This window comes from Cygnus olor, chromosome 1 (genome assembly GCF_009769625.2).
Source record: "Cygnus olor isolate bCygOlo1 chromosome 1, bCygOlo1.pri.v2, whole genome shotgun sequence".
NCBI classification, from domain to species: Eukaryota; Metazoa; Chordata; class Aves; order Anseriformes; family Anatidae; genus Cygnus; species Cygnus olor.
The window spans coordinates 203,384,888-203,456,976 of record NC_049169.1 but is presented as its reverse complement, the minus strand read 5'-3'; the positions used below and the strand labels follow the sequence as shown (position 1 = coordinate 203,456,976).

The following is a 72,089-nucleotide window of genomic DNA, read 5'->3' as shown; positions in this document are numbered from 1 at the left end:
ATCGATAGATGTTACCTGTTTAAATCTCACTTTATGGTGAAGTGCCTGGGAGGTACTTAAATCAAATTTTCCTTCAGTCTCAATATTGAGAGTGTTACCAGAGATGCTGTATATTACATCCAGAGAAAATTTTGTCATTTATTGCCCATTTAATTGCATTCTTCCAAGCCATTTGGTTCCAAAAAGAATTGAAAGTCTTTTATTTCTGCTGTGAAAAACAATTTTCAATCCCAAATAATACAACAAGCACATTACGGCCACTCATCTCTAATTTAATGTCCTTAACTCTGTTGATGTAATTATGGATGAGACACGTCTTGCTTGATTTTAGGTATTATCCTCTACCTCTGTGCTAGTCAACCTAGTTTCTATTTCACAGAGATCAAGGGAGCATGAATCATCTAATGAACTTCAGATATATATTTTAGGATGAATCATGAACAGAATTTCCTCCTGCATTTCTCTGAGCCACTGCAAACGTCAAAAATTTGGAAGGATAAATTGTGCCTTGTGTCTGCTAATCTTGCCAGTAAGACACATGGCCAGAGCCATTTTGTCTCTCCAAATGACCACTACACCAGAGGTCTGGTGTGAGGCTGGAAGACTTTGGTGCAGAAGGTGCATGACAAAGCATCCCAGGACATAATATAGACAACTTCTGATCTAATTTAAACATTCTTGCTACTTCCTCTTGATCCCTCATTCCTTTCTCTGCTGGAATTTGGACAACTAAATTGTCCAAATATTTCTTTAAAAAAAAAATGACCTGTAGCAAAAAAACACTTCAAGTACTGGAAAGTAGGTGACGTCTCCTAACAGGTATATCATTAACCTTTCATAAAACCCAACTAACCTCATTTGAATGTAGCCAGAAAATAAAGATGAAGATCCTAATAACCTTCAGGATATCATAATAATAGAATGTGGCTGAAACAAAACTACAGTCCTAATTCTGTTCCAGGAGAAAATATGAGTGTAGTGCAAGAAAATGCTATAGACACAAGGCCACATCCTCAGATGTTACTACTACTGGTCTTCTAAGCATACATTGACATAGAGCCATTGCAAGGAATCTCAGCAGCTTATTTCCTCATCAAGAATGAGGGGTTTGTAGTCTCCTTTCAGGTATGTATGTGGATGAGATGCCCCGGAGTATTCTCTTCTGCTGGCAGAACAGTCCCAGCTCTCTCAGCCTCTCCTCATAGGAGAGGTGCTCCAGCCCCTTCACCATGTTGGTGACCCGCTGTTGGACTGTCTCCAATATGCCCAAGTCTCTCTTGTACTGGGGAGTCCAGAAGTGGACACAGCACTACAGATGCAGCATCACCAGTGCTGAGCAGAGGGATCTAGTAGATCGTGTCCCTTGACCTGGTGGCAATACTTTGCCTCATGCAGCCGAGAAAAGACTGTTAACCTTCTGAACAACAAGGGCACCTTGCTGGTTCATGTTCACCTCAGTGTTCACCCAGACCCTCAGGTCCTTTTTCTGCAACATATAACAGTCTTTACATGTAGTAGTCTCAGAGAGCATGCAGAGTATTGACCTCTGAGGTACTCATTACATAAATGCTAATGGAAAGTCTGTTATGGGATGTAAATAGTGAAAGACCAAACAACAATGACTGGAAGGCAACTGATTTTTGCAACCATAATATACTTTGAGTTTAATTGAAACAATGGTCTTCACTTAGTTTGAGAGCAAAGTTTCCATGGAAAAGTTTCCATGTACAGGCTAGTATCAGTTAATGCAGCTAATCTAGATCATGCAGGCCCCTCTGCAGTGCCTGAGGTTGAGAATATGGCTCCATTATCTGCTTACTTCTTGTCCATCATGCTGTAATGGATCAATTGTAATAACTAATAGGAGCTTTTGGGGAATCACAAGAATTCAGTGGAATCAACTGCAAATTAAATGTCATTGGTTATAGGTAGGGCACTGTAAGTGCTAACAAAATCTCTTCCAGTTTTGATCTCTGAAACGTTAGTCTTACATAATTTTACAGAATTACCATAGATGTCTTAAAGACAGCTAGATGACTGATATATTGTAAATTGTAATACCTATAAAAGATTGGGCAACTGAACAAGATTTGGGTTTATCTCTCCAGTGGAGCCATGAATTATCTGAAGAAATATGACAAGTAATTCATCAAAATATAAATCACACAGTCAAACAAGAGTATATGTTCCATTAAAGCTTAAACCAAATCCCATCAGAATTCAACAGCAGGTTTTCTATTGACTTCAGGAAGCTCTGGATGCAGACCTAAAGGGAAATTCATGGCCAAACTGGAAGGTTGGGTATAAAGTGATATAAAGTTTTACATTGGAAAAATACACATCTTCATCCATTATCAATAAAGTACTTGCCTCTGTGTAACAAACGTGTTACATATCTGTAACTTATGTTTTTCAGATCAGTATCTTAATTTTTCTAGCCTGAACTGGAAAAAAAACTTTTTTTTTTTTTTTCTTTTAAAATAGTGAAATATTGGCCACTGTAAATACTGGCCACATAAATTTTGGAGTAGGAGATCCCTAGCTACTTATCACGGCAGCCTTGCCTCATCATCCATGGATTTCTCTGTGGTAGTACTGTGTCATTCTCATGGCATGTATCATTCTCTCTCCAAAGTGAACATACAAAGATTTATTGTGGAAGAAGGACCTAAGAATTCAGGAACCATGACTTTTCCCTCATAACATGAGCTAGCAATGTGTGCTTGCAGCCCAGAAAGCCAACCGCATTCTGGGATGTACCAAAAGCAGCGTGGCCAGCAGGGCGAGGGAGGGGATTGTTCCCCTCTGCTCTGCTCTTGTGAGGCCCCACCTTGAGCCTGCATTCAGCTCTGGGGCCCCCAGCACAAAAAGGGCAAGAAAGTATTAAAGCAGATCCAGAGGAGGGCCATGAGGATGATGAGAGGGCTGGAGCACCTCTCCTGTGAAGACAGGCTGAGGGAGTTGGGGGTTGTTCAGCCTAGGAAGAGAAGGCTCTGGGGAGACCTCACAGTGGCCTCCCAGTACCTAAAGGGGGCCTACACGAAAGCTGGGGAGGGACTCTTTGTCAGGGAGTGTAGTGATAGGACAAGGAGTAACGGTTTTAAACTAAAAGTGTGCAGATTTAAATTAGATATTAGGAGGAAATTCATTACTACAGAGGTTGTGAGGCACTGGCACAGGTTGCCCAGAGAAGCTGTGGATGCCCCATCCCTGGAAGTGTTCACAGCCAGGGTGGATGGGGCTTTGAGCAACATGATGTAGTGAAAGGTGTCCCTGCCCATGACAGGGGGTTTTGAACTAGATGATCTTTAAGCTCCCTCCCAACCCCAAAAAGTCATTATATGATTCCCATTGGGAGAGGGGGGGGAAAAAAAAAAAAAGCAAAAAAAAAAAAAAAGCACTTATGTTTCTCTACCATCTCTGTCGTCTGCACCATTCCTTGCATTCCTTTCATTTTCTTATACGTCACTCTAACATGCCTCTACACACATTTGAGAAATTTTTGACAACCTCCCTTGGTTCCTCAGCAAGGATTGATCATCTGGAGGTGCAGAAGTGGCCAAGAATTTTTTTCCTACATCAGTAGCCAAGGTGGGGAGGAGGGAAATCTCCCTCTTGTCCCAGAGAAGAAAAGCAGAAGTGCCATCTGGCTGCCAGCCATGTAAGTCAAGAAAACGACTACTGCATTTTTTATTAGCAAAACCAGAGTCCTGCACTCCAGCACTTACACTTACACTTGACTTTAAATCCTGACTGATGTGTTGAGCTCTGCACTGCCTATTTATTTGGAACTTGCACAGTTTCCAATCACATCTGCTGGTAAAAACAAAGGATAATAATTCTTGCTGCAGTCTGCGGTGCAGAGCTTTGTGAAGTGCTTTTTACTAAAAGCCTGGGGAACTGAAATCCTTCTGTCATGCACAGAACAAACACAGCAGAGACAGCTGTAGTATCAGCTTGCCTGCCCTGCCTTAGCCCAAGAGATTGCAGTGCTGTTTGCTTGGTCACTCTTCCGTCCCTCTGCTGGTTCCACCTCCCACAATTAATGGCTGTCAGTAGTAGCATGTTCTCATATGGGGTCACTTGTCCAGCAAAGAGGATATCACTTGAATCATTTCATGTGCCCCACTAAAAATGGTCCATAAGAGCAGAGAAGAAAAATAATAATGTTTTCAAATTAACATCCTCTAGGCCTTTTCCTAGGGTCCAGAGCCACCAGACTTCAAAGCTGTTCAGCATTTTTTGTTCAAGTTCTGCTAGACTGCATAAACAAAGACAATCTCAGACAAAGAATAGCAAACATCAGAAGAGAATTGTTCTGAGATGCACCAGAAATCCAGCTGAAAGCACTGCAAATATGTATGCACACATTTAAAGAAACTGTCTGAGGACTTGAAGGAAGAGTTTGCTGTACAAACATTTCTCATGTTTTCAGTCTAAAGTAACTAGAGAAAACATATTCAGAAAGAGGCTTTGTCTAGCGAGAGTCACAAGGAGGATGGCATATAATAAGACAACATAAATTTGCTCATCAAGATGAAAGTACCTAAGTGCAGAGCCCTGCAGAGGTAGCAACATGGAACCCAAAGCCCCATATGCAGTACATTGACATGCTACTGTGGCCAAGTTTAGCTGACCCAAAAAATTAAATGAGCTAATTATATCATCACAGTTTTAGGGCAGATTCAATTCAGCAGCAGCAGAACAACCTACAGTTCACTGTGCTCCTAAATACTCAGGCCATTAAATCTACTTTTTAAGTGATTCGGATTTAAGTGATACAAGTTCACAGAAACTATTTAAACTTCAGTACTAGAGATTTCCTTCACAGGGACATTTTTTAAAGCATAAAATAAATACTGAAGTATTTAATAAATAAATAAATAAATAAATCCTAAGCTCTTAATGTTTAAATAAATGTCATGTGTGGTGAGGGAGATGCAATCAATCCTACAGGGTTATATAGAGCATGTTTCATTAGCTTCTTCATGCACCCATGGGGACAAAATTCCCACCTTCTGAACACTACTAAGATGTTAGCCTGGAAGGCCTGATGAGGGGTCTTTTCACATGGTTCTAGATGGCAAGAGGGTACTTCATTTTGGCTAACACATCTAGTGCACCTGAAGCCAACTCCTCCTAAATGCATCTCCCTGACTTCAAAGGAGAATCCAGGCTTGCCCTTGGCAGCAGCAGCGGTAAGACTTCCAGGTCAGAAAGCCAATGTGTTGCACTTGAGGCAGGCAAACAGCACTCTGCCTCTCCCACCCTCGATTCCTGCAAAGGCAGACTTGACAGATTTGACCCGCTGTTGGATTCTCTCCAATATGCCCAGGTCTCTCTTGTACTGGGGAGCCCAGAAAGGGACCCAGCCCTACAGATGCGGCCTCACCGGTGCTGAGTGGAGGGAAAGTATCAGCTCCATTGACCTGCTGGCAATACTTTGCCTCATGCAGCCAAGAAAATACTGTTATTCTTTTCAGTTCTGCCCATGTTCTCCTCAAGCTCTGTCTGGGAGACTGTTGCAACTCACATCAGAGCATAATTTATTTACCTATGACCCGGACAGGAGAGGTGAAATCTCAACCCATTTCTCATGCTGTCCCTTCAAAGATCCTTAAACGCTACAAAGACTGTTTGTAAATGCTGACTTGTCTCAGAGGTTTAAGAAATTATCCTTCCTTCTCTGCTGAATGTCAACAATAATCTGGTTAAGACTTGCCACCGGAAGACACTTTTCCTAAGTAGACAGCTACAACATCAATTGTCAGATGAACTTTTGCAGCTTACTGGAGGAGCATCCACAACTTGATGTGAAGCCCCTGACGTTGAATTGGGACTGTAGGCACTGCAAGGATGGACCAGTCTGTTCCCTTTGACGTAAATCTATTCCCAGAAGAATGAGACACCTGCAATTTATTTCAGTTCTCAAAAAAGCTCTGAGAAGCATAGCACCCATTACAGGGAAAGCAATATTTATTTTATTAAGTTGAAAAAAACTGAAGACATCAATAACTGTATTTGGAGACAGATACATAGGTATAAGTGAAATCCTGATGTCTACCTTCCTACTCCTTGCTATGCTCCATAGGGTTTTCATTCAGCTAGAAAACCCTCCAAGTATTTCACAGGTCTGCAAGCTAGGTTGTTATCTGTACTGAAGATGCTGACTGCTGCTTCCTCAAAATGTATTCATCTGGAAACTAGACTGCTGGAGATTCATTTGGAACTCATGCCTCAGCTCTTCAGTGTCTCCTGTAACAAATAAATGTGGTACTTACCAGAGATACACATCTTTAACACTTCGCCGAGAAAACTGTTGACTTTTTTCTTAGCATGTGAAGGTGTTTAAGGACTGATGATGTCTCCTGGGAATCCTGATGCGCTTGAGCCAAAGGGCGCCTGTTGAAACTGGTAGGAGGTGATTTCAAAATACATAAAAGGTGATTCTTCTTTACATACTTCTGGAAGATGTTATTGCAGGAGGTGAGTGAGGCAGGTAGTATCAGCAAGTTTAAAAGGTTTTAGACAAATGTATGGTCAGCGAGTCCATAAACAGATATTTCAGAAAGTAGCAAGAGATTTACTTGGAGCCCTATCCAACAGTTATAGATGTTGAAGGGAGCATGATGGAAATGTTACAGGATGTGGCCAGGCTCACATACTCTCCGCTCAAAGGCATCTCCCATTTTGATTGCTGGATACAGACTACCAGACTAGAGAGACTGATTGGGCATTTCCCCATCATTATGAGCAGCTGGACATTTTCTGATGATGAAAGCAAGGTCTGTGGATATACTTGATGTTTAACCTGACTGTAAAGAGTTCATTCACTCACTGATGAAGAAGTCATCCCTGCAAACAGGAAGGATGGGTTTAAACTTTACTGTATAGCATACATATTGGGGACCATATTTTATACAACCATAGAAAAAGCAATAACGAAAGCATCTCCTTACTACTGTTTAAAAGAGAATGCTCCGAGTTCTAGGTGAGCTTACCAAGTAAGTGCAAAGACATCTTATTAATTCTTACTGGACTACTAGACTGAATAAAACAACACAAAGTTTAGCCTTCAGTCAGTCATTTTCAAGAAAGCAAGTAAATTCAGCTGAAAGAGGAGAACTTCAGATGGTAAACAGAAAGAAACTTTCAAATAAAAAGAGAGAAACTTTCAGACAGCATGCTTCAGGAGAAATAGAAATTTAAACTCAATGCAAAACTCTGCTGCTGGGAGTTTCATTTTAATCATTCATTTTCTTGTTGTTGTTTTTATTTGCACAGCAGTTCTGAACAAATTGAAAAGAGTTTTTTTCTCCTTTGGTGCAGGCTGGGTTCCTACCACTTCCATTGTAAAAGAGAATTCAATTTCGTGGTGATAAGTTCAAGAATACACAGATAAGGTACTTGTAGGAAGCAGGAGGGGGGAAAAAAGACTACCAGGTATGAATGGAAAGTACTGAGAAAATACAGAAAAAGGAGCAATTATCAGCTGCATTTTACATACCACAACCAGACAGTCTCCTTCAATCTATAATATTCAGCAAGAGAGAAAGTAGTGAGCTTTGGTGATGCTAATTTCATCTCTTTATTGTTTTGGAAAGATGCATTTACATTTTATGTGTGGATAAGCAGGACTAGACAGCTTATGGAGAGAGATAACGTAAGCACTGAGCTCTTTTGAACCTTGGCAGCTTTCCATTTTTAATCTCAATTTATTGTCCAAACTCTATCTCTCTAATGGCTAGTCTAAATCCAGATTTAGATAAAAAAAAATATATGGGCTCAGTTCAAACTCAATTTGGGGCCGGATGCTGTGTTCTGAGGTGGAAACAGCACCAGCCTTAGGAGGGAGATGGAGAAGTTTTACGCTTTGCAGCCATCACTGTCACAGGTGTGCGATATGAGATAGCAGTACCTGAGTAGGGATGGCTTATGACACAGAATGAGTACAGACAAAAGGACAGCCATGCTAGGTCAGCTAGCTCAGTGTCCTGTCGTCAGTGGTGGCCAGCAGAAGATGTCTGGGGATGAGGATATGGACACAGTAAGCATACAGCAATACTGTGCCAGAATAATCCTCTGGTATTTAAAAAATTGCTGCTTAGGGACAACTTGAGCCAGACCCATTACCTGAGTTCACTAGTGTTCAACGTATTGTTACTCCGGGAATTCATCAGGTCACCTTCTTTACATACAGTTTCAACACCCCCAGCCTCTTTTGGCAAGGAATTTCAGCATTTTAATTCTCTATTGTGTGATGAAATATTTGCTTTTTCATTTGTTTGTTTCCTGTGAACCTTCTACCAGCTACCGTGTCTTGAAGACCCTGGTTTCTATACAGGTAGAGAGAGTGGAAGAAAATTTTCTATGTGCATCCCACATAACTTTACAGGCTTTTGTTATATCCCTCTTTCAGTTGCTACTCATTTTGCCTGAAAAGCTGCACCCTATTTAGTCTCACCTGAAATCTGTGTCCTACCACTGACTACCTTTGTTACTGTTCACTAGGCTTTTCTAGTATCATTATGCCTTAGAAACAGGGACTAGAACTGTAAACATAATTTAAGATGCAGACACACCAGACACACCATAATAATATAACGATACTTTCTATTTTATTCTGTTTTTTTTCCTAAAAATTCTTAATATTCAGTTTGCATTTTCTACCTCAGCTGAGCACTGCGATCAATAAAACTATGTATTATAACCCCAAGATCTCATTTCTGAGTAATAAGTTAGCTCAGAGTCCATTATTTTCTTTGTGAAGTTTGGATTGTTTTTCCCCCATGTAAGTCACTTTATATTTATCTGCCCTGAAATTTATCTGCCTCTTAATCATCCATTCTTTTAGTCTCTTACAGTCCTTCAGTAGCTCTCCACAGCTGCTTCTCACTTTTAACCCAGTAACTTAACTTAGACTTTCCACTCCCATGCTTTTCCTTGCACCCTTGGAATAAAACTCCCACAAACTTTGATCAAGTTGAGATTAATAATGGAGCTTTGTGTTACATGCTTCCCTCTAGATTCTAAGTATTTGCATGCTTGCCCATACCTGCAATCCAGCCTTTGAACCACTGGAAAGTTACACATACAATTTTGCCACGTGGAAAAGGAGAAAGAAAGAAGGAGTAAGGGAGACAGAGAATTTGAGTATTAGGAATATAAAGACTATTCTGTATAGAGCTGTAGACAGTAACCTAGACAGTGGATTCCATAGTAGCCTCCCAGATTAACTAAATTCATGACATCAAACTTGATGTCATTGTGCAGGCTTTCCATATTAATTGCCCAAACTAATTCATTGTTACTGTTTCTGTTCTGGCAGAACTAAAGACTTGCTAAGACCCAAGCTCCATCCCAGAAGGATACAGCCCAACACACTCGTTTAAAAAAGCAGTTAAGGACGTGCATTTCTAATCACCTGATTAAGTTCTTTAAAAATGTCCATTTTCCAGAGTCATGGCTGAGGCTGGAGGGTCCAGACTGGGAACTAAATCACAGCCCTTGGTTAGTGTTCCTCAGCTATGTTCTCCCAGTTCGTAAAATTCTACCTAAAAGCAAAATAAATAAATATGACTGCTTTAAGGTGAGATCTTAAACCCATAAGTTGTTATTTAATCAGATGAGAGCAAGAAAATGTTATAAAGACCCCTTGCCATTACAGTTTCCAGGACTGCCACACTTGCTGAGGACTTAATGACATTAGAGTAACTCCAAACTATACCTTGAGATGCTTCTTAATTAAACCACATGAAAGCAAACAAACAAGCAAACAAAAAGAGGCTTGACAATATGCCATTCGTGGTTTGAGAAATGCAGTCAAACTGTATGTAATGATTTACCACTTTAAATGCACAGATTTGACTTCAAAAGTTGGAAATGTGTTATTCTGTAAATCTTATTAATTATATTTCTTTTTTATTTCAAAGCCCAGCCAGCATCAATTTATTTCACTCAACTGCATCAGCCCAGTAATGTTATTCTTCAGTTTTACTTTCAATCTGGCTCTGACTGATAACATTTTCTGATCGATGAAAAGGCAGAGGTTGTTACCAAAAGTAATGGTATGTTATAAAGCTGTTCTAGTCCAACAATTAAAGGCATTTTATTATGTAATAAAAACAGTGCTATTTTTTTTTCACTGCAGCCGCACAACATTAATTCAGACACTAATTTGCACATGATATATTATTGATGGGACAAAAATGCATTTGTTTCTATCAAGCTCAAAAATCATATAACTTTTAATATATTAATAACCAGAGTCCTCAGGAGGTCATAACGTGGTATTTCTTAATTGAGACAAAATGTATGCATAGCTATTGATTAGGTCCAACTGTCAGAGTGGTCCTTCCTGAGCTGGGTAATATGAAAAGGCATTAGCTTGAACAGAAGGTAGAAACGACCTTTTGCTCTGTACATTTTTAGAATAGCTGAGTACATACCAGCACTGCATTAAACAGCACGACTAGGAAGAGTTTATTCTCACTGCTACTATCTAGTCAGAGAAATGTATGCAGAGGAGAGGTTATCACTGGCAGGAGTTTGTTACTGTTTTCAGGTGTGCATTTCTCTTGGTTCACATTAAAGATTGATGAGGGAACAAATGCACCTGGCACTGGGAGCAGAAAAAAATCTTTGTGTCCTATAACAGCTCCCTGCACAGTTTTAGCCTTGCCCTAAGAAAAATGCTTCTTGCACAGGGGAGCTTTTTCTGGAAAATAAAATGTTGCACTGTGCCTGAGAAATTGAGCTTTTCTGGAACCTCCAGTGACATTGTAGTTAAACTGTAGACAGACCATAGCTGTGCAGATTTCCTTTGAATTTGATTCAACTTCCAATGGGAAGCCTGGAAGAGTACAGAGAATTTGAGTTAGTAGTATGTCCTCACCTGAGCCTTCTGAGAGGGAAAAGCTATAAATTAGTGGATCCTATGAAGAATTGTTTGTAAAACTTAGGAATTCCAATCCATTGTTAGATCTTTAAGACATCTGTTCACCTGTTCATAGTTCCCACTAATGGTAGTTGCAGGAATGTTTTGGTTCAATATGACCTGTTAGCAGGAAAAAAACAGCTCTGTAGCACTGTCTTAAAAGCCAACAAGAACTCTGGAAACAAATGTTCATGCTTCAGATCTTTATTGATCACAAAACTTTAGAGAATTAAGGAGCTTTTTTGGTTTGGTTTGGTTTTTGTTTTTGTTTTTTGTTTTGTTTTGTTTGTTTGTTTGTTTGTTTGTTTGGGAGGGGATAAGGAAAAGTCCTACTGCAGATTGTCTGCTTCTGAATTAGCTCTTCAAATACAATATTTTTTAGAAACAGGCTGCTGAATGAGATGGAGGACTAGCCTGATTTGCCAGGACACTTTCTCTGTTTCAAAAGCTAGAATGATCCTCAGCTCATTAGGGAGTTATTTGCATCTGTCAAAGATCCATCTATGCGGTAAAGATAAAGAACTTATAGCCTGTAAGACTTTTTTTTTTATATTCTAAATTCTTCTGTGGACCTCCACTGTGATCTTTGTCAGGTCACAGATTAGGCCTCATTTTCTCATCCCTTTTCAAAGGGGGATAATAATACTTACCTACCTCACAGGACTGCATTAGGCCTTCTGCAAAGCACAGTTATTCCATAAGTGAAAATCCCTAGAAAAATACAGACTGTCATTGAGCTCCGCTGAAATTAAACCAGATGGGACAAGAGAAAAGACTAATGATCAAAACAGCATTGTATTGGCTCACAAGGATATGGTCAAAGTGATTAATAAGGAACATCTTTTCCATTTCCAGTAGGTTGGACAAGGTGTGAGTGTATAAGAGAAGATACATTTATGAAATCACCCTAAAATATGAGTCCCATCAGATTAAGAATGCAGGAAAATCTACACTGTCTATTCAATTAACAAAGCATTCCAAATCATCTTTAAATTATTTTTTAAAATCAGAACATACATATATATATATTGTTTTTATCTCTGAAAACAATTAGCTCATGGTGGTATGCCATACATATATATATTGTTTTTATCACTGAAAACAATTAGCTCATGGTGGTATGCAATGACAATGGTTCTGAGTTTTGCATCATTTATGCCACCGGATGGCGAGCTATTTGTTAATAATTGCCTGCTGTTGTGGAATCCCCTGACAGAGGGACATATGTGCTGCAAAATCTCAGGCACTCGAGTGAATGATTGGAGATGCTGCCGTTCAAAATTCTTTATCAGTCATGCATTTGAGCATGGGTTGTTATTCTTCTTTTCTCTATTCCCCCATTTCACCTAAGACTGCTTTGAAACCAGTTAAGTTCTTAAATTGTCCTGAGGTAATAAGGGAGAGATTATGCTATCATAAGCAAGGTACCGAGTTTGTCATCTCTGTAAAGTGGAAAACAGCAATAATAAAATAATAATAAAGCAACCATCAAAAGTATTGGAAGGACAGGAGTAAAATCAGGTTGTTTGGAATTGGAGGTTAATCCAAGAATAGTTGAATGACTTCTCCAACAAGGGTTTGAAATTGTAGCCCTTAATCCTGCACAGAAGATGCATATAGTAAAAAGACAAAAGTTGAAAAACTAGTGCAAAGAAGCCACCCACACAGAAAGGGAGAACTGGGAGGTGCTGAATAAAGTTGCTTCTACAGCCCATCTTTGGAAAGGAGACCTACAGCACCAGCAGGAAGGAGGTGTGTGTGGTCACTTAGCATCTGGGTGCACAGGGCAGAGACAGAGATTAAAAAGGATCATATATTGAAAACAAATTTCCATCTTGTATCTTAGAAGCACTGACTTTTCAAAGAGCCCCAGCTCTCAGCTATCTACAACTAAAAAGATGCATTGAGAGCAGCTGGTCCCTGTGCAACTATGACAACCTTGACACAGTATGGAGAAGGTTGTGCTGTAGTCTCTGTTGGCAAGACTGGTCTTCCTTCTTCCACAAATCAAGGTTAAGTCCAGGTCTGGGCATCTCAAAGGTTCACAATCCCATGCAATGAGACATTTGCCTTGCAGAAGAGGAATGGCAGAGGACACTAATCAGGGAGGGGGAATAGCAGAGTACATCCAGAGCTGTACGTGAGTAATGGGGGAAATGCACAATGAACAGGTAATGCACTCTGTTGATTTTATTTTTTTTCCACATTCTGCTGTCACTATAGAGTTCCAGCATATCACATTGCAGGCTACCCTTACAGCACTGTGGCAAACAGCATGTCCTGTCAGTCTCATGACTTATGGTTATTAGATGTGAAATTGTCACGCGGAGGGCCGACTACTGCTGTGATTTTTTTGATTTTTTTTTTTTTTTTTATTCATGGCTATGTTCTTCATGATCCCCAAGGTTTTTTTTTAAACCTTTAATTCCTGTCTTATCCTTATTCCTGTTTTCACATTAACATTACCATTTCTCCTAAAAATGACTTTTTTCTTTTTTTACAAGCCTTATTTAGTATGTGATTACTTTTCTTTCCTACAGTTTTAGATAAAGGGGAATATGAATTTATCCAGGTGAATATTAGGTAGCTCTAATCCACACAGACTCCACATTGACTCAACTGCCAGCAAACCAAAGGTTGGAACCCTCACCTGCATTAGGCACCACCCAGGAATGACTAAATTTACAGTGGGCCCCTTGCATACGGGGTTGAACAGCACCACCTCTTTTGAGGTAAGCTTGCTCTTGGATGATCATGGCTCCTTTGTTCATCTCTGTAATCATTCTCTGAACTTGTTCATGTGGATTGTATCACACCACAAGAAACACGGTGGCCCCAGCAATGAAAATGGCACAAACACATTCAAAACAAATCACATTCAAGAGAAAGTATACTACTACTTCCTACTTCCCCTGCCATAGCTGGCAGCTGGTAGAAAGCTGATTTTCGAAATAATTATTACTTCACTCATGCAGGGCTTTTTAGACAACATCTGAAATTCAGTACTGTGGCTAATAAGGAGCTAAAGGGGATCTATAGTACTCTGATGCCTTATCTGAGGAAATATAGAAAGGATTTTAGACAATAAATCCATCTAAGAGTTCACAGTCATTTGGAGACCTTTTATAAATAGCAAAAATTGATAAATGATTCCATTACCTGCTTAACTGAAGCACTTATGGTGAAAATACGGTTTGACATGGTGTCCTACTTGACTACAATGTGAGAATAGAACTTGATAAAACAGGAGAAGAAAATTAAAAAAAATATATGTCGAGGAAATGGAGGGGAACTTTTTCTGATTATAAGGCTTTAACCTCTAAATTTCTCACTGACTCTTTGTCAATAACTCTACTTTTCAAAATGCCAGTGTTCAGCTATTGCTTGATGCCAACAACCTAATAGGACACATCAACGAGAATTATATTACACAAAATATAGCAAAGAACAGCAATTTCAGATAGAGACATAATGTTTTCCTGCCCTAGTCACACATTTTCTTATTATACCAGCACATAATACAGGGCAATTTTGATTTTAGTAGCAAACTTTTACAGCTATATGCTCATTTGGGGTAAATTTGAGTAGCATTCAAATGACATAAAATTGTGCAGATCACAATGAGGTTGTCATATTTATGCTTTATTCATAGATATTGAAAATTACTGCTTGAAGATTAATTCAATGATACAAACAGATCACTCAGGGTAGCTTAATGGTTGCAGGAGCAATAGATCTCATATGCCAAGTGCAATGTCATTAACAGATAATCTTAAATTTGAATACAGATTATATTAACCAACTATTAACAGTTTCACTTAGGACTACTATGTCTTTAAAATGCAACAAAGGCTCATGCTACATATTTAACATAGCTGTAATAAAGACAACATCATAATTGTAAATCATGGTGATCCAGAAATTAGAAAATAAAATGCTATGTTATAAAATAAGAAATCTTATAGAAATCTTATATTCCTTCTACAAACACTTTGAAATCTGGAAGAAACTATGTTTTCCTCCCTCTTTTTCATTTGGGATATGCTTATGAACACTTCTTTTTTTTTTACTACTTGTCTGTTTGAAATCAGGATGACCCACAGCAAATACTTTTTGCCAAAACCCATGAAGTTATTCATTGACTAGGTGCCTAGTAGCATGGTAAAGACAAAAGTTAAAACCCATGCTGAATAAGGGTATTTAAAGCTCTGTTCCACACAGTCCATCTTGAAAATTCACTGCTGAAGAATCCCAGAGTGCTAGTATCCAATCTATATTGCAGAATTAGTCAGCAATTCAGAAGAATTCATTCTGTATTCGATTCAATCAGAAATGCTACCAGGGAATAAGAAAGCTGAAGGAAATTGCATCTACCTTCACTAAGTAATTGACTGAACAACAAACATTTCTGCATAATCCACTTAAATCACAATTAAATTTCCCAGACTCCCACCCTTCTATTTTCTATGCTGCTTTTTTATGGGCAACAAAATGATTCACTCTTCTTTAATAAACCGCCTACTTAAAAATGTGTTCGTTTGTAACATACCCAGGAGCAGCATCAACTGATTATGTGCATCTTCTTGAACTGAGGGGTATCCTTGAACGCCTTCATCACCTCTGTTTTGATCTGTTAATGTGCATTAAAATCTTGCCTTCACAGGCATATTAGCTCCTTTTAGCTGAGGGTTTGCAGATACTAGGAAATTCAGTTGTACATTAAGAGACAAGCATTAGCTCTGTGCAGGTATCTACCAGTAATCTGGGTTTCTCATCTCTTCTTATATTCTAGTTTATCCTTTAGTCAATGTAATGAGTAATATCTCAGGAGAAATTTAGCTCACTGTAGTATACATGGATTGGCTGGTCAGTTGAATTACTTTCCAGACTTCACTGACAGCAATGCCAGCTTTGTCACCTAAGACACATGAAGATACCCAGAGGTAAATGCAAATGTAGATGTTTTTATCTAGAGTTGAATCTTTCCTTGCAATTTAATGTGAATTCAAGTAGACTATGAATTAAAAATGGAATAATACTTCCTGATTAACTCCTTGTGAGAACACTCTCATTTTGTAACTAGAGTTTTAGTTTAGAATTAGTTTTATTCCTGTACAAAGGGGCAAACCCTTCACAAAGTTCATCAGCTGTTCTAGACCTCTAGAACAGCTGATGTTCTAGAGCTGTCTAGCCAGTTATGAACATTTATCCTAGTTCTTTTGTCTGGATGTTGGAGACAAAAGAGAAAGAATAAAGTGTTACAAAGAGAATGGAGAGTGTAGATAGCTTCAAATGTTTTTAGAGTGGGATTTAGCCACTGAGGACTCCATAATACACTGACACACAGCTTGGATCTAACTTCACCTAATTCCAAACAGTGTAAATATTCACACCAGTGGTACTCATGCCTGGTTCCTTTTATTACAACCGGAAGAGACAGAGATATTTTTGGGGTGCAATTCATCTGAACCATATTAGGTTATTAGGTATCTGTGTTAGGAAAAACAGAATTGCTGCTTAAAATAGTTTATTTCTCTCCACTGAATACAGTGGAGATTTGGTCCAGGTGACTAGTTCATATGCAGATAATCACCTGTGGTCAGAGGTTTCCCTGCCTCAGTACTAATGGCCAAAGAAACACGGTGAGTCTCTGCTAAAGCAAGGAAAAGACCTACAAGAATGCCTGATTCATTTACTTTCAGTTGAATTAATAACCAGGAACACACATTTCAGCCTTTAAAAATAAATAAAAAAAATAATAAAAAAATCTCTTCCAGGATGTTTTCCATGTAAGCACAACCTGAATCAGATTTTATCCTATTAAAGACAATGTACTAAACTCCTGATCCTGGACAGGTGCTCCTCACAGATTTTCAAAAGCAGAGAAGCTTCACACTGATGCTATTACAGGATAAATTCTAGTACTGCTACTACAAGTATTTTTCTTCCAGTTCTCCTTAGCCTTTTATCTAGCCTAGTACATGTATAGTAACAGGGTCCCTACAGTCAATGAATACCACACTCACAAATCAATGCATTCACAATAAGTAACAAATGATACAACACCTATAAACCATTAAGAATCCATTTGAAGATGAAAATATGACAGACATGACACTATCTTAGAAGGACTATCACAGGAGACACTAAGTTGAGCTATGAAGGCTGATGGCATCCCATATACTGTTTATAGCCAGGGTATTCAAAGGATGCAGTTCATAACTCTCTTAAGACTGAAAGTACATGTTCTGTTTGCTAACATCTGATGGAAGTACTCACACATGAACACATGTACCAGGATGGTTCTGTGGGACTCTCAGGCATCAGGGTGAGGAGTTTAATGCTACACCAATTCCTATGGCTTATGGTCAGCAAGGGTTGTAGGAAACAAGTTCGTTTGCAGGTTGGACTAATCAGCTGGGTGTCTGTGTTCAAGCCCAGCTCCAGAAGCTGCATGATTTCACAGAGTATGTTCATATCTGTATTTAGAGAGAAGTGGAGTGATTTACAGAAATGCATAAACAAGCTTGGTCAACAGAAACAAGATAATCACATCAGTAATGTGCTCTGCGAGTGCTAATCTGTTTTCCTTCTGCTACCAGGGTAGTCACAGCAGGACGCATGTTACTTACATCCTCTCAGTCTTTGGGTTGCTTGACCTAAGGCATTATCCAGCACATTGTTGATCCATTAGATAGCTTTTCAACCAATTAAAAGTAAGGGAGTCTAATACACTCAGCAAATCCTCCCAAACCACTTTGTACATGGAAAATCACAAGGATAACAAGACCTTCAACTTTGTTTTGCTTGTTCTGTTTCCTACTTTTAGATTCCCTTGGGGTTTCCTCTGCTTTCTTTCTATTATGCTTGTTTTGCCATAAACCAAGTACTGTACTCAAATGTTAGAAGAGGCTATTTAATGACCTATTGAGAATGAAATGAATAATTTAAGATTTACAATAGCTTTAAATTGGTTTTGCTTGTCATAGGGTGTAAACTACATGACAGAGGAGGGATTTGTTCTCTTTCTGTTTGCTTGCAATGAAATGATACAAAATCCTGTCTCATATTTTCTTTGTGTTAATTGGGGATTTAACTGTTGCTTCCTTTGCTTACAGTGATGTACATCAAAGCCCTTAAAATCCATTTTAATTGTTCAGAGTGGATTTGGTCAATTATACTAGCACTCTTTCTATTAATAAACATGTGAAAGGAAGAGTATTCTGTATGTAAATTAATAGAGCTAATCAGTTGCCCTCCCATTGTAATACATATGATACAATTTGGCAGTACTTCAATAGGAAGTAAAAGTTTCATGGCTTATGTCCAGGATCACATTTTTGCAGCCTACACACAGAGGAAATTGAAGTTATCTCCACATCCTGCTAGAATGTCCAGAATTTATCTGGTCACCTGAATATCAGCTCATTAGGGCTTTTGTTTGGAAAAAATTTCAAAGTGGGGATTGTAATGACTATACAGTTCTGAAATTGATCGAGAAAGAGAATTACTTTTTCTAATTTCTGGAGACTAGCACTAAACTGCACAGCCTAGACAATAAAAAGTAGGAGCACTTTAGTATTCCTGAGGATAGGATTTATACGAAGGAGTCACTGGCAGAGGGAAAGAGGAAAACCAATAAAAATTGTTAACTGTAGGCAAGAAAGTAAGTCTAGCTAATTTCAGTGGACTAGCTTGTAGTAGACCTGCAAAAAGGCTGAGCTTTGTTTAGATCACAGTGACTGTTGGGACCTAGGAATCTAATGAGAAACTAGAGGAAAAGGGAAGAAAATGTATATCAGAGGAAGACAGAAATGGAGGACTTAAGGCTCCCATATTTCTTTCAAGCATTTCCTAGACAGACCTATGGAATAGTGCCTGTGCTGTGAATATGACACTCTTTTGAACAACTAATTTTTACTGTTAATGTGCCAGATGAGCACAGTAGGCCTGAAACTTCTGGAAAGACTCAATTTGTCACAAATGATGAAACTTCTCTTCTGCTCATAAGCATCAATTCCATCATATATCAAACAACAGATATTGGTTGACTTCCATAGCTCACAGTTCTCAGAAATGTTAAACTTCTAAACTGTGTAGAAACACTAGAAATTGCTGAAGGTAGACAACTACATTTAACTAGTCATTTACGTCTAAGAAACATCTTTATTCTGCTGCCTACACAGTGACACCTAATGCCTTTTGAAATGACCTGTGATATCCAAGATGACTCCATAGGGCTAGCAGATAATTCTTCCTTACTCTTCTCTTGGATGAAATTAGATAATCATTAAGGTCCCTTCCAACCCAAACCATTCCATGGTTCTATGGATAGAAAAGTAGAACATAGCTGTGAAAAGTTGGTTGTGTGACAACTTAGGGCTTGATATTTGTGGTTTGCAGTACTATGACCTGAACAGGTGCTTAAGTCTAAATTTCTGACACAGTGAAAGATCAGGGCTCACATGACTTTGAGAACTAAAATGAGGGAGATCAGGTACAGGAGCAACGTTATAGTTCAATTTATGAGTTAAATGCCAGGTTGAATTTTCAGTCATCCCCAAGTACTGACCCTGCTTCCTTCTAAGGTTAATCATTTCTGGAAGAAAGAAAAGGAGCGTATTGTAAAAGCTGTGTCTCTGGCAGTTTCAGGGTAACTCAGAGCTTTAGCATACTGTAGAGAATCTGTACCTTATCTCCCATTGACATGTAAGTAATGTGAAAGACTGTCATTTGCATTCAGGCAGCAAACATTAAGCAAACAGTGAATTGGGGACAATAGGTTGTGCTCTTTTTATAAGCTCACAGAGTGCCTTCTCCTATACAAATACACACAGAAGATCTTCAGTGACTCATAATTCCTCCATTTCAATTCTAAGCAGAGCTGATTGTAGTCAGATTCACTGAGGGGCTGAGCATGCACAACTTATGTTAGAGTCCACTGAGACACGTGTAGTCAACCAGTCTAACACAGTTGTTGGTTTTGTTGGCTTAATGAAATATTTTTTTTATTTTGTAACTTCTGTTTCAGAGGCAGCTAAACTTCAACGAAGTTAACCAAATTAGCAATTTTCACAAAAATATGCAAAACCTATTAGGTACAGTTAATTGTTTTCTTACCCAACAAAAATTGCTTCCCACCCTGTTCTTCATTTTCTATAGTTTCAAAATAGTTTTTTTTAAAGATTTTATGCTCATGACCAGTGCTTGATAGACAGCTCTCTACTTTTCTTTCATGTCTCCAGAAATGCATAACAACGTTACACAGAAACATGCTACGATACTGAAAGAAATTTCTCTGTGCAGTTGAAAGTACTGGAATAGGTTTTCTGTAGAAAGCCTAATTCTAATTAGAATTTTATCCTAAGATAAAGCTTAAATAATAATAATTATAACATTATTCTTGAAAAAGAAGTAGATTCCTGAAGCAGAGAAACTATATATATACATATATATATATATATATATATATTTGCAGAGCACAACACCCCAGGACCTTAATTTATTTGTTGATATCTGGGAGGAGCAACAGACCCCAGGAAAAAAAAAAAAAAAAAACAGTAAGTAACATGTACAGAGATTCTGATCACTGACAGCAGCAACTGAGTTAACACATAATTACAAAGATAATATTATTGAACCCAGTCAAGCCTGATAAGCAGTTGGGATTCCATTCAGGTCATCAAGATAGATTTTAGGATCCTCTTCACTCAATTTCCCTTTCCTGTTACTGTGGTTGATTTTATTGAAGTTAAACTACTGTAAAACTAGGCTCATGCAGAGCAACTCAGGCCTCAGTATCACTGTTCCTCCCTGTGATAATTGTTTCCATAATTGTTCTTGTCATTGTAGTAGATGATCTGCAAAGAAGAAGGGAAGAAAAAGAAAAAAAAAAAAAAAAAAAAAAAAAAAAAGGTTGTGTCCTTTCCTGCTACTTTATAAGGCATGATGATAGCTTCATAAAATTTTATTGTATTACTATACCAAGACTATACAACCATCTCTATATTTTATTACCACAGCAAGAGCTGGAAGTTGAACTCAGACAAATTCAACATTGAAATAAGATGCAATTTGCTACCACTGATGGCAGGGAAACATAGGAATGATTTGTTGGAAGGGCTAAAGAAATAGAAGGGAAATGATCCTGATCCTACGTACTTCAGAATCTCTTAGCTCCTGTCCCCTCAGATCTCAGAGAGGAAATTATTTCTAAAAAGTTGACCCATAATTTGGGAGACAGTATTTGGCCTGAGCCTGTCATTGTTCTGGCCCAGTGTCTATAGCTCACAGCCCCCAGGTTTGCTATCTGCACTGCCTGGACTATCTTCTCAAAGCTTGTGAGACTAGACTAAGACAGGAGTTACAAAATGACCGCAGTGCTAGGCACTTTCTGCAGGTGTAACAGGGATATTTCCCTCAGTGCATAATTTCATTCCTGGAGGAGTCAGGGGGGCTATGTTCATTGTTACCATTTTTCACTTAGATCTCAAAGCCATATCACATCATACCACATCAATGGAGAGTCCATCTTGCCCAATTATGTTGTTAGCCCTTCCCAAAATTACCTATATAGGCATGAATGCAAGAACAAGGCAAAGAAATAGTGCTCTCCAAGTGTTATGCTCTCCTGCAATTAGCAACTCCTTACTCTGGGACTTCTGAAGTATCAGCTTCATTATAACTCAAAGTATTTGCCATTGGGTCTATATAGTGCAAATGTTGATAGAGACATTTACTTTCATCTGCTTCGAGGGATATGGTTTGTCTAAAGAAAATGAACATTTTTAACTTAACTGAGTTTGTATCCTTAACAGGTCTTTTTGGCATTACCATCAGTTGGTGCATCGTGTTCTGTACATGTGATTTATATTTGACCAAACTGAAGTTTGGTTTAACTGTAGCTTTGAGCTAGGGAAGCTGGATGAAAAAAAAAATGGCTTTTGACAAATGGAAGCCCCTTCTAGACTTAAATTTTGTGACAGTGTTTTAATGTTGTTCTGTCTTCTTTTGTTCTGTTTTTTCTATCCAATAATGCTAAAAATCTGGACTGCTGCTCTTCCATTCTACAACAGCTGATGGAAAGACAGTACAGCCTTCCCAGCTGTAGTTCCTGTTCCAACTTCTGCTTCAGACTCTTTCTTCCCAAGAGCTCCATGCAGCTAGGATGATTAAAAGAAGATTGTTTTGAAAATAAGCTATCACTGGAAAATAACCCCCTAAATAAACCGTTAGAGTCACCTTCACATACCTAAAGGGAGCAGCAGAGGGCCCAACAAAAGCATGGCAGATGCTTCTTTTGCAGTTCCCCAACAGAGTCAGTTGTCAGTTTCAAAAGAAGAAAACAAATCTGAAAGCTTATGAGAATGATGTATCCCAGTGCAAACCACTCTGTCCTGTGTGGGAGCCACATTGCTGGTTCACCTCTTATAAGGATACAGGTCCCTGATGTTCTCTGAATCTGCTTGTCCCTATTCCACCTGCCAATATTATTCTGAAAGCTGAGCAAATGTAAAAGCAATCAGTTCTTAAAGTCTGTATCGTCCCTTCTTTTGCACAATAAACAGCATTTTTGATGTAGGCAAAAAGAGAGAGAACAAAACAAACCTTTCATCTTCTTCCATAAAAGCCACATTGTAACTTCTTTTTCATGTCCTTTTTCTTTTTTCCCCTCTGCAGTCCCTGGAGAATCAGCACACTGTTTTCTTCATAAACCAATCTCAACACAGACTTGAAAATGTCACTGTTAAACAATGAACTAGCCCAGATGTACAGAGAGTACTGTGGTCATCAATAGTTCTCTCTGTAAGCCCTCAAGGCTCTGAACCAGAGATAAAAAGGAAAGCAAGGGGAGAAAAGGATTATACAGTAAATAAATTTGACTAGTATTAAGAATTTAACATGCTGGCTGGCACAATCAAATGACTAAAGCAATGCATCAAACGTGGAATGGTCTGCTCTACATTTCACTCACACTCTACTGTATTCCTCTGTCAGTAGCTAACATTTGCAAAAAGACTAAATTATAGGTGACAGTAACAGGTTCGTTAGGCTGAACAGCTTTGCTTTCAAGCAAAAGGTAGAAAATTGAGTTCATTTTAGAATGACAGACACCTCACAGTTTTGGAGTTTCTAGAATTTCCAGTTAATTATTAACAAGTATTATTACCAGCTTAAGGAACCAGATATTTGAGAAAATATTACTAATATAGATGCTTTAGCTATATTACTGCACACTTCAGAAGAAACTGCTAAAGAACTCGAAGAACATTTTTAAAAGCAAGACTGCACAGCTCTCTTTTCCCCTAAACAAATCACTTTCTTAAACACAGACCATCAAAACACTTGAAATAGGCAAAGTGGCATCTTTGCAATTCAAAACTAACACAAACCAAATGATTCTTTGCTTTCAGTAGTATTTGATTTTCCAAAACATGTTAGGAAATGTCAGTAAAAAAAAATGCTAATTAATAATGGTCACAGGGTGGTATCAGTGGATATGAAATGGCTCTGTAAATGAGCAAATATTATAATTCCCTTTTTGTAGATGGGAAAACTGAGGCAAGTGACTTGCTGGGGTGAGTGTCTTGGTCAATAAGAAGATCCAGGAAAAAGGAAACAAATCCACAAACTGTAATCCAGGAAATGACGGTAAATATCACAAAGAAAGACAAGTGGTTGAGGCTTTGTAATACTGGCAGCTCTTTGTAGAGAAAACACTAAACCCAGACATGAAAATGATTGCATCGCAGAGGAATTGCAATGAGACATCCATTTAGTTGCATCGGGGACTCTTTCCCCACAGCAAATGGGAAGTGAAAACAAAGTTGGACTTACTGAATAAATAGAAATGGAATGGCAGCAGAATTTTAGCAATGATATCGGAAAGAACAAATGATCAAAATATACACAAAATCTTGGCAAGTACATTTTCAGTAAGAGGATAAACCAAGAAACAGCTATTCAATGTCTACTGTACAATGAATTTATCACCACAAGGGAGAAATATCTGATACCTTTCTTGCATCAGTCATCTATTAAAAGATTAAGTGTGGTCAGACATTTAACACAAGCAGGGACAAAGGGATAAGAACTCAGACGTCAATGAAGAAAATAAATGTAATATTTCTTGAAAAGTAGCTGCTTTCAAGGGTGCTGGACCCAGTGATCTCCTCCCTTCAGTACTTGCAAAAGTATCTGCTGTCTTCAGAGGGCCACTCTGAGATCTCATAGAAAATGAGCAAAATTCTCTAAGACTGAAAAAAAGAAAAATGTAGTGACCATCTTTAAAGAAGGAGAAAAGGATTATTAGGGGAACTTTAAGTCACAGGAAAGTACCATCATAAATAAAACTGTTTGTATACACTTAGACGAGAGCAGGGAAAAAAATTGCAGCCAACATGACTTTCTCAAGAATTAATCATGTCAAATAAATTGAATTTCCTTCCCTGGCAGGGTAACAGGCTTTACAGAGACAGAGAAAGCAACAGATAACCTATATCTTGATTCTAGTGATTCTAGCCCAGCTTTCATGCTGTTTGATATAGTGTTCTCAGAAGGAAGCTTAGGAAAGGCCTGCAGCTTGGGTATAATGGTATCTGGAAAGTTGAGTTCAGAGAGTAGCTATTAATGGTTTGACTTTAAAGTGGAATGATGCAGCAGGTAATGTTCTCAAGGAGTTTGTATTTAGCCTAATACTCTTACTTATCTGCTTGAAGGAACACAGACTGTGTTTATCAAATACACGACGTTAAGCTGCAAACACAATGGATGGCAGGATTAAAATTCCAAAGGGAGAAAGAAAAAAAAGTCCTGATGCAATTTAATAAAAACAATTAGAGGACTTCATTATAACCTACCAAATAAAAACAGATTGCAAGAAGATGGCCTAGGTAACTAAGGAAAAGTTTTGGAGTGATCACCACCAGTTGTATACATGTGAATAGGGTAGTGAAATTCCTACGCTCTCGTGTGTAGTATATAACATACATGAGTTAAGCCTTCCACTGCATCGCTGCTGTTAAAGGTTTATAATGAATTGTTGGGTTCAGTTCTGAATACTGACCATCAGGAGAAGTACAGGTGAATTATAAACTGCCAAGAGGAACACGTGGAGTTATTAGTGGCCTGGAAATCATGACCTGTAAGGAAATATTGAAGGAATACGGATTTTTATTCTAGAATAGAGAAGGCTGACAGGTAACATCATAACTGTGTGCAAAGCCTCGAAGTCCTACATAAGTACAGGGAATCACCTGTCCATGATGGATAGGACATAAATTAAGGGCTTAAACTGCAACCAGAAATTAAAATAAAATAAAATAAAATAAAATAAATAACATAAATAAAATAAAATAAAATAAAATAAATAAAATACATAAAATAAACATATAAAATAAAAATATATAAAGAAGCAGCTTTCAAATGCCTCTAGCTTTCATAGGAACTTTTGATAATCTGGTTCAGGATGTACAAAATCTGATTCCAAGTTTCTCTTGTTCATCTGGTAAGGCGAATATTTTCTTATGAATATCACCACCAAAAATGACAAAGGAAAAGCTTTGGAGTATCTGAGTATCTGGTTGTTTATTTTGCTTCCCAAAGAGTGTATGTGTGCCCTTGAAACTGCGTCCTTTCTGAGTCTAGAAATGTTGTACTTGTATTTGCATCATTGCAAAGTCCTTCAGAATTACCTGGCTGCATTTCACTAAGATGATTCTACTTCTGATAACAAAAGACATTTTGGCTCCTGAAGTAGGATTTTTATGTGAAGTCTCCCCCAGCTATCAGCCCTCTTGAATTTTGCCTCCACTAGCAGGAGGCTAGCGGCTCCTGAGACCTTTGGAATTTGAATCCATTGGAAAATTTAAAGTCTGGAAGTCTGGGCCTGATGTTACATATTTCTCCCATTATTTGCTCCCACTTGAGACTGCATCTCAAACAACTATCTTACAGTTCTGCTATCACTTTGCCTTGATTTAGTCTGGCACAGTAACATCCTTTCTTTTTATGCCTATTTTCAGTTCCCTACATCATTTCCGAGCTTATTTGCAATAGTAGAAGACTGTAAATTTAAAAACTCTGCATTCCTGGGTTGTCTTGGACTGCTCTGACTGCGCAAAGAAGCTGAGTGCCCTCAGCTCCCAGGGAGAGCCAACAGCAATCAACCACACAGAGATATTTTTATCATTGTTCTCTTCAAATGTCAGTGTAGGAGTGTCATACAGCACAGATCTGGGTCTAAAAATAAATATCCCTGGCTGCAAACCTCTCCCATTGATAACTGTGCACGGTTTGTGTTTGGGGATTTTTTTCCTCTTCTTTCTCCCTGGAAGTAGAACTGAAGCGTGAGGTTCAGTGCCAGGAACAGAGATCATGCCAAATAATTTCCCATGCTAGAGCATATGCTTAAACTGCAAAGAAATACCACACAGAGCTGTACTCTTTCAGTTTGACTTGTCAGTATTCCTTTGCTACACGTATAAGAACTATACAACCAAGAAGGCTAGGTGAAAATCTGATTGATTTAGCATGGCTGGCTTTACAAGCACAACCTTGTCAGTCCATGGATTCCTACACACTTTGAAACATCAACCTAGGTGTCAAAGCCTGGGCGTTATGTTTACCTTTGGCGGTTTCACACCAATGGGCAGCTAAACACCACAATGCCACTTTCTCACTACTCCTCCTCAACAGAGTATCAGGAGAAAATAGCATGAAAAGAAAGCGCACAGGTAAGCTGTGAGATAAGGACAGGCAGATCACTCACCAGTTACTGTCACAGGCAGAACAGACTCAGCATAAGGGAGAATAATGCAATTTATTGCCTATCACTAGAGCAGTGAGAACTAGATGCAAACTAAAACCACCTTCCCGAACTGATCCTGCGGGGTTGCCCACAGGCAGCAGCTCTTCAAGAACTGTTTCCACACGGCTCCGTACCACGGGGTCCATCCATCCCCCAGGAGCAAACTGCTCCAGCACGGGTCCCCCACGGGCAGCAGCTCCCCCCAGGCTCCCTGCTCCTGTGTGGGCTCTTCTCCACGGGCTGCAGCTCCGGCCCGGGACCCGCTCCTGCGGGGGCTCTCCATGGGCCGCAGCCTCCTCCAGGCCACATCCACCTGGCTCCACCGGGGGCTCCTCCACGGGCTGCAGCATGGAGATCTGCTCCATGTGGGACCCACGGGCTGCAGGGGGACAGCCTGCTCCACCAGGGGCCTCTCCACAGGCCGCAGGGGAACTTGTGCTGCATGCCTGGAACACCTCCTGACCTACTGCCCTCCTTCTGCACTTATAAGACAGGATGAACGAACGAATGAATATATGGATGAGCAAATGAACAAACAAACTAAGATGAGATACAGTAAAAGACTTCTTTGTCCTGTCTTCTTTTATAGTTTCTTCGTGCTATCTGTTTGACACTGGAGCCTCTTCTGTCAAATGTAGAGATGTAATTTCTTTTTTAAATGTCATATGGAGTTGCAATGATATTAGCAACCTGAAAGTGAAGACTTAAGTGCCCAGCCATGCCTGAAAGACTAACTGGGGGATGCTGGAGCCAGTGGCTCCCAACAGAAGATGGAAAGTCATCAGGTGTCTGTGAAGGTAGTTCAGTAAAAGACTTGTGTGGGTTTCATCCTATTGTTATAGATAGTGAAAATTGATTCGATGATTTGGTCTCAGAAAATGCTTTTTTTTCTTTCTTGACTGTAAGGCAGATAGAGGACATAAGGTGCATAGAAGTACCATGCAGCCCTCTTAGTTTGTTTATTGGGGGATTGTTGAGGGTGGAGGACTATAAACTGTTTTAAGTTATGCAGGAGAAAATTAGAGTATGATTTCTTGGTACATTCAAAATTCTATTATGGGAAAAAGGAAACATATCAATGTGTAAAGCCAAGAATTTGTTGCTAGTGTAATTGAAATTTTAACAGGCTAATCCAAGAGTTATTTTTAGTCCAAATCCAATTATTACAGGGGAAAAAATAAATAAATAAATAAATAAATAAATAAATAAACAATAAACTAAATAATACTACCGTACAGAAAAGGCGGTCAATAATAATAAAATGGTTCAGAATGTTACACAAACAATCCCTGTCTTCTAGTCTTTTTTTCTGGTATTATTCACCATTCCAATGACATCCAGGCCCTTGAGTTCATGGCTTCCATCTGGTTGGGGCTGGGGAGCAGGTAAGTGGGCTTCTACAAGTTGACAGCTTCACATGTCCTTCATCGGAAGAAGTATAAAGTTGATGGTGATGGCTTCTTTTTCCTGCTTGGAGAGTTTTATGTTTGCTAACACACTTTTACACCTTGCCCTTTCTTCATTGGTTTACATTTTCACGTCACATGTGAATTTCATACATATATGCTGTTTTATGAATGTTACCTTTGCTATCCTTAAATCCAGTTTGGTCCCACTCCTGATCAAAATTTCTTTAACTGATCATAGTTGAGCTGTTTATAGCCTTGGGGCTTCCAGCTGTATTCCTCTACACCACATCCTATGTCTCCATCTTCTCAAGGACTCAGCTGTCATAGCAAGTTCAGATTTATCATCTGTTAGAGTCAGAGTTATTTAATTTCACACAAAATAACTACTATTGTAGATATTATATTATATTGTATTGTTACTACTCTTTATATAAAATGTGTTTACCATGTAAAGATAGGCAGAAATAAAACAAGATAGCAGTAGACATGTGGTTAGAAGAAAAATTGCTGTTACAGCTAAACCCCATTAATACAAAGCTGCAGATGGGTCAAGTTAAGTTCAGACAGATCAAGCCTGACAAACCACAGTGCTGCAGCCTTGCAAGCTCAGTGCAAACCCTGCAACCTATTATTAGCAATGGCAACACCACAGTACTTGGCTGCACAGCTACATTCTCTAAACACGTTGCTCTTGAAAAAAAGTCCTACATACTCATTGAGCTAACGACGACAAGCTATATGATTTCTATTAACTATATTTACATTAAAAGGGTTCCCCATTTTCATGTTGTACATGATACATAAATATATCATGTTCTAAATGCATCATTTGCTGTCACAGTTAAGCAATGCATGTTCCTTCCAAATGAGCTATACTATAATTCTCCCACTACTGAGAATATACAGGGAAAGACCTGGCTTTCCAACTTCATCAGTTCTAGAAGCAGCTGACAGTAATGCCCTTGGAATTCTCTGCAAAACCTACAGAATCAATCTTAGCATGCAAATAAATATTGTAAATTAACAAGGTCAACTTCTTTTCTGGCAAGGCAGAAGAAGGGTGGGAGGAATCTTAGAAAACCAGTGTCCTCATTAACACACTGACATACAAACCAACAAAGGCTATCTGTGTGGTAGTTATTTGTGGATACTGTCCCTCATTGCAAGAACAGTTGTGCTTAAAATAATAGAAACGTATTAAAGGAAGGCTGAGAAAACCTCGAGATTATTTCCCATTTGTGCCAACATCATATCCCTAGGGAAAGTAAAACCACCTCCAAAACAAGAATCTTATGGGCCAACTGGTTATCTACTTGGCCTATAGGACTCCGACATTTGGCCTGACACATTTCCCTAGAGATATTTAGTTGAGCACTCAAGAGCTCCCATCAGTATCTACTGTCATCCTGACCAGTGTGATGAACTAAGAAGACCCCAGAACACAGTTCCCAGCAAACTTTTGCACTTCTTATTGTATTGAGGTTGCAGTTTGTTTTAAAATGTGCATATGAAAAAATCATTGTTACCAACTTTGTCTTAATCCCCTTTACATCAATATTTAAATTGCAGTATCCATTTTGGATTAGACACTGCCAGGTAACTAACAGAGTGCCAGTGAGTGCAACCTAACAGTCTGCATACTTATCAGGTACTGTGTCTTCCTCATAGTTTTCTTCATAATTACAGAACAACAGATTCCTAAAAGCTATATGGGAAGAATAATTAGATTATCTAAAGTCTCCCTCATATTGGTGGGATTGTTCACTGGCATATGATTTCTGTTCCTTTTTTTGGCCGAAGGACTGAAGCATTCATTTTATCTATTACTCGTCCTGAGAGATGTCTACTCTAAAAGATAAATTACCTGTCTTCTATTACTTTTTGCCTACATGTTTTTTTCAGGTTTCTTGCTATGCACCTCACTCTCCCATGCCCCATTATTAAACCACTAAATGATAAATTATTATTAATGCTAATATTTAGAAATGCAAGGCTTATCTTCTACTATTCAATGCCCACAGCAGAATGACTTTTTTGGTCAATATTGTAATCCACACAAGTTCACCAATCAATTAACTTGTTCAGAAACTCCTCATGTTTTGGTAATGTGAACTTTTTTGTTCACAGTTACAGCAAAGGATTTAATAATGAGCTTTAATATTCCCTTCAAAGTCATGCCTTCCAGATGCTTCGTCATTGCTACTGTTCTTTGGGTACCTTCTAAATTCTCTGTATCTTTTTAGTGATGCAATGCTTAGAACTGATTGTAGCTTTGTAGCTATAACCTAAACCAATTCAACAGAAAGACTCTCCCTGAGTTCTGAAAATACTGAATTAGCTTATCCACCTAACTGTATTACATTCCTGCATTACATTAAGTGTTAGGAAATCCATATTTATATTGTTCACTCTAGCTGCCTAACTTTGGGGCTGTGCCTGGAATGATGTCTGCTGTCAAGGGAGGTGACCCCCTGTGGTCCAGTGCCACTAAATTATGGGGCTCTGCACAAAGTATATAGAGAAATTTTCATGAATCGGAGCAAAATGCTAGTACTGGCTGCCCTTAATATAAAAGCACAGAATACTTGTTATTATCTAGTTCACCCTTCCTACTCAAGTAGGGTCATCTAGAGCTGGTTTCTCAGGGCTGTGTCCCATCAGGTTTTGTCTGTCTCCAAGGACAGGGACGCTACAACTTCTCTGGGCAGGCTGTTTCATTATTCAGCCACCTCACAGTAATTTCTTCTTTTTTCTTATGTTTAAATATGTCTGACTGAACTTTTCTAAATCTATTTCAAACAGCAAACTCATGTATAATGTGCCGCACTGTATCACCTTTTCAGCATTTAGCACTGCTGCCTTCTGATATTCTGTCCTGAAAAAACAACTGCTTTAACTCATGCAAGAGAATGTCTTCTTAGACATTCACGTTCTCATTTCAAAGCCTTCCTAATGTGTCTTCTGATTAAACTGTCAGCTAGCTGGAATTTGTTTCTTGGTTTAACATACAAGCTTTAGAGAAATATGGCTGTGGCTGTTCAGTGAGACGTTTTGGTACGGACTATCGAACATTACTTGTAACAAAACAAAACAAACAAAAAAAAAAGTTACTGAGTCAAACTACTCAAAGGAAAAAGCAAGCTATACAGGACTGCCATAATGCTGGGGATTTATCAAACTTGCGTCCAGCTGCTGGATTTGGGATTTTTTGCAAGAGTAACTGCAGCTGTCACTGAATTTTTCAGGAAGCAGCCTGTGAGAACAATTGCTACGGCAGTGTTTTGGGATCAGATGAGGAATGCTTAATGCATTCATCTTTTTCAGGGAACATCATTGAATTGTAGGTTGCTGTGCCTGAGACTGGGAACTACTGTCTACTCTATGTATGGAGAATACATGCAAACTGAAACATACAGAAAAAGAAAGGAGGAAAAGAAAGAATTGGAGCTGAAACACATGAGAAGAAGCCAACTCCCTGGCTAAAAAATAAGAAGAGTCAAAACCATGACGTAGTCGAACTATTGGTTAGTCCCTCCCCCCCCCCCCAAAAAAAAAAAAAAAAAAAAAAAAAGAGGAGTTTGGTATGTTTTAAAGGCTTAGAGGTTTATACAACTTCTTGTCATTTTTGGCTGTCCCACTGTTTTTGCTTTTTGGTAATGCTTTTTTTTGTACCAAATAAGGCAACAAATACATGTTGGCATAATTCTTTAAGTCAACAAAGCACCAGAACTCACAAAGGTTAATGCAATTGCTATTTGTCCTGGTTTAGGCTGGGACATTTAATTTTTGTCCTAGTACCTGGCGTGGTGCTGTGTTTTGGGTTTAGGATGAGAATAATGCTGATAGCACACCAATGTTTAGCTGTCGCAGAGCACGGCTTACACAGAGCCAAGAACTTCCAGCTTCTGGTGCTGCCCCAACAGCGAGGTCCCTGGGGGTGCACAAGGATCTAGGAGGGGACACAGCCAGGAGCTGACCCAGCCTGGACAAAGGGATGTCATGTACCTTGTGGTGTCATACTGAACAATAAGAATGAGGAAGTTGGTGCTGGTTGGGGTCCATCTAGGCATCAGTCAGTGGGTAGTGAGCAATTGCATTATGCATCACTTGCTTTGTACATTCTATTATCATCATCATCATCATCATTTCCCTTCTTTTTCTGTCCATTTAAACTGTCTTTATCTCAACCCATGGATTTTATCTTTTTTTCCAGTTCTCTCCCCCATCCCACTGTGGGGCGGGATGGGGAGTGAGCAAACAGCTGCGTGGTGTTGAGATGCCTGCTGGGTTAAACCACAACACTACTCCTGAGCAATATTTATTTTTATAATGCAGTACCATGGAGGTAGGCTGACAAAGGAACTAGTTGTGATTTTGCTGTGACTAACAAGGTGAACTATTAAAGTATTTTGCAATTTGATATATTAAATATATATTAAATATTAAATTTGATATATTTATGCTAGCTTCAGGCTATAACTGGAATATCTGAACAAGCACCTCCTTTGTATCATTTTAAACCTGTAAACTCAAAATCTGATTTACCTGATTAGGAACTATTTTACCTGTAGTTTGATCAGGAATGTATCAATGTAGCAGATCAAAGACAAACATTCTCCAGATCATGGGCTCAGTCTGAGAGAGACTGAGAGACAGAGAGAGAAAGAAAACTCAGCAGAAATCAGCAGAATGGGTCACAAGCCACATAAATTGTTCTAGCAGCCCACTTCTTGATTTTCCCTTTCCCAAACCCTGCCTTTTTCCCCAACTTCTACCTCGTTCTGCAGTTTATCATACTTCCTTCAGCACACAATCAGAAAAGCATCTGTCTCATCACCAATATGCAGGCAGCCTTTAATAAGTATGTCTTTCCTCATACAAAGGAAAAATGTGCAAAAAGGAGTCAGATCATGGAGAATCATAACAGAATCTGTAATAAGACCATCATGTAGAGGGTGATGTATTTCTTGTGGCACAGGATTGATAGCAGCTCCCGCAGCATGACCAAATTGTTCTCCTCACATAACTGAAGGTAAGCCCACCACACAATAGGTTGTTGCTATGAAACATATAACAAAAGTATGTCAGGCTGTTACATGCTACAGAGACAATGTTTATATATATTCTTTATGTCTCTGCTAGAATTGCAGGCATTTAAAGGGTCATTCCATATGGCTTTGGATTGCTGACTTTACATCTGTTTATTAGCACAACGATATTATTCCTTACAAAGCCACTAGCTCTGCTAAAGTGGCACCTTTCATAATTATCGAAATAATCAGTGGCAGTAACACTTGAGAAAAATAGGAATTTGTATGTCTTTTTATAGCAGCACTCTACATGTTCCTGTTTAACCTCATTTTTGCAGTATTTCCATGCAAAGAGCTCTATTTTGAAGGGCTTTTGTTTCTCCCAGCTTTCAGATTGCCAGACTGCACTGAGAACTTTTTCTTTGTACTTGTCTGAACTGTCTCACCTTCAGCTGATACAAACATCACCTTTTTCTTCATCTCTGGACTGTTTTTTGTTTGTTTGTTTTGTCCTGATTTTTTTTCTCTTCTCTGGCTTTTATTATTACTCACATATCTTGGCAACGTCCCTAAAAGCCAAAAGCCCATTTTTTTTAGGAACCTTAGAAATCACACAGGGAGGTGGTGCTTTCCATAGTTAACAAACACTTCAGATGGCTATAACAAAAAGCTGTCTTTCCCCTGTTTTATACATAGGTAACTGGGACAAAGAGACAGTAAAACCTGCGTAAAATCTTAAAAGGCACTTAGACATCTTTATACCATTTAAATTAAGTTTTGTGCCTAAGGAAGTGAGCACAAACTCCTTGCTCAAGTAACATAAAAAGGTTAATATTAAACCAGATTTTACTAATCATTCCAAAATCTATTCATAACCCTGTGTTCAACCAAACAAAATTAGCACTAGTCATTTTCTTTTATAATAAAAATTAAAATTTTCAAGAGTGACATAGTTTTGAGAGAAGCCATGAGAACTCTCATGGATAATTCTTTTGCACTGCCTGGTACTTATCTTGCAGTATTTAGAAATATCTAGACAGTTAAAATCTCCCAGCCATGTGTGAAATACTTTGCCTTGCATTTTTGGACAGATTGTAGTCAATGTGATTCAGAAGGGTCTCTTACATTTTTATTGGACAAAAATCCAGGCAGACATGCTTCTGAAATGATTTTGACCCAAAAGAAGGTAATGTTGAGGAGTCATAGGACTGATGTGGAAACACAGAATGAATGTTACAGATGTGCAACTTTCTGGAAACAGAGATGTCCAAATTGAGTAATGATATTATTGTTCTGCAATTAAAGCAAAACAACAACAAAAGAAAGTCAAATACACCAGGGATTTAGAAGATCAAGAGAATCTGAAATTCTCTGAGCAATGGCAAATACTCAAGTTTACTGATGGCTCAGTGCATAAGCAGTACATTGATTGCCTGGATGGGTGCAAATACTTTATCACTCCTTTGTAATAGATCCTGCTCAACAGAGCTGATAAAATCAGTCAATTACTCTGATTAATTAGCCCTTCTTTTTTTTTGTTGGCCAGCTATCCCTGAACATATTTTTATTTCTTATTTCATTAGCTTAAATTGTTGTTCACAAATAGTTTCCTGGCTCTAAACTTCATTTACCATTGGCAAAATTGACAGTTCTCCAGCACAAGATCCTATCACCGGTCTAATTCCAGGAAAGCCAGAAGTCTTGTGGTGCACAGTTGGTCATTCCACTACCACAGGGTTTTTTTGTTTGCTTGTTGTTTTCTGGCCTTTTTTTTTCTGCTCCACCTCATTTGGTTATAATTTCCAGTGAAGGATAACAAGTGTAAAATGTGTTGAATATTCCATGTTGTCAATGCCCGAATTCATATACAAACATGGGTATACACAGCAATGGCAGCTATTCCCCAAACAGACAAATAAGAACACATTTACAATCATTTTTGTGAGCAGTGGGAGGAAAAGCCACCAGTAAACATAGCCAAAACCAGAATACATTCAGAATTAAAATTAATGATAAATATCACTACAAAGTATTCATATGTCTTTGATTAACATTATCTGGAAGAATATTAATAATGGCTTATCTGAGAGCAGAAATATGCACCCTGTAAATTCCCCAATAAAAAATTACCATTCTATTTTGCCCACAAATAATAGGCATTCCCTTTTTAATATATCTCATAATTTTGAAAGTCTGGAATTGTATTATTAATAATATTATTAATAAAATATCTTGACTATTTTAATATTAATAAAACATATGAAGGATTTATTAATAAGATTTTTGAGAGTCCACACACATCCATTAAGAGACACCAAAGAAAACGCAAGATTCTATTACATTCTGTTTGGATCTAATAGATACTCTCTTTTCCAACTAACTTGTAATTCAGAAATTTCAATTGAAATTTCAATAGGATTAATTATTTACATGATATTTGAAATTGCATGGCAGTTAGCAATATATTAGCAGTTCCTGGGTCAGTGAAATATCATGGCAGATTCTTAATGGTAACCAAGTGCTTCTAATTCTCCTTATGTTATTTCCTTCTATTATTTTCTAATAAAGCTAACCTGCTACCACATCTGTAATAGTTTTAGGCCCATTTCTATTGTCTGGATGGAGCTAAGAGGACCTCAAGACTTCATCCTCCATTCCACATTAAATTAAACCCCTCTTCCAGGGCAGTCAGAACTAGTTCAGTCATGAGGCATTATGCCACAGATAGCTATTAAAAAAAAAAAAAAAAAAGACAAATAGTGAGTAAATGCATGTTCTTCCCAGGACTGAAAAGGTTCATTAGCTAAGATTTAGGCACAATCCTTTTCTAACATCATTAGAGAGAAGCATTTTGCAGCACTTTATATCAAGTAGAGGAGAACATATAAAACAAAAAAGTCTCTCCTGAATAATACTGATAAATATGGGACCCATTCTGGCATGTGCTTTTTAAAGATATTAAGGCATTTCAAAAGCCTTGTTAACAAAGGCCTTTATATTCACACTGGTGACAGAAAAATCCTTGTAAAGATTTCCTTCAGCTCAGAACTTGCCTGCCACAGAGGTCCTAAAACTGTTATTTCTTTCCAGAAAGAGATCTTAAATTAAAGCCAGTTCACAGGTAGGTTGTCCCTCACAGAAACTTCTACAGCTGCATTAACCTAATATCCTGTGTTACAATCCATTCTCCTCTACCATCCCTACTGTAAAACCTAATTCCTTGCTTGGAGTCATAAGTTTGACCATGTCATCCAGCCCAGACCTAAACTCTGCTGTAATCTCAGGTTGTACACTGCCTGCTTTGTATAGAGGAGATAAACAAAAATCACTGAATACTGATAGATCTCCTATTCTTTCCCACATTTCCTTCTTAAATGTGAGAAATATTGAGAAGTCTGAGGAAGAAAGGATCCTGACATCTCTCATTGCAACAAACCACTGGACACGCGTCTATGTCACACACACAGATACATATAAATATCCTGGAGAAGGCAGATACAATGCAGGTATTGTAAAGCAGACAGCAGCTTTCCTGTGGAAATGTTTGCCCAAAGGCGAACCTAAATGTTAAGACCCTACAAAAGATGCCAGTGTTAATTATGCATTATAGACATGACCTTGGCAAAGTATGGTTTAATGACCTCTATTATCCCTGACTGCAATCAAAATTTTTCTCTGGGGATATTATTTCAGGTTTACTTTGCTTTTTTCCCATGCACTCTTTATTGAGATTGAAAGCATTTAGCTAATTCATTGTTCCAACAATTATTGATGCTTCCCTCCTCCCACATACTTCACAAAATTAAAAACTCATCATAGAGGTCCCCCAAAACCAACACTTAATTAAAAGAGGTAATCAATTCAATACAGCTATTCTTACTGCTTAACACATCCTGACACATGTAATGGAGAAATTAAAGTACAAATAAACAATTATCCACCACAAACAAGTAAGGAGAAATGGTACATACACTCACTTTATTTCTTGTAGCAGAATGACTGAACTGCTACGTTATGGGAGATTTGTTTTATTTTCTAGTGATTATAGGATGTGTCACTGTAATACAGATGACATACTTAGCTAGCTAGCCTTACAAATGTGGATAATCAAGTGAGTTGGTTAAACAGACCTGAAGTATACAAATAGATGCCAATATTTTATCTGGTTGGATTTCTGTCAGCTAATGAATTGACCTGAATGTAGATAAAATATAAAACCAGAGAAGTTTTGAAATTCCAAATTCTTCACTATGAAGATAAGGAGTTATTTTTGAAACATTGATGAGTCCAACTCTAGGGAGTTTAATTGCAACATTAAATTCAATATGTTTACAGAAAAAAAATGTTCAACAACTCATACAGGACAAAAAGTGATCAATCCCTTATTCTGACAATTCACACATAGTGTTATTGACTTCTGCCAAAAATCATTCTCTTGTAATGAGAAAAAAAGTGCAAAATAAATATTTACAGAGGCAGAATTTAGATAGAGCAAATGAATACGTATGAATGAACAACTGTAAACAAAGCAGATTGGAATATATTTGACTGAAGTAACCTGAGGCACCTCTTGAAGGAGGTGACTGAAGTTCTCTGGTTCTGCCTCATTTCACACTTTGGCCTTGAACACCGAGTCAAAGCTCATAGAAAGTCAGGCTATTTCCTTTCAGTGAATTCAGACAGCTCTCATTGGCAGCAATTTGAGCAGTCCTTTCGTTCCCAGATTGCCTGCACACCTGCTATCCCAACAGGAATTAAAACCACAACTTCATCTACTACCTCTGGAAATTATGTTTCACAGGGCCTATGCTGGGCCTGGGCCTGGCAATAAACAACACAATAGGACCATCTTCTCCAGTGAGCAATTTGTTCCCTCTTATCTTGCCATCTGGCATATCCATAGGGGTTGCCTCTGCTATAAGGTTACCATAACCTCTGCCAATGACAGATTAGGGAGCTTAGTGTATGAGCTCCTTTCTTTCTTTGACAGCTGCTTAGAGGGCACATGAGCCTCCTTTGCAGGTTGAACTGAGTTGAAGTTAATCACCTCATAAGCAAACTGAAGATCCTACAGTCCTTGCCTCCAGAACGTTTGAGGTGAAGAACTGGATTCATTTTACATAATGTTCCTGCCAACCAGGTGAAGATAACGCTAACAAAGAAACATCAGCATAGCACAACACATGCAGGAGCTTCCAGACATGCCACGCCTCAGAACCACAGGGATCAGCTAGAAAATAAAACAAATATAAGCTATAGACATAGGAAAGGGGTCTCTGATTTTCTCCTCTTCTAAAGACACTGCAGTTCTAACCTTGGTTTCCATGCTCTTCTTGCTTGATGTGTGAGAAGGACTTCGCCCAAAGCCTATAAAAGCCAAGATAATTTTTTTCTGTTGCTGTCAATAGACTTTGGATAAGAACCTAAGCAAAATACACATCCAAGATCAAACCTCTCTGTGCACTACAAAGAGCTATTAGAATGCAGATAACACATTACTATTTCTAATTGTTCATTATCATAGCATTATAGATATTACTGTTTTTTTTTTTTTCTCTGCTGATGTTGCCACATCACTCAAATGTCCCTATAGCTAATTATGCAGACATATTTCAATCTGATTAAAACTCAAATCAATGTAATTAAAAAACATCAGTGGCAATGTTCTAGAGGGAGACAACATTTCATGTATTTTTAATAGCTGAATGCGGGCCTTTCTTTTACTGCAGTTACCTCATATTTCCCATAATAAGGTCATGCTCTCAGGTGATTCCAAACTTGCTGAATTTTATCTCCTGGGTCTGAGTTGGTATATGTCAGGTGACTACCCACATTTCATTTTTCTGGAAATGAAGCAAGGGTCCGGGTAAGAAATTATATGTGATTCTGTGACGCAAAAATTAGTATTAAAGCATATGCATGCAGCACTGAATTGAGGTTGTACTTGCAAACTTAATTCTGACTTTGAAGTAAGTGGCTTTGAGCTCTTCTAATGTAGTGCAAGTATGTAATGTCCCACATAGTTACCAGCCTCTCATATCTTCATTTTCTTGCCCTTTAGATGTGGTCATGGAGAGCCCTTGCCACCCACAGTTCTCTTATCCTGCTCTGCAGAAGCAAAGACTCAAAGGCACACAGTCCTCTGCTTGAACACTGCCCTTTGTAGCTGTTTCTGGCAGAAGGATCTCCAGGCTTCTCTGGTCTCTGCTGTAGGAGCAGCACGGCTCACCTCTGCCTCTTGAGCCAGTGGGTTGTGGATTAAAGTAAGGATTTGATATCTGGTAAGAGAAAGGCCAATCATCCCTGCTTTACAAAGCTGCCTATGACAGAAATCCTTTTGAAGATTCCTTTTACAAAGCTAATTCCTAAAGCTTTAAATGTTCAACCGAGTGTTGATAGTCTTATCTCCCATAGTTACTATGAATGACTGTCCCTTTTAATCAGCTGCACATTTATCACTGAAGATGTCTCAAATTAAGGAGAAATGGTTGATAAATGACTCTGCCTGTCTTTGTCTCTTTTAGTATCATTAAAATAGGAAGGGGGGTTATTCTCTGTATTTTAAAATGAATTGACACGTTTGATCCTATTAATTTAGTTAGTCATGATGTCACAAAGGCATTTGTCAATAACGTTGTCAGTGAAGGCTGATGGAATACCATTAAAACATGACTATGAAAACACAGCCCTCAGACACTTACACAGCCTTTGGGGGATGTCAGTGGGGACAAGCAAGAAAGTTCTCATTCCTGATGGTAATGTATGACTGGCTTATGAAAACAAAAAAGCAGAGCTTATGACAGTTCTTAAAGAGTCTGGGAGGTACCTCACTTCTTTACTGAAAGTCTGCTCAAAAGCTTCAGGCTGCCCCTGCGGAGTCTGAGTTTTCATTCCCATTTGTAGGAAGACAGTGCTTCCTACTGCCTGCCCTGCTCTTTAGCCAGTCCTGGACTTTCTTTGGGTAGCCCTCAGAAAGTATCCCAATCACCTGTAATTAACATAGTGATTCATTTAATAGTCATAAACCAATTTCCTTTTAAAGAGGCCCCCAGAATGGGCAGTAAGAGGTATAAGAATACCAAGAAGAAGAAAAAAATCATCAGTATCTCTGATGCTCTGTCTGTAATACCCACATTCACTTCCCGTCTCATGTGTCATTTACTTTTGATCTAATCTGTATAATCATTCCCTTTATCCCCCTCTTCTCTGTCACAGTGCTGTTTTGTCACTCACCAGAAGTGGCTCCATTACAGTGGCAATTACTGTCCAGTGTGGTTACCAGCTGTCTGTCTTCTATTTGAACAAGCTGGATAAACGTTGTCATTTTTAGTTCTTTTGATGATAGTCATTTTCCTTGCATGAGTTAAATTGCTACAGAAATATGCCCGTTTTCTGGGACTTGTAGGCCTCACCTTTCTTTTCCAATTCCCAGCTGTTTCCTCCAGCAATACTGCCTGTGGTGTATCTGTGTCTCAGAAGAAACAATATGAAATTGAACATTATTTTTTTTGCCTCTTGCTGATATGGCAAGTCCTTCGAGGAATGAATAATGAGTCATAGCTGATGCCAGCCATTCATGACCATTGCCAGAAATGTAATGCAAATGTAACTGCAAAGCAGTGATATGCATACTCTTGGATGCAAAAGTATTTTGGGTTTGTCACTTCTTAAATATGGTTGGGGAAAAAAAAAAAAAAAAAATCTAATCCTCCCACCGGAGAAGAAGGAAACCCTTGAGAAGTGGGAAAAACTCTGGAGAATTTTATATTCAAAGCACAGTTTCTATTTCTGTATCCCATCTGTGGAGCTGGGTCAAAGAGAGGCAAAGAAGATAAATCTTGTTCTGAGAACCTGTGAGCAAATGTCAGAGATCCCCAAAGCTGCTGAGCTTGAGTGTAAGACCTACCTCCATGGTGATTGTCTCTCTTCTCAGTGTGCCAATTACAGTGATAATCAGTATTTTATTTTAAACACCAGTTTAAGGATTAAGATGAAAAACTTTTAAGGAATGAAAGACAACATTCTACATAGTGTAACAAAAAAGTCTGAAAATGTGAATTACCTGCAAACTGTAAGTTCAAAGCCATAGGATAAATTGAATCTACCCATCGAAACTGTTTTTTGTTGTGTTTTTTTAATTATTATATAATTTTTAAGCCAAATTATTAAGCCAGTAGTCATAGATTTGTAGTGCTTCTTGTCTTTTTCCTTTCACAGTAATACCCTGATGTCCTCCAGCAATCTCAGTAACCCACTGATCCACTCTTTTCATCATCTTCCCCTCATGCTCCACCATTTCTCAAACATTCAAATCTAATTCAGTTTTCAACCTTATCCATTCCTGGCATACCTTACCCTCCCAACTTCATTAATCCAAGCCTGTGTTAGCACAAATGCAGCACAGAATTTTTCTTGACCCAGAAACTTCCTTGCTTAAAGCAAGTTTTACCAAGCCAAAGCTGCACATTGCACTAAATGCAGTGAGGAGACTTAAGTCTCTGATAAACATGCTACACAAATCCGCATCTCTGTGGCTTATGAGAGAAAGGAAGAGTCTGTGCCATCAGCTTGAGTTGTAAATCTTTCAGCTTAGCCTATTTTTAAGACTGCTCCTCTCACCAACATATGTATGTATATGCCCTATCAAAGCTATAAACAACTCCTATAAGATTGTTTACATACCAAGAAGCTCACTAGCTAAATAAAGAACTCGTATAAAGTGAAGGACAAGTAGTTCATAGGAGAAATGCATTCAAATTCTGCATTGTTCCAACCCACCCTCGCTCTGAAATTCACAGTTAACTCAGATGGAAAATGGTGAAAAGACTTTCCAGGGTTTTCTGAGTGAAAAGTCAAATGAACCTTTGCTCCTCTGGCTAAAATGGACATTGATGTGAAATCTCAACATTTTCTAAATGGCTCGGTTTACCCATGGGGCTGCTTGAACCTTCTCCACAGAGCAGCACGATAACGCACAGATAGCAGCACCTCATGCACCTTTCAGTTGGCCCAGCTTAGACAGCAGGTTCACCATTGTTCATCAGCAATCCCCCACAGTAAACTCTTTTTAAGACTTTTCCCACTCAGTGACCTACATTTGGTTTCCCATTATTGTTTCCAGAATCATCACTCCAAAAGAAAACTCATTCCAAAATTACATCCTTTACCGTAAAACAGAAAAACAGTAAGTAAACCAGGGGCATATTTGAGCTTTTATTCTTGCTGATTCTGAATATGGCATCCTAACCTGATGTTAATTTCACGTCCTAGTCCAGTATCTCTCCTTTCTCCTTGCCACAGATGCATTCATCTTGCAGACCTTCACTCTGAGAGATATTTTTCCCTAAACCGATTTGATGTTCTCTATCACCAAGGTCAGTGTTATATCTCTTACTGTACTTTTCTCCTTATTAGAAATCCAGCTGCTGGCTGTGCAAAGCTTTATGCATTTATATGCAGATGACAATTCTATTTCCACTGAATGATGAGGTGTCCTCTCTTCTAATACTCTTCCTTCTGAAATGGCAAATGCGATCATCTGACTTAATGAGCACCTTTTTCTTTGCAAGGCTTGATAAGAAAACGTGGCATGGTCTGTGTTCCTTTCTCTATTCAAAATCTCTCTCTTGCACAATACAAGCCAGAGAATTTTCAGGGCTAAAAGGTGTGTAGCTCTTAGATCTAATAGTTAACATTTGTTATCAGAATTCACAGGATCATTTAGGTGTTGTGTCCAGCTTGGGGGTTCATTGGTGTTATTTGAGAGACTTGGCTCTAGCTAACCAAGTTACAGACTAAATTGCAAGCAACCTGAACTCTCCAAGGAGTAGGGCTTGAAGCACCAATCACTAGACGTTATCTGCAGTATTTGGATTACTGAGCATAACAATCCTTCTAACATTTTACGTTTCTAATTCAATTGTATAATTTCCTCTGTTGTCACTCAGCAGCAGCAACCTTTCTGAATGTGAACAAGGCTATTAAAAATGCTTTCACTCTTCCAATTTTTTTACTGTCTACAACTGACTCATTTTAAGCCTTTCAATTTTCTTACCATATTAAATTAAATCATTTTTTTAAATGTGAATATCTGCATTTGATATTACTGTAAAACCAGGATAAAAACTAAACCTTCAGTTTTACCTGCGGGGTTCTTTAAAATACAGTCATCAGGAACAAAAGAATATTTGATTATTGAAATTCACCTATGGAATTTTGTGATTTAAAAACATATGATGGAATTAGACACCCACAGAAAGTACTGAAAGTACATTGAAAGCACACTAGTGTTCATGAAGTGTACAGACAGGTAGTATTGCTATTGTTTGTAGAAAAGGCCTTTATTTGTTATACCAACAACTATCAATTTGTTCAGGTTGGCCTAGAAGAACAAAGGAGTTCAATGTCTTGATGAGAGTGAAAGTTTGTCAAATTCTGCAGTTGATATAATCCTTATCAGGCTCCCATCTCTCTGAAGTTTCTTTGCTCTATAGCCAACTCAATGGAGTCTGCTTTCCAGTAGTACAGAATATTCTAACCGGCGTATGACCTGCTGAAAAATAGATGAAGTGGGAAGGCAATCTCATCAGGTTGTTTGACTTAATGAGTACAATTTTTACATTTCATGTTAACTCTGACCATATGTTCTCTACTCCTGCTCAGCAATTCACTGGAGTCTCCTTAAAACCTGTAAAGTACATCTGTGATACTCACTGGAATAAGGTGCGCTGTTAATATACACTTTTTTCTGCAGGAGGGAGCCTTTAGATATGTGTATCTTCATCATTTTCTTTCTGCCAAGATTACGTTTTGAGTAACCTGCTTGCATTTGTTTATTTTACTCCTTGTTGTTACAAGGCTTTGGCTAACAATGAAGTGATCCAGATGGACTCCCTGGAATGAATCTTTCTAATCACAACTCAGTAAGTAAATGAGCTGGTTTAAGGCTATCCAAATTATTTCTTGGGAATGTAGTGCTCGTTGTCTGCATATTGATTTCTTTTTTTGGGGACAAAGATGAGAGAAAAAAAGTGAGAGAGAAAAAAAAATAGTGTCCCTTCTGTAAATTATTTTACCTCTTTTGGTCTGAATATGAACACACCAGATCATACAGATCATCATCTACTATGAATCAGCTTCAGTACCTCTGTGGCACTAATTTCTTTTGCAGATTCTCACCTGAGAATCTGGACAGTAATTTACAAACTTGCCCCACTCTCCAGATATTGGTGCAGCGCCAGCCTACATTAAAGGAGGATTTGCTTCCAAAAAAAAAGGCTTCTGTTTTTTTGAGCTTAGTTTCCAATTAAAATAAGCTTATATAAGCATGCTGGCTGGCAGTAAGTTCCCATTAGCTTATTTTATTTCACTTTGAGGGAGATATTAATGCCATTAAGAATAGAATTCATCTTCTCATCTGTACCAGTCATCTACATGGTCTTATAGTCAACAAAGAAAATATGTTTCCTCTCAGCTTATGAGAAGTGTATAGAATTACCAAGATGACATCTATTAATTATCTGTTCTGGTTGCCCTATCAACATATATCACTGGTCAGATATTCAGCACTTTCTAGCACATACACAGGTGAAATCTCTGCTGTTCCTTATCCACAGAATCATGAAATGGTTAAGCTTGGAAGAGACCTCTGGAGGTCATCTGGTCCAGTTCCCCTGCTCAAGCAGGGACACCCAGAGCAGGCTGCCCAGGACCATGTCCAGGTGGCTTTTAAAGATCCCCAAGGAGATTCCATAACCTCTCTGGGCAATCTGTGCTAGCACTTTACGCACACAGTAAAGTGCTTCCTGATGTTCATATGAAACTTTCTGTGTTTCGCTTTGTGCCTATTGACTCTTCTCCTGGCACTGGGTCCAGCTGAACATCAGAGAACATAGAAGGAAAATAACAATATCTGGGGAGGCTTACACCATACATGGCATATTGGGAAGAAAAAGTCAGGAGAGCACAGAAAGAAAGAAATTACTGTAAAAGAAAGATAGATACGGTTGCAAAACATAAATCTATAGGAATTAGTCATGGAATTGGACACAGAATTTTCTAACAGAAGAAGAAAGATCATTTAAATTCATAGATATTCCCTTTCTGCTGAAAAGCAATGAAAATCAAAGCAATCAGTTGAAGGTATAGGGACTAAAGCTGAAGCTGCTGCTGTGGTTAAAAAAAAAAAAAAAAAAGAAAAAAAAAAAGATCCATTTACAAGTGACTAGACTCAAGGCCTGTACCGAAATTTTAAAAATGAAAGGCAAATTTTGAGAATAACTTTTGAAATAGGAGATGTATCTTAAGGCCCATTACATTTAACAGACAGTGAATTTTGTCAAAATATTGATACCAAGCATCTTCAATACTTCTGCTGTGCCTGAATCATCTCCAAATGACTCCTTCCTTCTCACCATCTCATTATTCTTTGGACAGTAGTCATTATTCCAAAGTTTAATTAGTTTTATATTGTCCAGATTGACTTAATTCATCAAAATATGGTTTTGAGGTGGGGACAGGTATGTTGAAAAGCTCTACTCTTCTGATACAAAGCCTTTTCACGTTTGGTTTAGCCCCAGAGATTAACAATCGTAATGATAGTAATAAACAAGAGATTCTCACACTGCAACCTGTTATAGAGAAAAGAGCAGTACAAGAGTACAGGCAGTTCATGCAGGCAGGCCGAGCAGGGAGGGCCCCTTGCCGGTCTTTTGCAGCAGTCTTTCCCTTCAGTACCTATAACCTGCCTGCAAGTAACCTGGCCATGGTATCAACTGGGCAGAAAACCATGGCCTCCGCATCTCTTGCAGCCTCTCCAGCCACTGTCACCGATGTGGCTACTCAGATGGAGGGCTCGGGGAAACACACAGCCGTCCAGGTCTTGGGCTGCAGGGTGTGCCCGAGTCTTCTGTCGGTATCCGACAGCAGCGGCGAGGGGTATGCCTGTGGGAGGTGTGCCCAGGTTGAAGAGCTGCTCAGCCAGGTAGCAGAGCTTCAGGAGGAGGTGAGCAGGCTCAGAAGCATCAGGGAGTCAGAGAGGGAATTGACTGGTGGAGGTGTACTCTGCCCTCTCTGAGACAGACTCACGAGCCTGCCATAGCACAAATGTCTCCTGCTACGCAGAAGACAAAAGTTCCCTCAACCAGCCAGGCAGCAGGAGGGGACCTAAGCCAAGGGGGGGAATGGAGGCAGGTTCCTGTTCGGGGGGGTAGGCGAGCCCTGTCCCTGTCCACCTCACCTTCCCATCTACCCTTATATAACAGGTACGAAGCTCTAGAACATGACAACCAGAAGAATGAAGCAGGCAAAAGCCCATCCCGGTTGGTGAGGATGCCTAAGGCAAGGTCCCCTACCCCCCACATTGCTACATCAGCTCTCAAAAAAGAAAGAAGGGTTATTGTCATGGGGGACTCCCTTTGAAAGGGACAGAGGGCCCAATATGCTGACCGGACCCTACCCACAGGGAAGTCTGTTGCCTCCCTGGGGCTCGGGTGAGAGACTTTGCTAGGAAAGTCAAGCGCCTGGTACGGCCCACCGACTACTACCCGCTACTGGTCTTTCATGCTGGTAATGACAAGGTAGCAACGAGAAGTCCGAGAGCAATCAAAAGGGACTTTAGGGCTTTGGGGCAACTACTTAAAGGATCAGGGGGCACAGGTTGTGTTTGCTTCTGTCCTTCCGACAGGAGGGATCGAAGCTGACAAGCAGACTCGTCACATTAACATGTGGCTTCGGGACTGGTGCAACCAGCAGAATTTTGTTTTTTTCAATCACGGGAAGGTCTACACGACCCCGGGCCTGCTGGCACCAGATGGGATGTGCCTCTCTCTGAGAGGGGTGAGGATTTTTGCTCAGGAGTTGGCTGGGCTGATAGATAGGGCTTTAAACTAGAGTCAAAGGGGGAAGGGGATAGAACCAGGCACGCCGGTGATGAGCTAAGGGATGGCGTGCTAGAATCAGAGGGACTGTGTCCTAGTGAGGCCCTTCGGTCGGATACACAAGGTGCTGCATGTAGGGAGGCGCATTTGAAGTGCTTCTACACAAACGCACAGAGTATGAGGAATAAAATGGATGAGCTGGAAGTCTTGGCCCAGTCCCACAGCTACGACATCATCAGCATACGCGAAACCTGGTGGGATGAGTCCTGTGGCTGGTGTGTTGCAATAGATGGTTACAGGCTCTTCAGGAGGGACAGGCAGGGTAGGCGAGGTGGTGGGGTGGCGATGTATGTGAAGAATGGGCTGGACTGTGTGGAACTTCAAGTTGGTGATGGCAAAGTTGAGAGCCTCTGGGTAAGGATTAAGGGATGAACAAATAAAGGGGATGTCATAGTGGGAGTCTATTACAGACCACCTGGCCAGGATGACAACGCTGATGAATTATTCTTTGCAGAACTAAGAGATGCCTCGAGATCGACTCCCCTCGTCCTAATGGGGGATTTCAACTTGCCAGACATCAGCTGGGATCACCACACGGCTGACACGAACAAGTTCAGGAAGTTCATAAAGCACCTAGATGATAACTTCTTGGTGCAGGTGCTAAGGGAGCCAACTAGGAAAGGCGCCCTCCTAGATCTGTTGCTGGAGAACAGAGAGGGTCTTGTGGGAGACGTGGCGATTGGCGGCCGTCTTGTTCATAGTGACCACGAAGTGGTTGAGTTTAGAATTTATGGTGACAGAAGGAAAACTGCCACCAAAACTTCAGCCCTGGATGTGGGGAAAGCAGACTTCAGGCTGCTCAGGGAATTAGTCAGCAAGGTCCCCTGGGAAACTGCTTTTGAAGGCATTGGTGTCCATCAGTGCTGGTCCATCTTTAAGCACTGCCTCCTAAAAGCTCAAGATCAGGCGATTCCAAAATATCGGAAGTCAGGCAAGCGGGGCAGAAGGCCGGCCTGGCTGACCAGGGATCTTCTACTGGAGTTAAGGCGAAAAAAGAAAGTGTACGGCTGCTGGAAGGAGGGTCAGGTGACGATGAAGGAATATAGGGATGCTGTTCATGTTTGCAGGGAGAAAATTCGTGTGGCCAAAGCCCAACTAGAGTTGAAGCTGGCCATGTCTGTGGGAGACAATAAAAAAGTTTTTTTTAGATATGTGAACAGAAAAAGGAGAACCAAAGAAAACATAGGTCTGCTACTAGATGGGGAGGGTCTCCTCACAGACAATGACATAGGCAAAGCAGAGACGTTTAATGCCTTCTTCGCCTCTGTCTTCAACGCTGATGATGGGCTTCGGGACCCAGGGTACCCTGAACTGGAGGACCATGACGGTGGGAATGACAAACTCCAACCGACCCTGAACATGTGCGGGATTTGCTGCTCCACATGGATTCATACAAGTCCATGGGTCCGGATGGGATTCTTCCCAGGGTGCTTAATGAGCTGGCAGACGTCATCGCGGGACCTCTCTCAATTATTTTTCAATGATCTTGGGAATCTGGTGAGGTCCCATTGGACTGGAAGCTGGCAAATGTTGTCCCAATTTTCAAGAAGGGTAAGAAAGAAGACCCTAGCAATTACAGGCCTGTCAGTCTCACGTCAGTGCCTGGTAAAATTATGGAGAGGATGATCCTTGAAGTTACTGAAGCGCACCTGGGGGACAATGCAGTCATTGGTCCCAGCCAACATGGGTTCATGAGGGGTAGGTCCTGCCTAACAAATTTGATTTCCTTTTATGATAAGATCACCCATCTAGTCGATCAAGGGAAATCAGCTGATGTGATCTTTTTGGACTTCAGCAAAGCTTTTGACACGCTTTCCCATAGGATCCTACTGGACAAAATGTCCAGCATACAGCTAAACAAAAACATCATATGATGGGTGAGCAATTGGCTGATGGGCAGGGCTCAAAGGGTTGTGGTAAATGGGGCCACATCTGGCTGGCGGATGGTCACTAGTGGGGTCCCTCAAGGCTCCATTTTAGGGCCAGTCCTCTTCAATGTTTTTATAAATGATTTGGATGTAGGACTAGAAGGTGTTTTGAGCAAATTTGCCAACGACACTAAACTTGGAGGAGTTGTGGACTCAGATGAGGGTGGAAAGGCCTTGCAGAGAGATCTGGACAGATTGGAGAGCTGGGCTATCACCAACCACATGAAGTTTAACAAAAGCAAGTGCCGGGTCCTGCACCTGGGATGGGGCAACCCTGGCTATACGTACAGACTGGGCGATGAGACGCTGGGGAGCAGCCCTGCAGAGAGGGATCTGGGGGTTGTAGTTGACAGCAAGTTGAATATGAGCCAGCAGTGTGCCCTAGCAGCCAGGAGGGCCAACCGTATCCTGGGCTGCGTCAAGCACGGCATTGCTAGTCGGTCGAGGGAAGTGATTGTCCCGCTCTACTCTGCGTTGGTGCAGCCTCACCTCGAGTACTGTGTGCAGTTCTGGACACCACAGTACAAAAAGGACATTAAACTGTTGGAGAGTGTCCAGAGGAGGGCGACGAAGATGGGGAAGGGCCTAGAGGGGAAGACATATGAGGAGCGGCTGAGGTCACTTGGCCTGTTCAGCCTGGAGAAGAGGAGGCTGAGGGGAGACCTCATCGCAGTCTACAACTTCCTCGCGAGAGGGAGTGGAGAGGCAGATGACCTATTCTCTGTTATCACTAGTGACAGGACCCGTGGGAACGGTGTTAAGCTGAGGCAGGGGAAGTTTACGCTGGACATCAGGAAGAGGTTCTTCACCGAGAGGGTGGTCGCACACTGGAACAGGGTCCCCGTGAAGTAGTCACTGCACCAAGCCTGTCTAAATTTAAGAAGAGATTGGACTGTGCACTTAGTCACATGGTCTAAACTTTTGGGCAGGCCTGTGTGGTGCCAGGAGTTGGACTTGATGATCCTTATGGGTCCCTTCCAACTCGGGATATTCTATGATTCTATGATTCTATGATTCTAAGAAATATTTAGAAAATAACAGGCCTGATTTAGGCCTAAAACTGTCTGCATTGTAAATTTACATTTAGGTAGGACAAAACATTATGGACCAAATTTAATAGGTGATTTCAAGAAAAAACTTGGAACTGGAGTTAAAAAAAACTAATTCCGTGCCTCTGATGGGTTTATTCTTTTTTCTGTATTTGTGGTGGTTTTACCCAGCTGGGCAGCTGAGCTCTACCACAACTGCTCTCTCACTCCCCCTCCTCAGAGGAAGAGGGGAAAAAATACGGTGGAACAGGGCTCAAGGTTTGAGATGAGGGCAGGGAGATCACTCAACAATTATGATCACAGGCAAAACAGACTCAGTATAAGGGAGATTAATGTAATTTATTGCCTATCACTAGCACACTAGCGCAGTGAGAAACTAAGAGCAACCTAAAAACACTTTCCCCCATCCACCCTCTTCCACCTCCTCCCCTCAAGTGGTGCAGGGGAATGGGGAATGGGGGCTGCGGTCAGTCCCTGACACTTCGTCTCCACTGCTCCTTGATGGTCCCTCTCTGACCCTGCTCCACGTGGGGTCCCTCCCATGGGATGTCATCCTTCCCGAACTGAGCCTGCGGGGGCTGCCCACAGGCTGCAGCTCTTCAAGAACTGCTCCCACATGGCTCCGTCCCACAGGGTCCATCCCCCAGGAGCAAACTGCTCCAGCACTGGTCCCCCATGGGCGGCAGCTCCCCCCAGACCCCCTGCTCCTGCGTGGGCTCCTCTCCACGGGCTGCAGCTCCGGCCCAGGGCCTGCTCCTGCGGGGGCTCTCCATGGGCTGCAGCCTCCTCCAGGCCACATCCACCTGCTCCACCGGGGGCTCCTCCACAGGCTGCAGCGTGGAGATCTGCTCCATGTGGGTCCCATGGGCTGCAGGGGGACAGCCTGCTCCACCAGGGGCCTTTCCATGGGCCGCAGGGGAACTTGTGCTGTGTGCCTGGAGCACCTCCTGCCTTCCTGTACTGCCCTTGGGGGCTGCAGGGCTACTTCTCACTCCTTCCTCCCAGCTGCTGTTGAGCAGCAGTTTTTTTTTTTTTTCCTTATCTTAACTCTGCTCTCACAGAGGCATCAACAACTTCATTTATTGGCTCAGCTCTGAGCGGTGGGTCCCTTTGGAGCTGGCTGAAACTGGCCCTTATCTAACATGGGGCAGCTGCTGGGCTCTGCTCACAGAGGCCACCCTTGCAGCCCACTGCTACCAAAACCTTGCCACATAAACCCAATACAGTATAAAATAGTATACTTATTAAACAGTCCTTCATTCTAAATCATATCCCTATAATACAGTAGGAGTCCCTGCTACGTCTGTTACAATCTGGGATAATTTAGGCTCCTGTCACATTCCTGTTAAGACCTAAGAAAAAATAATCTCCTTGAATTTCAAATCATTTCAGATCACGTTCAGGTTTAGTGTTACAGTCATGGTACTAGTGGTTTGCCAAAGACTACAATTGCTCCCATTTAAAAAGCATTACTACTAGTTTCAGATAACTACATGGATAATGTCTTTGGTTTCTTCCTGTGTACCAGATTAACTTTTGAGTGATGATTTTTATAAACAAAACAAAACAAAACAAAAAAAACAGCTTTTACAGCTGTTGTTTCAAAACTCTTGGTTATTATTATAGATTTTGAAGTGCAATTCTGTGAATTTACACTTTGCTGTAAAACAGCATCATAGTGTTCATTTTCTACTCCCTCTTACATCATTGAAAACAAAGGTTAAATGAACTTGAAAGATGCATTCAGTCCTTGTGGGACTTGCAGTTTCTATTGAACTGCAAGAGGTTTGTGGTAACCGTGACTTCATTAGGGTATTCTGTTACATGCCTTTTTTTTCCATAAACACAAATAAATCTTTTTTTCATTAGGGTTGCTTTTATCCATACATCAAGATCTTCAAAAGCAACATGGTTTTTTTTTTTTCCAATAAGAGAAACTTTGGCATTCTTCCTATTGCTCCTAGAAATTGTTTAACAATAGCCAAAAAACATCGTGCAATGTAACACATTTAGGAGGAGGAGAATGACGAGTAAATCATAATAGTGTAAGAAATTCTGATTATGACTATCTCCATCATCCATTTTCCCACCAAATTCAATCAGTAATATTGGGCAATTGAGCAAAGCCACTAATTTTCTATAATATAAAGGATGTTTAATTACATTATAATGATTATGTACTCCAGAAGAAAAGAATCCTTGCTTTTCTCTATTCTTTAACCCCACAGAAGAACGTCTTGTCAATGAAAGAAGCATAATTGGCTCATTTCTTATGATGCCTTAAGAGGCCAAAACATGTTAGTCACATGTTCTACAGTCTGTTCAAAAACATGTATAAGCAGACATTCCCTCAAGAGCACAGTGTTTGGAGTTTGGAAGGCGGAGGGAATTTAGAGTTGTGATACTGATCAATATCAGAGTAATCAAAATTCTTCGTGATTAAAATTCCTCTGACCTTGCAAGTTGTTGTGTTTTTTTGTTTTGTTTTGTTTTTTAATCAACATTTCTTGATCTATTTTCTCTCACTGCTACATAATCTATGTGGCTCTGTTGAAGAATAATCCGACTTTACTTATCACCTTGAGTTTTTTGTTCATATCATTTGTGCTGCATCAGCCCTAAATACCAATATAATTTCTTGGCTCACAGACATATTATAATTCTTAGCTCACAGTCATCCTCTTCTTGCTGCATTTTTTTGTCCACTGCTTTGTCAAACACTGTGTTAGAGAATTTAAAATTCCATTATTTTTTAGTTCTTCCATGTGCTTATTGTTCTCATAATGTTATGCATATCACTATCTGAGCTGACTAACTAATTAGAACTGATAAAAAGTCCCGTGCAAAAGACTTGGTTGTTTCCCTCTCCACAAAGGAAGAAACATCTGCATTATGGTTAAAGAAGTGCAGTAAGATTAACCAAGTAAGATTTATTCAGCCCATCTTCCTAGAGCAGGTGCTTAGTATAAGGTAGTCATTTAGATTCTCCCAAGAAACAAGTGAAGAAGGCACATCGAAAGAATGAAATGCATCACGTGCTTTGGGTATAAATTCCATTTCCATGAGCAGGGGGTTGAACAAATACATATATTATGAAGCATAGCCTAGACCAAAGAACTTCCAGTATGAATTTAAACTAAAAAGTATAATTGTCCCTATAGGAAATGTTATTGTCCCTAAAGGGGCAGTACTGTTTAAAACAGACAAGGCAGTTAAAGTGGCTTACGCTGGCTAACTTAGAAATATTTTTTTGTGGTTTCTGTGTTAATTTGGCTCTTAGCACAAGACAATCCTTTGCAACATTGTCACAAATCATAGAATCATAGAATGGCTTTGGTAGGAAGGGACCTTAAAGACCATCCAGTTCCAACCCCCCTGTCATGGGTAGGGATGCCACCCCCTAGATCAGGTTGCCCAGGGCCTCATCCAACCTGGTCTTGGGCACTTCCAGGGATGGGGCATCCTAGCTTCTCTGGACAACCTGTGCCAGTGCCTCACTACCCTCGAGTGAAAAATTTCCTCTTAACTTCTAATATCAATCTCCACTCTTTTAGCTTAATACCACCAGCCCCCCTTGTCCTGTCATTGTCTGCCCAAGCAAAAAGTTGCTCTCCATTTTTTTTATAAGCCCCCTTTACGTAGTTCTCTTCTCCAACATCACCCTACCACCACTATCACCCACTAAACCATGTCCTTAAGCACCACATCCAACCTTTTCTTAAAACCCCCAGGGATGGTGATGCCACCACCTCCCTGGGCAACCCGTTCCAATGCCTGACTACTCTTTCTGAGAAGAAATGTCTCCTAATTTCCAACCTAAGCCTCCCCTGGAGCAACTTGAGCCCACTCCCTCCAGTCCTATCACTGGTTACCTGCAAGAAGAGGCCAGTCCCCAGCTCCCCACAATTTCATCTTCGTGGCCCTCCTCTGGACCCACTCTAACAGATCCACATCTTTCTTGTGCTGGGGGTTCCAAGCACAAATATGATAGTCTTATACCAGGTCCAGCCTCTTTAGAGCAGAGAATGTACTGGCATTGAAGTGACAAATGTGTGTTAGAACTTCATAAAGTCCTAAGAGATAGGACTACAGGAAAAGAAAAGATACTGTCATCAGGAGTACAGTTAAAACTGTCCATTCCATCTTTGCTTCTGCCACATAATTATTAGGTCACACCATGAAAGCCTTAAACATAAAACTTTTTTTATATATCCAACATGAGCTTCAGAATTTTCCCAGTGGCAGCTGTAGCCAGTTGAAACCTCACCTTCTGAGGTGCTCCACAATCTGCTCCACAGTACTCACAGTCTGAGCAGTCAAGTACTAAAAATTTCATAGAATTATAGAATAGAAACATAGAATCATCTAGGTAGGAAAAGGCCTTCAAGATCACCAAGTTCAACCATCAACCTGACCTACCTAGTCCCATCACTAAACCATGCTCATTAGTGCCACAACTACATGTCCTCAGGGATGGGGACTCCACCACTTCCCCGGGCAGCCTGTTCCAATCCTTAACTGCCCTCTCCATGAAGAAATACTTCCTAACGTCCAATCCAAACCTACTCTGGTGCAACTTGAGAACATTTCCTTGTGTCCTATCACCTGAGAAAAGAGACCAACATCCTCCTCACTGCAGCCTCCTTTCAGGTGGTTGTAGAGAGCGATAAGGTCTCCCCTCAGCCTCCTCTTCTCCAGACTAAACAACCTTAGTTCCCTCAGTTGCTCCTCATAGCTCTTGTTTTGTAGTCCTTTCACCAGCTTCATTGCTCTTCTCTGCTTGAGCAACTCAACATCCTTCTCATAGCGAGGGAGCAAAATTTAATGAAATATTCAGGATGTGGTCCCACCAGTGCTGCTTATTACCTATTGTTCATACATAGATTTTATACACTTTAACATAACCCTGTCTGTAAAGCAGCCCTATATCTATAAAAACTGTAGTACCACTACTCAACAGGTCACACAGTTTACAGTCCCAGTGATCAACAGAATAATTAGTCCAACCTCTTATATGTTTGTTGTGGTTTAGCCCGGCTGGCAGCCAAACACCACACAGCCGTTCGCTCACCCTCCCCCCTCCCTCTCCGGGATGGGGGAGAGAAACAGGAAAGTGAAGCCTGTGAGTTGAGATAAAGACAGTTTATTAAGACAGGGAAAAGAATAACAATAATAATAATAATAATAATAATAGTATTAATAGTAATAATGTGTACGAAATAAGTGATGCACAATGCAATTGCTCACCACCTGTTGACCGATGCCCAGCCTATCCCCGAGCAGCCGGCCCCCCCCTCCACCCCGGCTAGCCACCCCTATATATTGTTCAGCATGACGTCAGATGGTATGGAATACCCCTTTGGCCAGTTTGGGTCAGCTGTCCTAGGTCTGTCCCCTCCCAGCTCCTGCTGCATCCCTAGCCTGCTCGCTAGCAGGACAGAGAGAGAAGCTGAAAAGTCCTTGGCTTGGTGTAAGCACTGCTCTACAACAATTAAAACATCAGCATGTTATCAGCGCTCTTCTCATTCTAATCCAAAACATAGCACCCTGCCAGCTACTAGGAGGAAAATTAACTCTGTCCTACCTGAAACCAGGACAATGTTATAGATTTAACACTCTTTGGAGTACAACAGTTTGTGTCCAATATATCAAATTCCAGCAACATATCTAAGTCAAATCCAAATATATCAGGAGATCACTATATCTGTGAAAAAGCCACTAGGCCATTGCTCCTCCCTCCTAGTTTGTTCAAACCTTATTTGCTTCTAGTTTCTCATTTCAGTTTTCCTGGCTTCAATTTCCAGTCCAGGTTATGATTAAGCCATCTTTGCTAGAATTAAATATCCGTTGCTATCAAATATTTTATCCCTAAATACCATAATCATACCCCTTTGCTATTTGACATGTAATACAGATAGATCTCTCACACTATAAGTATTTTTTTTTTCCAGCCCTTTGGATAATTTTTGTGGTTCTTCTCCATCCCCTCCAATTTTTCACATATTTACAGCTGTGGACATCTGTGTTTCACATGGCATAAAGCCATCTAGGAGTTCATGCTCAGTTGCTTGTCCACTATAGCCCTTTGAAAGTACCTTATTTTTGTCTTCAATTCATTGTCATGAAGAAGTCAGCTGTCACAACAATGAGCACGTCAGAATAATCTATGAAGAAATGAGGGTTTTGGTCAACAGCATGTTCAATAGGAGTCAACAGTGTGCTCTGGCAGCCAAAAGGGACAACTATACCCTGGGTTGCATCAAGCATGGCATTGCTAGCTGGTCGCAGAAAGGGATTGTCCTGCTCTGTGCTGGTGCGACCTCACCTCGAGCACTGTGTGCAGCTTGGGGCACCACAGTATAAAAAGGGCATAAAACTATTAGAGAGTGTCCAAATGAGGGATATAAAGATGGTGAAGGGTCTAAAGGGGAAGATGTATGACGGGCAGCTGAGGTCACTGGGTTTGTTCAGACCAGCGAAAAGGAGATTGAGGGGAGGCCTCATGGCTGCCTGCAGCTCACTCACGAGGGGAGCGGAGGGGCAGGCGTTGAGCTCTGCTCTCTGGGGACAGTGACAGGACCTGAGGGAACGGCATGGAGCTGGGACAGGGGAGGGTCAGGCTGGGTGTTAGGAAAAGGTTCTTCATCAAGAGGGTGTTTGGGCACTGGGACAGGCTCCCCAGGGCAGTGGTCATGGCACTGAGCCTGCTGGAGTTCAAGAAGCGTTTGGACAACGCTCTCAGACAAAGGGTCTGATTTTTGGGTGGTCCTTTGTATAGCCAGGAATTGGACTCGATGATCCTTGTGAGTCCCTTCCAACTCAGAATATTATATGATTCTATGAAACAGACATATCCATAGCAATAAATTTTATTTTTTTGTTTGTTTGTTAGAAGATTATCTGAATTGTATTTTAGAAGCATGCATAGACCATGACGGAGTCATAGTTAGCTCCCATAGGCACTTCCAAACTTGTAGAGATGATTCCAACTCACTGAGGGGCTCTTTAAAATTAAGTACTGACACCAGTCCGTACAAGAATAGTGTGTGACCAGGCTGTAGTTGTTTCAGTTGTGGTGAAAAATGCTTTGAAAATGGAACTGGGTTATTTGTGCTGGTTGAATCTGCACTGAAAGGCCAAAGAGAATGAAATGGAAAATTCTAAGCTAGGCCATGTTGACTCACATTTGCTGTGGACCAGATGCATTAAGAGGACTATTAGAACGTCTGATAACCAGTGGGTTATCAGAAGTACCCTAAAACGACAGCAGGTACAAACATTCTAGATCATAGCTCAGTCTGATATTGATGAAAACTGCACCTCAAATGACTGAAGGTCTTAATAGAATTTTGAACTAAGTAAAGTCTAATGATTATTTTACAAAAAAAAAAAAAATAAATAGTGAAGGTTTGGTGTCTAATAAAACCTTGAGGAACAATACATTAATGTAATGTCTAATGGATAGTGGCATTGACAGTTCAGGTTTAGATTCACCACTCCTAGTAGCTTTACAGGGTTAAAAAGTAGGTGTTCAATAAATTCTCTCATATTTTTGCTCTCTTGCACCTCTCACTGGAGGCTGCATCTAAAAATGCATCTAAAAATGGTCTTTCTTTGACAAGCACCCTTATAGATTCCTTTTATAAAGAAAAGGGGCTGTCAGCACTTCATAAAAACTTTGTAAGAAGGGCCACAGTATTGAAGTACAGGGACTGATTAAAAAAAAAAAAAAAAAAAAAAAAAAAAAACTTTAAAGCTCAGTTGGAGCAACCTGGAAATTAATGAACATGTGTACAGTATTTGGATTAATGAACATGCGTACAATGTTTGGCTACATGGCAGAGACTGTTGTAATAATTAAAGGAATCAAATGTTCAGTCTCAGTCACAGGGTGATTTGTATTTCTCTAAATTAAAACAATAAAAGGAAGAAGCAAATGTGTTTGTACATTTGTGTGTAAGTGCAAGTGTGCTTAGGACAGCTATGGCACATGAGATCAACATCTCCCAAGTACTTAATAATTTTAATTAAGAAACGTGTTATTCTATCAGATAAACAGTACATTTTAAACATTTACAGATGGGATCAATAAATTGGGCTGCTTTTATTAAAGTGCCTAAATAAGGAATTTACAAATTGGCAGTTGAATCATACAAAGACAAATTCAATGATTCAGGGACTGAAGGCATATCAGCCTTGACTGATTCTCTTTAAAATCTGTACATCACTAGCACAGGCTCCACATGAGAATGACTGAGACCTCAACAGTGTTGTGTATACCTGGAGATAAAATCCATCTACGTCTAGAATGTATCATAGTGTTTGTGCTGCAACAGAGCACTGAGAGTGAACAGTAAATCTCCATTAAGTTGAGATTCATCTCACCTAACTTTAAGGCATCTGATGTTAGATTAGTTGGATTAGTTGTCTGACATTGAGATGCCTAAGGTTAGGTGAAGTTAATTCGATGATGCAAAATGCCCACAGCTTAGTTCTGGGTACAAGAGTAAAGGGATATTAGATTTCTATTTCTGCTCTTATGGTTATGAGTGGGAAATGAGCCTTTCCCTTGTTTTTAAGCTAGCATCAAGGTTTCAGTTTCTTCCAGTACATGCAATATTCTGTAAAATAGGCATCAGTAAGATAGGAATTTTGGCAGTGGACCTCTCTGATGGTGTCTCAAACTCAAGAAAAGAGCATAGCAATTCATTTTCCTCTTCTCACAACAAGCCATGTCATACAGAGCACTGCTTACATGCTGTAAAGACTGAGCAACTTCTAATTAGCAACACCACCATCAGTGGGACATTTTCTGAATTACCTGCCTGGAAACTAATGGGAAAAAAAATTTACAAGTCAGAGGCAGAAAAAAAGAGTTCATAACCAGGCCTTGACACAAAGAAACAAGAGAGCATTATGGAAGTCAGGCTCTGAGCATACAGGGAGAGTGAAGATATTAGAAAACTTAGCTGCCCCAAGGCCAAGCAGGGAGAATGATGTTTATCCTACTAACGACATGGCATCAAGATACTAGAAGGACTGCACTGAAACTCTGTTTCACCCAGGCTAATTAGTCCTGCTGAGAAATTCAATCCTAGCAGCGTAAATGTCTCCAGTTCTTAAGCCAGCTTGCTCAGAGTCTCTAGTGCAGACATACCTCCCCATCCTCAGAGAAGCAGGCATGTTAAGTCTTCTACCTCAAGGAGAAGGTTTATATTTTGGGGCTTACAGCAAAGCATAAGATTAGACAAGAGTAAGTGTGCACTCTGTTTTGCAATTCTGTTTTCTCAAAAGTGTTGTTTAACTGCTGAATAAAATACTTCACTTTAAGTAGCCGCTTGGTCAGATGCCTTTGATGGAGGTGAGTCATTATAGCACACACAAATACAGTGAGATCTGCAGTTTGGCAATCCAAACCCACTGTGATTTATTCCCTCCAGCACAAGAGGTCTCATTATCTTTGTACGTAGTACAGTGAGACATCATTCCAGATCTCTGTGACAAAAGTATTTATATTCATAGACAGCCAAGTTGAACTGAAAAAAAAAAAAAAAAAAAGTAAAGAAAAAAGTTACCTGATCAAATGAACAAAATCATATGTAAATAATCCTCTCCACTTTTAAATGCAGAAAACAAACAGGCTCCATTTCTTTTCTTCCTCTGTCAACAACACAAGGGTTAGATTACATCCCCCTTTCAAACACAGACTTGGATTGTTGCACACTCCATTGTATTTCCAGTGCCTTGGCGGTGGTCTTTGGCTGTGCCTATGAAGCTAAATTCCCAGACTGCCCACACTATCAACCCCTCCGATTGTCCTCTGAAGAATACTGAAAACACCTGATGAAAAACACCAACTGCAAAACTGCAGGAGTACTTAGCCCTTGCTCCAACGTCTCCCTGTGTGCTTTCCTATGATTCATAGCCTGAGGTTTCCTACATCTGGCAACAGCGCTATATCCCAAAATCACACTTTCATGCCATGCCCACTATGCATGACCCCCAACTGATAATTATTTTCTGAAAGTCCACAGTCTAGTCCTTCTACTTATAATACGGTGCCACTATAACTACTCTCTTGTAGTCTGTCATCTAGGGGGCAATATGTAGCTTCAGTCCTTTCCCCATTCACAGAATGTAAAGGAAGATGGATCTTCAAAACCACATGCACCAGTCACATCAATCCATAAATGACATAGCATAGACTTTAACGTAGTTTTTAGTGAGATGTACAGCTATTGGAGCACACAGAAAATTACATTTATCTATCATGTGTGCTATACTCTTCTCAGGGAAACCCAGAATAGAAGCATGGATTAGTTGGTAAACCTCACAAAGCTGGGAGCACCATTTTTCTCTGTGCTATGGCAGCACTGACCAAGACTTTTTGAACAGTCTTCACACAAGCACGGAGGAAATGCTGAATATCTTGACTGATGCCTATGCTAAGCATGGTGAACCAATATATCAAACCTATGTGCCACATATCTATAGGATCTTTGCTAGAGATGACTTTCAGTGTTGATGATCACCAAATTCCTGACTAGATTGCAGATTAAAAAAAAAAAGACATCAACACCTAGCACAAAGCTATGCAGGTTGACCTCTATTATCTGGAAAAATGTTTCATATGTGATCACATCATTCCTGAAAAACAATGTGATGTCCCAGTGGATGATCTGATGAGCACTCAGACATACAAACACTAAAGCAGAGACTGTACAGTTAAAAAAAAAAAAAAAAAAAAAGACAACACGTGAAAATTTAAAGACAATCTTTGTTCATAGGATAGCTTTTGGCAAAGGCCAACTAGCATTGTCCAGGACATTTCCCTGGCACTGGTGATAGCATAAACCATAGATGGTTCTTATCCTATAGACAGGTTGCATTCAATCTCCTGTTTTGAAGGCTGGGAGAATTTATTCATGTAGACGTTGATCATTCTATTCCAGTTGGTCTCACAGATAGACAGGGGTCTCATGCACATTTAATTTAATAGAACAGACATACCCAAAGCACCAAAGCTTGATGAGGGTATTCTTCAGCAGTCCAGCCATGTTTTTGTTATGCTGGAGTGCAGCAGAGAAATGATGGGCACTGTCAAGATTCACAAGCATCTGCCTGGAGACAGCTAGAAATTGAATGAGAATATGTAACATTTTTGTGCCCCGTTTTCTCAACGGAAAATATGGACAATATGGACAATAATACTCATTTCCCTTTTAAAATGCTGACTTATGAGACTGAAAGGATAGAATGAGCTCAGGAAATTACAATATACATGTTGAATGTATGATTTATTCATCAGTATTACCCAGCTAGCATTATTGGCACTAATGCTACTAGGAAAAAAAAAAAAAAAGGGAAAAAAAAAAAAAAGTGCCTGAATAGACAGGGCAGGAACTGAACCACTTAGAAATTAAAAATACATTCACAGAAAGCCCTAACAGAAGACAATTATGTCCCAGACAACTTAGCCATTTATTCGAGCAAATCAAAAATAGCCCACAAGTCAAGTAACAATTGAATTAAGATACCAATCACCGTATCTATTAAGTTTTTTAAAATTACATGACAAAGTTTAAAAGAACATTCCAGTATAATGTGAAACATTATTCTTATTGCTACATCTAATTACAAAGAGGTGTAAATCACTCGGTATAGCCTTTAAAAAAAAACTACTTCAAATACATAATATTAAAAATTGAGAGGAGGTATGCAGCTCCCATATGAATGCGTTATATATCTGGCAGTTTTTAGAGTCACTGTGAAAGAAGTTCCACTGAAAATCTTCATCACTCCTTTTCTCAGCAGAGCCAGGATTGGGCCCATGTGTTGAAGGAGGCATAATGTGGGAGGTATGGCCCCAGACTGGGCTGAAATGGGCTCTTTTACCATGGGTAGGGTGCCCAAGGGAAGTGGGCAGGGACAGTAAGAGCTGGTAGCGGCCTCAGGGCCCTGATAGTTTTTACCTCATCAAAGCATTTAAGCTCATGTGTTAATTTTTAGGCCCAGGTAAGCAGTTAAGAATGTGACTAATTTTACCTTAAAAGGAGTTCATCTCAATACAAATTTTTCATGGCAGTTTAAGTGCTCCTCTTGAATATAGGCCACGTTTACTTGTACTAAAGTGATAACTAGTCATGTATTTAAAGAACTAGAGTGGATCAAGATGGGATAAAAGAACTTTATTCATGACATGATATTCTGTCCAACAGTGTACTACAATTGAATAGTAATGATATCATTAATTTTTAGGACTTCAGCATTTTTGTAAATTAATTTGGCCTCTCTATCTTGGGAGCCAAAGGGCAGAGAGAGAGTCCTTAAATACTGATGATTTTTTTTAATGGATGATGAGAGCCTTCACTGGAGGAAAAACACTTAGCTGGTTTATACTGTATTCCAGACATCCCCATGTCACTTTCACTTCTGAAGTCTGATGCTGTTCTGAAATAGGATGCGACATTAAAATCTGAGATGAAGTTCAGTGTCTTCTATTTCCTTCAGCCTGAATAAATTACCAGGCTAATAACATTACTTTTTTAGACTTCCATTAAAGACCAGTGTCAATCCCAAAGCTGGGGTTGCTTAGGTTTTTTTTGTTGATGTATTTTGTTTTGTTTTGTTTTGTTTTGTTTTGTTAACTAATTTCAGTCCACACTGAAAATCTGCATGTAATTGGGTCCTTCTTAACCTGCAGGAAAGTGCCCATTCACCCTTCAGCTAGCAAATACTTGGTGCTGTTACTGTTAATTAATTATCATATTGCTTGAGCAATTTTGTGAGATATTTAGGTGTAAATGCAGGATCAAGGAAGCAAATCTGATGTGTAATTTCAAGGATAGCATTAGTATATTCTCCAGTTCCAGCTTTTATAGACTAGGGTATTTGCCAGGTGAAAGCTAATGGCCTAATACATTTGTACCAGATTGGTGGGCTATAGGAAATCCCAGACTTGTTGATTTGCACACATGTGGGTCATTGCTATATCTCACATACTACTGCATGCAATACCTTGCATGTGCAAGGTACTATCTGTATTTTACAATGTACACATGATCTAAGCCCACTGTGTGTCAAGTCTAGTGCTCAGGTACCCCCCCATATAGATAGAATTATAGAATGATTTGGGTTGGAAGAGACCTTAAAGATCATATAGTTCCACCCCCTCTGCCATGGGCTGGGACACTTCCCACCACACCAGGTTGCTCAAAGCCCCATCCAGCCTGGCCTTAAACAACTTCAGGGATGGAGCATCCACAGCTTCTCTGGGCAGCCTGTTCCACTGCCCCACCACCCTCTGAGTGAAGAATTTTTTCCTTATATCTAATCTAAACCCACCCCCTTGCAGTTTAAAGCTATTATTCCTTGTCTTATCTTACACTCCTGGAGAAAGAGTCCCTCCCCAGCTTTCCTCTAGGCCCCCTTTAGGTACTGGAAGGCCACCATAAGGTATGCCTGGAGCCTTCTCTTCTCCGGGCTGAACAACCCCAACTCCCTCAGCCCATCTTCCTAGAAGGGATGCTCCAGCCCTCTGATCACCTTTGTGACCCTCCTCTGGACTCGCTCTAACACTTCAATGTCCTTCTTGTGCTCGGGGCCTGGAGCTGAATGCAGGGCTCCAGGTGGGGTCTCTCAAGAGCAGAGCAGAGAAGGACAATCCCCTCCCTCACCCTGCTGGCCATGCTGCTTTTGATGCAGCCCAGGATATGGTTGGCTTTCTGGGCTGCAAGCATACATTGTCATCTCATGTCGAGCTTCTCATCCAACAACGCCCCCAGGTCATTCACCTCAGGGCTGCTCTCAATCCATTCTCTGCCCATCCTGAATTTGGGCTTGGGATTGCCCTGGCCCAGATGCAGGACCTTGCATTTGGCCTTGTTGAACCTCATGAGGTTCGCACAGGCCCACCTCTCAGGCCTGTCCAGGTCCCTCTGGATGGTATCCCTTCCCTGGTGTTGACTGCATCACACAACTTGGTGTCATCAGCAAACTTGCTGAGGGTGCACTCAATCTCACTGTCAGTGTCACTGACAAAGATGTTATACAGTGCCAGTCCCAATACTGACCCCTGAGAAACACCACTCGTTACTGATCTCCACCTGGACATTGAGCCATTGACTGCAACCCTTCGATTGTGACCATCCATACAGTCCCTTCCCCACTGGGTGGTCCATCCATCAAATCCATGAGTCCTCATGTTCAGTAGGGTGATTTGTGTTATCAGCTCAGTTCCCTGTCTACTGTAAACTCTCCTGTTGAAGAACTGGTTCTATGTTATGCACATATGAGAGACTGCAGATGGTGAGTTGGGGAAGAAGATGGTGAGTTGGGGAAGAAGAGCATTCTGAAAACAAATTTAGAGACAAGGATATCATGGAGGACAGCATCAAATGTTTTGCAGAAGTCTAGGTAGATGATGTCAGTTGCTCTTCCCCTATCCACCAATGTTTTAACCCCAACGTAGAAGGCCACCAGATAATGATGTACAGTATATATGTTCAGAGAATAGAAAACTATCTGTGGCAGTTCTTTTTTGCATTTTTCTACCTAGCTAGATAGATAAATGTTAACCCTGTGTCATTGTAACAATGTCTCATAAGTAAGTGATTTGATATCATGACTTTCAGTACCAAAAGCCTAGTTCTTTACCCTGTAAGTTAATGGAAGTTCTCCATTAGCTAGCAGCAGTCCCAAGCCACGAGTGAACAAAATGTTACAGAGCTATTCCCTGACACTGAAGTGAAATGGCACAAAACAGGTTTTGTCCATGCTTTTGAACTCTTTCAGCCTCCAATGCAGGATGCCCATATCCAAACTGCCTGTTGGGAATCATCTTTGAAAGCTCCCCAACTTGGCTTGAAAGACATTTGACAGAATACTAGATGCCTCTTGCCAAAACCATACCAGCGACAATTCTCACAATACTACAGTAGGGATGACTGAGTTCCAGCACACATGAGCAGACCCTGGCATTATTTAATTTACTAGCATGGATTTTGCTGTAGCCTATTATCATGAGAGCAGAGAAGTTAAAAATCGGAACCAAAACTGCCTATTGTATGCAAGTTGCATATTTTTACAGGACCACAAATTTAAAATATGCTTTTATCTACTTATGTAGCATATCGAGCAGAAAGCCAAGAAATCTAATGAATTTACCTCAGTTTACCTCAGTAGAGAATCTGATCCAGGCCCAGTTACTCAAAGGTCCTTTTTCATTCATTTATAAATTGTTTAACTAAATAAAGAGGAGTCCTCTCCTTTTCACCAACTGAAAAAAGAGAGGACTGTAGACTGACCCCAACAGAATATGGGGTCTGTTTTCATAACTGTTTCATCATTTCTCAAGGTAACTGCAAATTACAGAATCAAAGAATGATTGAGGTTGGAAGGGACCTCTGGGTCGATCTGGTCCCACCCCTGCTCAAGCAGGGACACCCACAGCAGGCTGCCCAAGACAACATCCAGGCGGCTTTCAAAGATCTCCAAAGAGGAGACTTCACAACTTCTCTGGGCAGCCTGTGCTAGGGTTCCATCACCTGCACAGACCCAAAAGTGCTTCCTGATGCTCAGACAGAACCTCCTGTATTCCAGTTTGTGCACTTTGCCTCTTGTCCTGGCACTGGGCACCATTGCAAATAGCCTGGTTCCGTCCTCATTGCATCCTCCCAAAGGGAGAATTCTCATTTCAAGAGAATTCAGTGCTAGTAAATATTCCTGGAGTGCTGGATAAAAAGCTGGATTAAAAAAATATATATATATATTTCCAGACTGAAGAAATATGGAGTAAATATCATTGTGGAAGTAGTACGTGTAACCTGACAGGGCCTCCTTGAGTCAAAAGGCAGAAATGAGAACTCTAAGGATGAGAAAAAAAAAGTTCTTCCCATTTTTCTCCATAGTTTATAACGGAAACCTTGAGTGACTGCCTTAAATAGAGATACCTATTTTATCAGAGTAATCCCTTCTGTCTTTTCTCTTTTCTTTCCCTCTTCTCCCCTCTTTCTAATGTCTGTCTCCATCCATTCCCAAGGAACTGGTACCCAAATGCTGCTGAAGATCAATCACATTTCGTGTGAGTCAAGACTGGGCTAGAAAAGGCAGCTCTAGGCATTTCATTCTTACCTCTTACAACTTAGAGTGAAAAAACAAACAAACAAACAAAAAAAAAAAAAAAAAAAAAAAAAAACAGGAATATGAAGGTCAGACTTGGCTCTCTTGCTGCTACCTCTCCTCAGCAAGCTCTGCACTTCCAGCACAATCGAGTGACAACCTTGCCCTCCTTACACAAAAAGAGAAAAGTGTCTTTGGAAAGACAACAAATAATCCAAAACATACATCCACTAAAGCAAGTGAAAACATTAACCAATTCAAGAAAATAATAATATTAATTAAAAAAAATGTGAAAACTTTGGGTATTAAGGAGTGGAATCCACATGTACCTCTGAAGTTCATCATCTCCAGTTTCCCAAAATTGTTGCGACCTAACTGAGACACAGTGCTGGACAACCTGCTCCAGCTGACCCTGTGGTAGCATTGGACTAGATGATTGCAAGAAATCCCTTCCAGCCCAAGCAAGTTTATGATCCTGTGACTCATATTGGTGAGGTCTTGTTAATGAGGGCTAAATATGAATGCTCAATTTTGTATGGTTATATATAAATATATGTATATCCAGTAAAGTTTAGCTGTAAGAGAACCAACCAATTCTACCTTGAGAGCTGACTATTCCACTGTATAGTGCTATGGCAGGAGGAAGAAGGATGGAAAGGAAGAGCAGGTGTTAATGAGGTTTTCTCTAAATAAATCTGTAAAGACTGTGTTACATGGCACACAGTTGTTAGGCCCATTAACTCTGTTAATATACAGAGTTGCCATACTCGCTGTACTCTGATTAGCAATAATAGAAGAGGAAGATAAAAAGTGATGTACCTGATCTTAAAGAGGAAATATGAGTTGCTGCGTCCTTTTCCATAAGAGCCTCCACCCCAGTAAAACTTCTGCTCTTCAGCTGGAGTGTATTAGTACTACTCATCTCCATTCGGGCGGACACAGAAAGCACACTTTGTGTTGTGTTGCTTGGAGAAAGAATTGTTCCTTGCATGGGGTCATGAGGTGGAGAATGAGTCCTTATGTTCAGTAGGGTGACCTGTGGTATCCACTCAGTTCTCTGTCTACTACTGCCATGTTGAGGAGCTGGTTCTATGTTCTCATGCACATATGAGAGATAGATGGGGGAAAAAAAGAAAAGAGAGCATCCTGAAAACTTTCTGGTCTAAAACACCACCAAATCGGGAAACACCAGGAATCTGGTCCTTCCTTTTATAAACATCAACAAAGACAGGATTTCCATGGAGGCAATTTAGCAGTGGGGAGTAATACCACATATGACAGATGCACAGAGCCCTCAGTAAAGGAAATGGATAAAAATAATTGCAGAACATTGCAGAGTGGTGTTTCTTAACTGCTGAAAAAAAAAAAAAAAATCTATTAATTGAAATAGCCTGACAGAACCACGAAAGCTTAAGAATTTTACATATCTGATGTCTGTAAGGGCCAATTTGGAACTATAGCATAAAAAGGTTGAAAGGAAAATGTGAAATACTATTATTCCTGTTATCTTTTTTAAGACAGTATTTTATTCACATATCCAAACTGTTTCAATGTACTATGAAGTTTAACCATCCCTATTCTTTTCTGAATGCTAAATTAATTGGTACTGAGAACCCTTGACCTATTTTTTGTTATTTTTTTCTTTTTTCTTAATCTGAGTTGTGTCATTCTAGACAACCACCTAATAAGAATCTGAAACAGCAGGTACGGTATTTTACCAGATGCTTATCTCCTTTCTACCTACCTTATTTTTTAAAAAAAAATCTTTACTGAAAATGGAATTCGATTACAAAAAGAATCAATCTGTAACTTGGTAAAAAGTGCCTCCTTCATAATTTATATAGCCCTGCTGCTTCACCCTAATTAATGTTCATCTGTAACTTATTCTTCCACCAGCTTTGCCCTTCTAAATGAGTGAAAAATGACAGGAAACCTTTGTAAAGCAGTTTGCCATTACAGAATTATAGAAGAAGCTGGATCGACTCATTTAAAGACCCTAGTAATAGTCTCATAGGTTTTAAGAAAATATTGTCATTCAATTTAAATAAGGTTTCATTTGATCCAGGTGCAGCTGGGTATCAGAATGGTAGTGTAAATACAACAATCTATTGTCAAGAGTGTAGGCATTTTAATTTCATTGCATATAAACCTGGATTTTCTGTTTAACTGACAGGATAATCAGCATGCTACTGTGGTAAGCAATCATTAATGTGATGAAATATGGAAATACTACCCATGCATAGAGAGAGGATGGAAGTGTAATCCTGGAATGAAAGACTGGATTTGTGATCTGGGCTTGATTCCTGCCTCTGCTGCAAGCAGAAGTCTATGTCTAAAGAAAGAAAATACAGATACTTCCTTTCTCTCACCTTAATGCCTATTGAACAACCTAAACACAAGGAACACCTCTCATCTTTTGTGCATACATAATCTAGGCTATGAAGCCTTGCTTGTCATGCAAATTCATGAATATAAGCATGTACTACTCATATAGGGATAAAAGCAGTGTATAAATTGAGAGCAGTTGGATTACCAGGTGTATGTCTACCTTCTGCACTTGAAACACTGGAACAGCCAAAATCAAAATTCTTAGGAATGCAGAAGTATGTTGGGAGAAATTTTATAACATTTGCTACCTCACCAGGGGGAATGACAGAAAGAGTTTAGTTCAGTACACTTATTAACCTTGCAAGTTCACATTTTACTGCAATAGCTGTTTTCATCACAGAGAAACTGATGTATATGTACAGCTGAATGAAGTGTTTAAAATCAATCAGTGGAGGCTAAGAATGATTTTTGCATTCTGAACCACATGCATCAATTCATAGATATTATTTTTCAAAAATCTATGTATATTCATTTGTATTAATTACTGCTTTTCAGAGATCAGCTCCAAATGTACCCATTATAAGGAAAGTTTTCCAATGTTCTTGTTTTGCACATGAGAAAATAATTTGGCTGGGAAAGTAATTTATTTGAATCTTCGAAGTTTAATTTATGGCATACACAAGAGGTTTTTCCAAAGTAACATTATCCCAACCCTGAATTTTAATAAGATGGAGCACAGTGCTGACTTTTATTTTTGATTGTAGTTCAGATAATTAAGATTACTTTAACATTTTAGACAAAACACTGATAAGACCAGCAATATATATGGAAATGGGATTTGAGTTTTTGCTGAATTTATTTCTTCTAGGTAACAGCAAAGCTCAAGTTCTCAAAGCTCACTTGCTTCATATCACAGAACACATTAAAATTATGTTTCCATTTCACTTTTTCATAAATGGATTAACCTTATTTAATTTCAGCAGTTTGCAGATGGCCTTGGAGGACTGCTCTTGCCCCCCAAATTGCATGGAGCAGAAAGGCTGTCCTATAGCTCTAACAAATCTGCACTGCGTGGGGAAGTACAGGAAGAATTAACACTATCTGAAGGATATGGTTCAGTGTTTAGGTACTAACATGAGAAAATGGGGTTTCTGGGTTCTTTTCCCTATTTCAGCTCATACTTTCTGTGTAAATGTGGGTACATTTAAGCCCAGGTTTAAGCTCTGTTTTTTGCAGGTTGTGTCCTAGTGCATTGCAAAGGGGAAGAAACTTAGATGGCAAAGTCCCCCTGTCCGAGTCCTTCTTGTGTTGACTCTTTGTAAGGATGTGATCCACAGAGCTCACAGCCTAGTGTCCTGGATATCCATATTGGTTTCTTTAGGGTACCTTGGGAAGAAAATCTGGATGCTCTTATGGATGCACAAGAACAAGAGATGCAAGCTGGTCTGCTATTATGGAGCTGAGACCCAGTCAGGCTCCAGATCTGGAGACGCTGTGACATTGCATTGGTCACTAAGGCTGGGGCTATTAAAGACTGTCCAGGGCACAGTCTAGGCACTGAAACACAGCCATCTGTATTACAAAACTGCTGAAACATTCCTGGAATTAGTTTGTCTCAGTCTAACTCAGTTTTCCAAACAGTTGCTGAGCACAGCCTGTCTGCTGAGACACTCAGGGAGGGAACCATTTCCAAGAGGCAGCTTGCATGAAGCCACAGTTTTTCTGAAGCCAGGAGAGTTTATCTGCTCAGATCTTTCTGTGACTGCTGGCCTCTCTGACTACAAACATTTCCAAGCATGTTTCCACAAGGTTACATACCCACCCCTTAAGTAAAGAGAGCCAGGGAAGGAGATAGAGCATTGGACCCTGATTCACCACAAGGCTTAAATAATCATCTCACTCCGTGGCTGTTTCGGACCACTCTGACTAGTGCCCTCTAAGATGGATCTGTTCAGCAGATTTGATGTGAGCCCCTCTGTACTATTTGGGTTTGATCAATCACTGACCTCTTGTATTTAACAGCACTGGCATTCCCCGTGGAGGCTCTTCTAAGTCCAAGATGAATAGCACAAACAGTGACTTTCAAGAGCAATATGTTTTTTTCTGTGCCCAAGTTAAACGGATAAGGAGACTTAACCATGTGGTTACTCCACCTCGTGCACAGAAGTCCAAAAGGAAGATTCCTAAACATACTTTGGCTTCCAACTTAACCCTTGAAGTGCCTAAAACGTCCATATGTATCTCAGGTTTCCTTATGAGCAATCTCTGAAAATGGTCACTCCTTAACTCTTCATGATGCTGAGCACATCAAAACCAAAATCTCAAACCAAAGCATTGTGTAAATAACTGATTAGGCCTTTCTCTGCACTATTAATCTGCAAAGACTGCTTTGCTATTCCTGCTCACTGACACCAAGTGCTGCACACACATGAGCAAAATATATATTTTTTTTTAATCTAGAGTCAGTTTGCAGTCACCTAGAATGAGTGAGGCCCAGGTCCAAGTAAATAATGTGCCTAAAGAAATTTCCAATTCAGTGTTCAGCTGCAGACTATGTGGGTGAAAGGTTTTCTCATTCTTTTCAGTGGAAATTTTCTGAAATACAAAGTACTTATTGAACTAAGAACCTCCGCATCCTTGTATAGAAGCATTCACCTCGACACAGTATCTAACACACAGGTCCCAGTGCAGGCCAAATTCAAGTCTCCTCCTCTCAGCTGAGAAAGCTCAGGAGAGCCTTTGTTCAAGTGTATGAATGTTGCTAGACTACTCTTCTGTTACATGCTTAGGTTTCATTTCTTAAGTGGTTTCTGTCCTCAAACATGCTAGAGAGACTGTAGATATTTAATCCAAGCACACTGGACAACTACAGATACAGAGAGCATATTCTGTAACACCAAGGTCTCTTGGTGGATTTAACATTTAAACATTTAACAATTTAAATGTGATTTATTTTAGCTTTTTGTCATGCTGGATAGATCAGTCATGTGCCAAGCTGAAAATGCTATTCCCCCCCCCGCCCCCCCCAACCACCAGATATATCAAAACCTGCTTCCTAAATACTCCAGTGGATGTGCTGAGCCAAGTAACAACTCACAAGCAGGAGAAAAGAAGCACAGATCATGCCACTCAGTTTATTTATACTTATTTGGTGCTATTTAAGTACCTCCTGCTTTACAATGTTGAAGCTGAGAACAGAACAGAGAGCATGTGAAAAACATTCCCCTTTTACTCCAGTATTGACATCTCTTCGCTGTTATTTGTGATGTAGCAAATACAGCAGAACTCCACAAGCTGATCATTAGCAGGATAAATTTGGCATAAAATTGGTACCCCAGAGGCCTCTTTGGCACATCACGGTGGCATTGCAATAAATGCAACTCAGAAACAAGCTGCGTAGGTCAACTTTTACTTATAACCTCCAAGCACGTCCTCAGGAGCTGTGACCCCTTGTTTCCTTGGGCTCACCCTGCCAACTGCTGGCAGGGCTCACCCTGCCAACAACTACTATTGACTTTGTGTGCAAATAGACCAGCTCTTCAGGT

The 72,089-nt window shown here is 40.0% G+C and overlaps 1 long non-coding RNA gene across 2 annotated transcripts; it reads right to left on the bottom strand.

Annotated features, from left to right (window-relative positions):
* Positions 1-27,996: 27,996 nt before the first annotated feature.
* Positions 27,997-40,962, bottom strand: LOC121065589. Of its 2 annotated transcripts, XR_005817167.1 has the most exons (5): positions 40,596-40,962; positions 40,417-40,489; positions 38,917-39,026; positions 28,329-28,471; positions 27,997-28,211 (listed from the first exon to the last, which is right to left on the bottom strand). It is a non-coding gene; the product is annotated as an uncharacterized LOC121065589 (long non-coding RNA). The 2 variants fall into 2 exon arrangements; XR_005817172.1 differs by lacking the exons at positions 27,997-28,211; positions 28,329-28,471 and adding an exon at positions 33,006-33,212.
* Positions 40,963-72,089: the final 31,127 nt, after the last annotated feature.